The sequence below is a fragment of the Neofelis nebulosa genome, chromosome 11 (genome assembly GCF_028018385.1).
Source record: "Neofelis nebulosa isolate mNeoNeb1 chromosome 11, mNeoNeb1.pri, whole genome shotgun sequence".
Lineage (NCBI taxonomy): Eukaryota > Metazoa > Chordata > Mammalia > Carnivora > Felidae > Neofelis > Neofelis nebulosa.
The window spans coordinates 35764036-35836124 of NC_080792.1; the positions used below are offsets into that span (position 1 = coordinate 35764036).

Below are 72089 nucleotides of genomic sequence, written 5' to 3' on the forward strand. Positions count from 1 at the left end.
TGTGCCCAGGAGATGGTCCTGATACAGTATCACAGGTGAAGGTAAACTGTACCTTCACATGCTTTCCTCCATCTCCTAAGACTACACTGTGTTTGTGTCTATAGGAGGCACATCTTCTAAACACTGAGCCTCAGGACAGAATGTCATTATGACAAGCAAGTTTCAAGAGCTTCTACATGCAATTCAACAGGTTAGAAGCCCTGAGACCACTAGGAACCTCAGAACACTGGCTGGCTCCACTAGCCCTGTCACTAAGAAAAATATCCTCTGCTAAAACAAACCTACTCATCCTTCAATGTCACCATCCTCCTACACCACAAACCCTTTTCTGACCATGTCAGTCAAAACCTGATTCCCTAAAGGGATTTGTCTAATACTTAAATATAACTTTTCACCTAACAAATAGACAAAGATAAAAATGCCAGTCCTGGCAAAATTGAAGGTAAATAAGGCATTTGTACATTGGTACATTTCTTTGAAGGCCAATTCAGCAATGTGCATAAAACAGGAATATATATAACCCTGGACTTGGATTTTCTCTTCCAGGAATTTCTCATAGCCATGTATGGACACGGATGTTCGTGAAAAGCCAGCTGATATTGAGGGTAGGTCTGGACACATTTCCTAGCTCTGGTTCCTGGTTCTGCCCTTGGAAGCTCTAAAACCATCTGAATCTCAGTTTTTGCATCTGCAAAAGGGGTGACACACAGGGTTGTTATGAAGATTAGATGATACAACGCATGCACTTTGGTACATAATGGAAACCCACCAACTTTCCATTATTGTTGTTTTATTGTAATTCAAATATTTTTCAGAAACTTAGAGAGCTACCAACTGGATTTGATCAGCAACGAAAGATCTACATGCAATAGAATTCTATACAGGATTTTAAAAGAAGAAAAGCTCTATATACATATTGAATTAAAACAACAACAGATTTCAGAAGAGCCTGTGTGTGTATGTGTGGGTCTATGCCTCTACAAGCATATGTGACTATGTGTGGGTGGGTGTGTGTCTGTGTGGTGTGTATATTGTAAGGTGTATGTGAGTGCTGTGTATATAACTGTGCTGTATGTGTGAATTTTCTATGATTGGCTATGGTGTGCACACGTGTATGAGTTCTGTATCTCTATCTTCAATACGTGTGTGAGAGGTCTGTGTGTGTGTGTGTGTGTGTGTGTGTGTGCAGCACGTGCATGTATGTGAAGTATGTACCTCTGTGGTGCAGGTGTGTGAGGTCTGTATATGTCTGGGTGTAAATTCTGTGTGTAGGGTGTGTGGGCCTTCTGTGTGTGCCATGGTGTGTGTGTATCTGCAGGGCGTGTGTGTCTGTGGGGTGTATGAGTTCTGTGTGTGCATGTGTGGTGTATTTGCACGTGAGTTCAGTGTGTGTCTGTGGGGGGAAAGCAGTGGTATTACAGGTGTAAGGGGTGCTGTGTGTGTATCTACAGGGTGTGTATGTGTCTGAATAGGTAGATGGTATAAGAACCTGGGCTCTGGGGTGAGAGAAGCCTTAGTTGGGTTCCTGCCCCAACATGTAGTAGTTCGCCCTGCACAAATTAAATCAATCCCTCTATTTCCAGTTTCTTTATCCTTCAAAAAGACTATCACCTCCTCTCCAAGAACCGTGTAAGAATTAGATGACAGAATGAACGGGAAGCACATAACACTGTGTCTGGCACATAGCAGGTGCTCAATAAAGTATAGCAATTTTTGGGGCGCCTGGGTGGCGCAGTCGGTTAAGCGTCCGACTTCAGCCAGGTCACGATCTCACGGTCCGTGAGTTCGAGCCCCGCGTCAGGCTCTGGGCTGATGGCTCGGAGCCTGGAGCCTGTTTCCGATTCTGTGTCTCCCTCTCTCTCTGCCCCTCCCCCGTTCATGCTCTGTCTCTCTCTGTCCCAAAATAAATTTAAAATGTTGAAAAAAAAATTAAAAAAAAAAAAAAAGTATAGCAATTTTTCATCACTGTCATAATCATAGAGAGGTGTCTGGATAGGTGTTATCTGGGTAATAGGACTATAGGAAAATTTATACTTTTCTATGTTGTCTGGATATTTTGCATGCATATATATTATCTCTGTAATGAAAAAACGATACTTGCCCTTTTCAAAAAAACAAAACCCTGAGACCGACATCAGTCACCTCCACACTACAGGCAAAACAGCCTTTTAACCTGGGTCCCAGCACCAAGCATCTCTATCTTTCAGAATGCATCTCTCTACACTTCTCTGAAATTCCCATCTTTATTGTATTATTGTATTTAATCCAGCACTTCTGGATTAAAAGCCCAGACTGTGATGTTATGTCCAGAAAGCCCTGTTTTAAATTCCCATGACACCTGGGATTGGCCAGTTGTTGGAGCAACTTTGTGTCTTAATCCCACTAGAATTGATTTTTTAAATCAGATTAACTTGTTGTCACTTTGGAAGGTATGGTGGTAAAGGGCGGCTCAGTGTCAGACCCTGTCAGAGTGTGAGACGGGGAAGCCAGGAGTGATGGAGATAAGTCCTTGGCAGATGGGGATTTTAGAGATGAGCAGTTGACATCACAGGCTGGGGGGTGGGAGGCAGGTGACTGGAAGCCCTGCATGAGTGGTGAGGGGGGCCTGGGGACACACACTCACACACAAATTCACTTTCTTTATGGTTTGGTTCAGGTCACATCTCTCCGACAAGGGCAGGGTACCCATTTAGCAAATTTATCAGAATCACCTGAAGAGCTTGCTAGAAATGCAGATTCCAGGCATGACCCTTCCCTCCCACCAAGAGATTCTGCTTAATGTGTGAAGTGGGGCCTGGGCATCCACTTCCCTGGCGAGGACTGGATTAATCATTATAGAGCAATAAGGAAGGTCTTTGGGGTTAAAATCCCTCCGCGAAACTGAGTGCTACACCGCTTTTACGGCTGTGTGTCTTCAGTTTAGTTACACAACCTCTCTGGGCTATTCATGCCAGGGAAATAAGGGTGATGGTGCAGAACAAAATGATGATGAGGCCATTAAGGTTGGATAGCATCTGTGTAAAAATAAAAGCTGGCTGATTTGAAGCCAAAGCACAGTTCTGCCAGTCTCTGAGAGGGACAAGGTGCTCTGAGGATGGTTTCCGACCCTAGAGTCGCCCAGCCTGTTTCCCCTGCCTCCGAAGCTTCTGCCAACCTTCCTGGTCCTGCAGCCGCAGGCAGCCTGCGAGTGTGCTCCACTGCCCCCTGGTGGTCTCATCTGGGAAGATGAACGGTCTCTCCCTATTGGGCTTTATCCAGGCCCCTGAGCAGAGACACAGCTGCCCGACCAAAGGTGGAGAACAGAGGGAGCCACTTCTGAGGCCGTGGGGGCTGAAATATTCCCACCCCCCACTGCCACCTGCTCTCTGGGGCTTGAACTGTCCCTGTGGAGCATCGCCACTCTGCTTAAGGGTGTCATGCCCCTGGATGCTTCCTGAGCCCTGAGCCGGGCTCTTGCTGAGAGCAGCACACAGGGAAGGGACGGGTTGAGGACACGCACCTGTTGCCTCGGGAGCTGGAAGACCTAAGTTTGGCCCTTGAGGTCATTGTACATGTGGGTGGGTCCGCTCAGAATTCCGCACTAAAAGGGGTTAGGAGGCCAGCCCTGAGGGAGTACGTCACAGACTCTCAGCAAGTCATCCCGCTTCAGCATGAAGAAGGACCCAAAGGCTGAATGAGAACCCTACGCTCATGGGGAAACCTGGCCAAACGACAAACTTCAGGGCTCTGCCGTAAGCAAGTCTGGCCCTGGTCCCAGCGAAGCTGCCATCCTGAGATCCCCATTGGCCAAAAGCTTGACCTTTCTAACCTTCCTGTTCGGGCCTTAGGCTGTACCACTTCTGAGTCCACCACCAAGCCCCTTTGCTCTCCACACAACACACCCCGCCCTGTACCCCGTGCCTGCAGGCACGTACCCCTAAGCTAGGCTTGTGCGCAGGCTGAAGCCCCGTTTGAGCCTTCCTGAGTCAGAGCCTCACCCAGGCTATCCGATTCATTAGTGACCTACTAGCGTCAGATGGAGACCACAGGGATTTGACGGTGGCCAGTGGCAGAGGCCACAGAGATCTAAGTGCCATCCTTTAGCTGAAAACACTGTCTGGACATGGTCTGACCACAAGGAGCAGACATTTGAGACTGCCGTCACAGCACCGTGTCCCTGCGTTCAGGCATATTCTCCATGGGACTGAGGGCTGGCTTACTGCACAGTCTGGGGCCCCCACCCAGGGTGTCTGTGAGGACAGAGGGCAGAGGAGGGGGCAGGGCTGGGGCTCCCAGAGCTTGTCATCTTACACAACCAGCCCCAGACAATCTCATGAGACAAGGAGGCAGGTGGGGGCATCTAGGAGAGCCTCTGGAGCATGCGGGAGTGAACTGGATATCTGCTCAGGAAGCCCACCCTCCTTCCCATCAGCAGGCTCTGGAAGGAAAGGTTAGAGCTGGTCATTTTTAATAAGAAGATGTGTAGGGACCCATGAGAACATGAACCTGTGTTACAAACATGAAGTCTTCCCACCCCATTGCTGTCATCCTTGTGCTGGAAGTGATCTCAGAGCTACAATCACTTCCCCCAGCAGCTCCTAGACACTCACCAACTACTTCCTGTGTTCCTTGGTGTTCTCCCCTAGAAACCACCGCCCCCCCATCTGTCCCAATTTAAATAGAAAAAGGTAACAAAAATTACGAAGGCAAAGAGAATGAATGCATTGTATTTTATAATGCACTGGGCCTACATAAACTCATTTTAGCATAATTCACCCCATTGAACGCACAGAAACACAGATGAGTCAGGTATATACCTAATTTTAGAGACAAAGAAACAAAGGCTCAGAGACACCAAACTGGGATGTGGCAAAAGCTAGACCTCACCCCAGTTCTCCTTACTCTGTAAGTTTCTGGTCTTTGTAATATATCTATAATTCCCAGTGCTGGCCTGAGAGTTATTCCTGCCCAAGGCCTGGCACCATTTGCCCTCTGCTCTTTTATTCTGGGCTGTCTCGATGCCACCATCACTTCCAACTGCCTGGTTTCTGGCTGGCCTCTTCCTCTCAGACTCACTTTCCACCAAGCACACCTAATAGGTGGAGTTGGGGTCTGCTCAAAGGACGCTAGTGCCCACAGAGCAAGGAGTGTTTGCCTCAGGCTACCCAGATGGCACATCCCATACCCACGCTTCCATCTGTCCCAGGAGAGGTCAGTTCAGGGCATTTTCTCATATTCTGACCTCTCCCCTCACCCCTATGTATACATTGCTCATGACGTAGTGGTCCCTGTCTTCTCAGGGCCAGTCCCCGGGGCTCGGGGCTCAGTGCTTCCCTCCTCCCCCCACTAAACCCTGCTCTCAATCTTTGTCCTGGTGAAAACATCCTTAACAGGTTACGATGGAGTTTGGCAATATTTTCCTCTCTTGACTTTAAGACAGCTCTCCCCTTGCTTCCCTCCACCTCTCCTTTTGTTCCTTCTCAGCCTTCTTTTCGAGGAGCTTCCTGGTCCTGCTAACCTGTAAACTTTGCCAGCCCAGGCCTTGCTTTCTTCTCTGTCTAAACTCACTGTGTCAGGCATGTCATCCAGCCCCAGGGACTTCCAATATCAAATAGGTATCCTGATGACTCCCTTTTCTGTACACACGGCCTCTTCACTTTGATGTTCCATCAAAGGTAACATAGATGCCTTAGTTGGTTCAGGCTGCTATAGCACAATACCAGACGGGGTTGTCCGTAAACAACAGAAACACTGCTCTCGGTTCTAGAGGCTGGAAGTCTGAGATCAAGGCACTGGCACCTTGGGTGTCTGATGAGGGCCCACTTCCTGGCTCATAGACGGCTGTCTTTCTGCCATGTCCCCACATGGTGGAAGGGACTGGAAGCTCTCTGGCGTCTCTTTTATAACAGCACTAAGTCCATTACTGAGGGCTCCACCCTCATGACCTAACTACCCCAAAGGCCCCACCTCCTAAAGCCATCACACTGGGGGTTAGGATTTCAACATATGGATGTTGAGGGGGACACACACATTCAGTCTATTGCAACGGATAAGACCAAACTTCGTTTCTCCTCAAACCCCTCAAACCTGATTTTCCCACAGTCTCCCGGAGTCTCGTAGAGGCAACTCTGTCTTCTAGCTGTTCAGCCCACAGCATCATCCCTGGCTCTCCTTTTCTTGCCCACCCTCCTCCAATATGCCAGTAAATCCTGTCAGCCCCACATCAGGATGTATCTAAAATCCACCCCACCCCCACCCCCTCCGCTGCCCCAACCGCTCCCAGCCCTGCGTGCCCCACTGGGACCACTGCAGCTCCCTCCTGATGCCTCTGCCTGCTTACGCTACCCCCCCACCCCCACCCCGCGTCTTCAGCCTGCCCTCAAACCATAACACTCTCCACTCAGAACCTTCTCCTCACCCACACACAGTGGGAGCCAGCACCACACACTGGCCCTCTCAGCAAATGCCAGGCTCCCCAGCCTGCTCTGGACCATATGGTTTACATCTGCGGTGGAATGATTACAAGAGCACGTCTCTCACTATCAGAAGGCGCCAACTGGACAATAAAACTGTATGTTACTCTCCCCCCATGCACTTGCCTGATCCGGTCCTTGCTCCTCTGTGCCCTCCATCCTACTTCCCTCCTTTGGGCCCCACTGTCTCTCCCCCTCTGTCCTCTGCCTCTACCTGGAACACATTCTCCCAAGATAGTCTTAGGTCTCCTTCCTCAATACCTTCAGATGCTCAAATGTCTTTTTATCTGCTCCTAATAATGCCTCCTCACAGTCTTCTCTCAGGACAACAGCCTGGTCACACTCTACCCCTGGACCCTGCCGCATCCTTCCTCGGGGCAGTATCCTCACCTGGCAGCTATATTTTCATTCTTAGTGCCCTCACTGGAAGGCAAGCTTCCCAAGCCCAGGGCTTTGTCCTTCTGCTTCTGGCTTCATCTCCAGGACCTGAAACACTCTGGGCACATGGCAGGTGCTCAGTAAGTATTCGTTAGAAGAATGAATGGATGTTTAGGCTAAGAAACGTCACCAAATCTAGAACTTCTCTTCCTGTGTCTGCTTTCAAACCTGTTACGTCTAGTTATAATGAACATAGAGGGCCGCTTGGATCAATGTAAACCAAATAAACGTTAGGAATCGTCACTCACATACACTGGTCTGAGGTTCAGAATATGTGGCATTGGTTTGAACTGCATCACTAAGGGAAGTCTCAGGACTCTCCTGAGTCTCAGATTTATTTTTAGAATAAAATAATGCCACAATCGTGTCTGGCACCAAAATTCTACATGTTGCGTCCCACAAAAGTGACAGCACAAAAGAGCAAAGTAAATACACGGAATCATCAGGAAAGTGAGTGTTTTGTTGCCTTCCCGCACTCCCGCTGTGGACACCCATCTCAAAAGCTGTTACCCAACACGTGCCTGCTCTGGAAGCTCTAGGACCAGCACAGATACCTGGGCAAAGAAGTGCCAATGTCCTTTAGTGTGCTGTCCTCCCCAGAGGGCACCAACCTGTAAAGATTTAAGGAGATGACCTTATTTGTAAGCAACATGCATCAACCCATTCAAGTGCATCAGCTACTCACTACATTCACCTGGGGCTGTCCTCTTAAAAATGGAAACATGGGGGCACCAGGGTGGCTCAGTCAGTTAACCATTCTACTCGATTTGGGCTCAGGTCATGATCTCATGGTTTGTGAGCTTGAGCCCCGCGTGGGGCTCTGCACTGACAGCACAGAACCTACTTGGGATTCTCTCTCTCTCTCTCTCTTTCTCTCTCTCTCTCTCTCTGCCCCTCCCCCTACTCACTTTCACACATGTGCATGCACTCTCTCAAAATAAATCGATAAACTTGAAAAAAATTTTAAACAGGAAACATGGAGGAAATGCATTTTGGGGGAGCAGAGAACACATGCCCTTCCTGGGAGCATGATGCCCAAACTGCTTAGGAACCATATGTCATGGGGCATGGGCCAGGGCAGGAAGAGAGAAGAAAGAGATGTGTCACACCCACGTCCATCCTAGGTGTCTGGAGGCCTACCCTGGTTCTTTGCTCTCGGAAGCTTTATGCAAATCGTAGGTTGGAGAATGGGGGAGATTATTTACTCATGAAATATTTTCCTTAACAGATCATTAGCATCTCTTTGATTGAATCAGCGAATGTGTTTGGGTGTTTATAGCTCATTTATTATATTACTAGGTATGTTAGGTAGAGGGGGGCTCTAGGGAGACAAGGATCCTAAAAGATCATCAGAAATCATCTCAGAATTAATTCGTAAGTTAAAGGAAGATTGTCAATTTATTTGCAAAAGAAAAAAATCTGTCTACAGGAAACTTTTGCAAAAGGAACAAAATGATTTGCATTAAAGAGCTGGCAGGAAGGTAAATGGGCCAGTCCCTGGCACAGGCAGGTGTTTCCCCTTCATTTTCCAGTCCCTGCTTTAGTGCACCATCACTGCAGCAGCCCGGACTCGTGTTCTCCCCCATGCCTGTGCTCATGCTCCTCTTATGCCCATGGAGAGACCTCTAGAAACCGTCCCTCCTCAGGCAGGGCCATTTCCCTCTTGCAGCACATGGTACCCTGGGTGTCACTCACAGGCTCTATGAGAGCAGGAATAGACATGTAGCTCTAGCCTGTCCTTCCCGGCCTGCTCCCTTGGGTCCCCACATTGAGAAACATCTTCCATGTAAACCCTTTAGGCTATAAAAGGGCCAGGTCACTGGGGCACCTGGGTGGCTCAGTCGGTTAAGCATCTAACTTCAGTTCAGGTCATGATCTCACGGTTCATGGGTTCGAGCCCCGCGTCAGGCTCTGTGCTGACAGCTCAGAGCTTGGAGCCTGCTTCGGATTCTGTGTTTCCCTCTCTCTCTCTGCCCCTCCCCCACTTAGGCTGCCTCTCAAAATGAACAAATGTTAAAAAAAATTTAATAAGAAATAAATTTAAAAAAATAAAAAGGCCAAGTCACAGAAATCAGGCAGAGAGTCAGAAGATCAGCTTCATATGTGACAAGCCAAGATGCATTTCCTCAAGCCCCTTGAAGAAACGAATGCTGTTCTAAGGGTGGGTCCTGTTCTCGGCAGTCACCCCAGCACCAGCTTCAGTGATGGAATAGAGTGGGCACCTAATAAACATACACTGAGCAGAGGAAGGAAGGAACAAATAAATGAGGCACTCATACTTGTTCCGACATGTCTTTCTCCCTGACCCCCTATCCTGGGTTACTATCTCTCTGGGTCTCATCTGCTTCTCAGAGCCTTGGGGATGGGGCCAGCTCTGCGTGGTGCAGGTTATGGAAGCAATCTTGAGACCAGTATTGTGTTTACCTCCTGCTGGCTCCCTCCCCATCCCTGACACAATCTATTGCCAAGGCTTTGGTTCACGGACTTATACATACACTGAGTTTGTAATCAGAATCTAACAGAATCTATTTTAAATACACGGGGACTACAGTACATATGAATATGCTAATCAACTAAGCTTAATAGTTCTCGTTTGTATTAATGCAAATTAGGCAGCTGCATTTCCCACCAAATATTTTCCTTGGTATTTACTGACGAAATCAAGGTCCTTCTAATAAGTTCTAATATTTAATCTAAAAGCTCTAAAGAAGGTGCTTTAGTTGAGCATAATCTAATTTCACTGAACAAAATTGCATCTAAAAGCAATATAAAGTTACAATTTGTTCCTTGTCAAATAGTAAAAATGGCCTTTAAATTTTACATGGTTTTGACCTTTGGTTTTTGCATTTCAATTAAACTTCCCTTAGAGCCCAGAGGATCAAATGTTCCCTGAGTATGAATTAGGTCCTGGCGAGAGGTGGCTACTGACCCTCTGCTTTTTTTCCTTTTCAAACTGACATCTGTCTCCCTTTTGACACAGAGTAGAAATGCTCTCCCTCAATAGCTGGAGCAGAGGTAAACAGAAATAGTAGGTCTGGACAGTACCTCATCTTTAGACCCTTGAAATTTCCAAGAGTCAATCTTCAAAATTCATTCCTGGATCAGTATGCCATTTGCCAGACTCCTATCTATCATTGGTGTGAGAATGATCCAGCCTCTGTTAGCCACGTTTGAACCACGTTATACCTTTACAATACCTGTGGGTATCTGTTAGTTTCCTCAGGCTTTGTAAAAACCCAGAATACAGAGGAGAGGTCATCTTTTGACTTCTGATCAAATAGAATCAGGTACTCAGGTCTGAGAGGCTGTGACGCCACTCAATATCCATTCTCCCCGTTTTTCTGGTAATAGAGTCTGAGTTTTATTCAGGGCAATGATGCCCCCCAGCTAAAATCCCACATTTCCCAGCTTCCCTTGCAACTAGTGAAACAAAAAGAGAAAGTCCTGCTTTCTTACTGACGTGGTGGAGCCACCTTACTAGCCTTGGTTGTTACCTCCAGGCATCTTTTACATGATAGCAAGGAATCAGATGAGTTTTTATGTTATATGCAACTGAATCTAATCAGAAGTCTTATAAAGTCAGCACGGTTCCTGGCACATATGTGCTCAACAAATTATAGCAATTAGTCAATAATCAGATGGATAATCCATCTAGATGACACATCATAGACACCAACTAAGGACTGAGAGAGAGCGTGAGACAGAGAGAGAATAGATAACACCTGCATGTCTACAAAGAAAAGCACAAATGGAGAGCTATATGTATCACTCTAATAATAATAGCAAATATTGAAAGTTATAAGCACGGAGCATTATTCTAAGCATTTTACATGTATTAACTCTTCTATATCCTCAGTATTAATGCAGCATTTACAAAATTATGTTTTACAATTATATTATATTACATATATATATACACACACACATATATACATATACATATATATGTATATACATGTGTGTGTGTATATATATATATATGCTTATTTATATATATATATATATATATATATATATATATATATATATAATGGTGTGTGTGTGTGTGTGTGTTGAATAAACAAACACACATACAGATGACATCTTGCTTTCCTGGATCTGAACTTCATCTGCTCGGTACCCTGGGTGAGATCTAGGTCAAGTGACACACTAACTCTTTAGATCCAGAGACAACATATTCCTATGACAATGGTTTCCCCTAGGTTGAGCTCATTTTATCTTCAGCTAACTGGGGAATCATCAGAAAGGATATGTCTCTGCCTTCAAAGAGTAATTTTATCAATGCATCTCCTCCCTGAGCTTTGCAAACATATAGCACTCTTCAAGAGTGCTGACGCGTGTGGTTCCAGGATAACAACTCTGGCAGGGCACAGTGTTGAAGGTAGAGGCACCCTGAGTGGCCATCTGCCACACCATAGGGTTAGGCCCACATAGAGAATTCTGGAGCTTCCATAATAACCTACCATGAATCAGACCCTTGCACATACATGAGTACCTTTATCTTTACAATGGCCTCATGAATTGGAATCCTATTTTAGCCAAAACACACTAAAGATCAGAGTCATTCATTCTTCTTTAATTTATTCAAACTTATTAAACACCTACTATGTGCCAGGAGATAACTTTTAAGGATATTATGGGAAATTACTTTTTTAAGGAGCTTAGAGTTCAGGGTGGGGGGTGCAGAGAGATAAATAAATAAATAAATAAATAAATAAATAAATAAATAAATAACTAACATGTGACTGGTGTTGTAATGAAAGTATCAAATATCATGGGGACATATTAGGACTAGTCACAGTGGAGATACTACAAGGCCTGAGGCCCACACTAGGACCGAAGTAGGAGGCAAAGGGATGGTATTCCAGAAAACTCATGTTGGGGTAACTGGAACATAGGTGTAATGGCTTTGCAAAGTGTTGACTGGCTAGGCTGAACCACATTTCCTGATATTTCCTTTCTTGTATGTTTCTGGTTAGAGTGGCCTCAAGGGGGGTTCCTGGGAGACTTGAGGAAGCAGAAGTGAAGTAGCAACTATTTTGTAGCTCACACATGCTGTTGCTTATCTGTGGATTCACCTAAACGGTATGAGCCAGCAGCTGGGGAAGTAATTTCTCTACCTTCCCCTGGATCCTCCTTCAACTCCTCTGGCTCCTGGGCCAGAAGTGCAGTCAGCTCTGTGCTGGAAGGTCTCAGCTTCTGCAAGATAGCCTCATCACAAGGTCAGAGACAACAAGCATGGACAGAGGTTTCAGGCTATGCTCATAGGTCACAGCTTGTGCTTTTTGGCTTACAGCCTGCTCATGATCTTCCCTTCCTGACTACCTGCCTTCAGACCTCAACTACAGCAACAGATGAGAAGACTATCGTGTAAGCCTATAACAAATCTGTCATTTATCTATCTACCTATCTATCTATCTTACAGGGTCTACTTCTCTGTTCGAACCCTGACTAATACAGAATTTGGTACCAGAAGTGGGGTGCTTCCATAACAAACATCTAAAATGTGAGAGTGGCTTTGGGAACAGACAATAGGGAGAAGCTATAAGATTTTTGAGGAGCATGGTAGGTAGAGAAAGCCTAGCTTGCCTTCTTGAACAGACTGTTAGTAGAAACAGAGACAATAAGGACACTGCCAGTGAAGGCTCAGAAGGGAAGGAAGAATGTGAAAACTAGAGTAAGGGGGATCCCTATTATGTGGTAGCAGAAAGCTTAGCAAAATTGTCATCTGCCATAAGGGGAAAGCAGAACTTGCAAAGGAAGAACCTGGTTATCTAGCTCGGGTGATTTCCAAACAGCGTTGAAGTCCCCCCCCCCACCCCCGCCAGGTTTCTTCGTGCCACTTATAGTACAGCGTGAGAGGAAAGAGGTAAATGAGGGTAGAAGTGTGAAATAAAAAGGCATCAGGATTTGATGGTTTTGAAAATTCTCAACCTCTCCAGGTGGCAAAAGATACTGAAATTGATAAATGACTTCTGAGTATGTCAGGAAAACATGGCATAGAGGTAAAGTCTTGCCTGAGGATGAAGCCACTCCCTTCCTAGAGCTTCTGAATCTCCTCTGACAAACGATGTTTCAGGGCCTAATTCTTGGAGAAACAACCTGAAATATATCCTCACTCTTTTCTAAATTCTAGGGATCTGAAGCTTAACCACACCCTCCCTCAGATTCAGGGCCCTCACTTTCCCTCAGCTTTCACCCTGCTCTTGGGCTGTTCTCTCCGGGTGCCCCTGGTGGGTCCTTTTCTTTAGTCCAGCATGCAAAAAGTAGGGTTGCCTGGAGCTCCTCACTCACCTCTCCTAGGACATTCTGAACCATTTCCATGTCTTCACATGTCAATTTGCATGGTGATACCTCACAAACATGTATTTTGAGCCCAGTCCTCCCTCCTAGACTATGCCCTATCTATCCACCCCTACCCATGGAAACCTACACCACAGTGTTGTAAAGTCACCTCCAGTTCAGACATCCACAACTGATAATGCTCTCTCTCCCTTTGCCTGCCTGTCTGTCTGACACACACACACACACACACACACACACACACACACACACCAGAGCAAGCCTCCTTTTCCAAGAGTTATATATCTGGTCTATGGAACTAGACCACCAGGGTTTGAGTCCTGGCTCTGCTACTGCCTGACTCTGATAACTTGGAGAAGTTTATTGGTTTGTTTGTTTGATTGCCTCCCTATATCTCAACTCTTGTCTGATGATTTGAGGTTAATAGTAGTCCTTACCTCATTAGGTTATGGTGAAGATCAAATGGACTGTATGTGGAAAACAAAACAGTGCCTGGCACATTTTATACTCTCCAAAAATATTCATTCTCAATGTTGTTATATTTTGGTGAATTCCATCACCCAGTAACCCAAGGAGGAAACTTTGAAGTCCCCTATCCCCCTGTAATGCACACATATGCTATTCATCTGATGAAACGTGTCGGTTTTACTTCCTCGGCGTCTTGAGAATCCATCCCCTTCTCTCCATCCCAATTATCACCCCCTTTAGTTCCAGCCTTCTTGATTCCCCCCTTGGCCAGAAGCAGTATATAGCTGTCATGGTCCCTTAACTGGGATTTATGTGTCCTGAAACCAAAACAACCCCTATATCCAAATCCCTTCTCCATATTGTAACCAGAATACCCGTCTAAACTTAAACTCTCATCATGTCTTTCCCTTGCTTAAGAAGCCTTAAGAATAAAATCTTGACTTTTTAGCCTCACATTACCCAATGGCCTCTACATTCTCTTTGCTCCGTGCTCACAGTTGTCAGCCTTACCCTCACCCCCTTGCATCCTCATTTCCAGGAATCTGGAAATGTTCATTCTTTGGACTTTTAACATGTTCTTCCTCCTAGAGTCTTTGGTGCTGAAAAGGAAGTCTCTTTATATCAAGGAACACCACTATAATGATAAGTGTCCAGAACTTAGCAACAGGTGAGTAAGGGAGTGTCTGTGGTTGGGGAGGGAGGGGGAGATCAGATCAAGCAGGAAGCAGTATATGTTAGCCCTGGGCTGCTCTGAACCCTTCAGAGGGCACCTACTGGCTGAATGTGGCCCGGAACTCTGCTTTGTTTTATTCCAAGGCAACGGATAACTTCAGCACTCCCAGGTAGCTAATCTAATCCTGGCAAAGGTCAGGAAACCCCACCAATGGAAATGGGTCCTTCCTGCAATAGGGGAGGAGATTTTCAGGGCAGATGCCAAACTGGGAGCACTCTGATTGAAAGGCTTTTATGCTAAAGGATTTGGGTTTCCTTTTTTTTTAAGCCTTTCTTAAAAAAAAAAGTAGTCGAGATGCTGTCAGGCAGCTCCGCGTCTCCATTAGAATTCAGAGTATTCCACGGTAATTACAAAACAGCTGTAATGGAAAATTGGTAGTCAAACCCATTTTCCAGCGACTAGAACGGTGAATGGGCTCCATTATGTTCCTAATTCTCATTAACTTAATTTGCATAGGAAACAATGAAGGAATACATAATGAGGTACAGTGGGCTAGCAGCCCAGCCCTCACCCCCCGAAGAGCTGGGTGCAACCCACAGTGACCCACTCAGGGGAAGGAGAAGCTCAGTGTCGCGCTGGACTCCACTCTTCTCCAGTGACCTGTGGCTGCAAGCCAGAGCTAGTCAGGGCCAGCGAGGTGGAGGGTGACTCCAAGATTACCTTGCCTCAGCACACACGATGCAAGCTCCATTTCTTTGCCCACCCCCGCCCCTGCTTCTGGTAAGACTGAGAACTGGAGCAGAAGGAGGAGGGAACGTGTTTTCGGGTAAGCAATTCCAGGCTTTGGCTGTGTGTGCACGCATCTTGCTTCCTACAAATCTGGTTTAAGTATAATTAGCCCTGGCAAAAGGATGAGATCAGCAACCAGGGAGCTGGGTGGGTTAAGGATGCAGGGATGGACTCCCTTTGGGAGGTGGGGTCAGTGGGGCCTCAGCCCAGTCTCTGCTCTAAGCAGTGACCCCATAAGACCAGAACCACTACTGACAGACCAAATGGAACTTGAGACAGAGAGGGATCACAGCCAGAGCTCAGAGCTGGAACAGCTAAGTTATCTCCTGACTCCATCCACCAAGCTGTGAGTAGTAGAAGCCAGAAGTTCTACTCTCTACTTTAACAAATAAAATTATGAACTGAAAAAAGTGGTACATTCAACTCACCATTATTGAGGATTTATCATATTTCAGACACGATACAGGACAGTCTCAGTGAATCCTTACAGCAAAACTACGAGATAAAATATATCCATTTCCCTGATGAGGAAACTGAGGTTCAAATAATTCACTATGCTGGGGTTATTTAGTTATTCAAAGGCGAAGCCAAGACTCAAGCTGTCTTCTGAACCAGATAGACTAGTTAGGTCAATGCTCCCCAAGCTTGTTTATTTCATGGAACACATGGAAAATTATAACATTTTTATGGTACCCCAGCATGAAGGAGGGGGTACCTGTAGCCTGGAGGAGGTGCCCCAATATCTAGCTGGGTGAGAGGATCAATATTTCCAGCCACACAGGTTGGAAAACTCAAGTGTAATCCATAGGAAAAATGATGGTTCCTTGTGTAGATAATCCAAGAACTATCAGGAAGGTGGGTCTATCCCAACAGTATTCCAAGAGTACCCCTGGGTGAGGCAGAAGTGCCTGAAATGCCACTGTTTGTTTGGACTAATCATTGCCTTCCTCACATTCCTCTTTTTAAATGCTTATCTCTGTGGATGGTGTACAACCTTCATCTCACAAAAAAATGTAATTTAAGGAGTATTTATCTTTTTTAAGTAAATTTCTCCAGTAGGTTTTCTTTTTAATTTTTTTTTAATGTTTATTTATTTTTGAGAGAGAGAGAGAGACAGAGACAGAGAGCAAGCAGGGGAGGGGCAGAGAGAGAGGGAGACACAAAATCCGAAGCGGGCTCCAGGCTCCAAGCTGTCAGCACAGAGCCCAACGCGGGGCTCGAATTCACAAAACACGAGATCGTGACCTGAGCTGAAGTCAGCTCCCCATAAGGAGTATTTATCTTAAAGTAAGAAGACCTCAGTTAGAACTCTAACTCTGCCACTTAATAGCTGGAAGACCTTATGCAATTCGCTTCCTGGGAACTGCCCACATAACCTTCCTGCTGTTCAAACTCTGTAAATGTATTTACCACAGGCTTTCCTCCAGGTGGGAATGGATCAGTGGAACGCAACATGCCAAAAGGAAGAATGGCACAGGCAAAGTGACTGAAAATAACCCCTCCAACAACCTGCCTTACCCAGCTGGTCCACACTAACTCTTTAAACAGCAAAATCTCCAACAATTTCCTGAGAACCTACCAAGTCCTGGGCATCACACATATGTGGTTTATGATCCCTAACAACAGAGATCTCATCCCCGATGAGATGAGTTTCTTCATCACCATTAGGTGAGGAAACTGTCATAAGGGGGTAAAGCCACAGAGTCAAGTGTTCTGCCTGATCTGAGTGTCCAGCTCTTTCTCATCCCAAATCCTGAGCCCTCTTTGTTTTTTGAAACCAATTAGTCGCTTCTTTGGCAAAACTCCTTCTGCACCTAGAGTTGATGGCACATAGTGTTCAACATTTCAGTGATTTCTTCATGTTCAAAGTATATTTGGGAACCCAGGCATGTCCCATCTCATTTGCTCCCCAACCTCATCCTTGGAAATTCTGCCTGCATCTAGGAGACCTGGATACACACAGTTTAAGCAGAATTTTTGGTTCACTTGACCCATTGGGTTGGTTCTTCATATGCCATGCCCATGAGGCCCAGACAGAGACACCCTTGGGAACAAAATGCAGTGATCATTCATGTGTGAGACTAAGGAAAACAGCTAGTCTAAACTTGTGTGGACAGATCTCCTGCCTTTCTGTCTGTGCCCACCAACGACCAGTTCATACAGTGCTTGGTAAATGTTTGTGGATTAATGGATTGACTTACTGCCTTCATTAATACCAGGGCTATTTACTAAGCACCTGATATGTGCAGTCATTGTACCAGGAGTCGTAGAGAACTTTACCTTTCTCCAGTTTGCACAGCACATTCTGATTTTCTATCTACATCTTCATACTGTTACTCAAACTTACTTGGCTGGGACTAGGCACTGGGAGAAGGTCCTCCCTCTTGATACTAATCTCATGGTTTGGGGGTATGCTGGAGGTTATGGCAGGAAGGAGACCAAGAGACCAAATCCAATGATCTAATATTGTTCTACTTCGCCCTGGTGTTAAAGACAAATACCAGATCTTCTATCTAACCAAGCACCAATCCCAAGCAATTCCCACTCTCAGGTGGATTGACTTTTAGGTTAGTTTTCCTGTAGGAAACTACAGTCCCTCGTCTCTCTATATATAAGAGAAGAAAGCTGAAGATGTTCTAGGAAGATTCAGGGCTGGTTTGTTTGTTCCCTTCTTGGGTTCACTCAGTGGTACTTAACACACCAACAAAAACCCACTTGTGGTTGAAGTTTCCCACGCAGAGTTGCAGGCGCTCTGTGTTCCCTCAGTAAAGAGCCTCTCGCTGCGTTCCCGGGAACCAGCACCGCACTGCACGGCTTTGCCAACTGCGTCACTTTTAGATTCTGGGCTTTGAAACCAAATAAAAATTGATATGTGTGTAATCACATTTGTTTAATTAAAGTAACACATCTGTGCAGTAAATATTCCAGCACGAGCTGGTCAATAGCAAATCCTCAGCATGTACAGTAATAATTGACTAATGTAATTAAATGCATGTCAGAGTTTTAAAAGAAAATATAATGAGATTTCATCATTTTATATGTACAGGTAATTAGTTCTTAGGAATGTGAGTAAAAGCAAATTATCTACAGATTTGAACTATCAGCAGATAATTCAAATGACCTAGTTTAGGAGAGAAAATGGTATCTAAAAATGAGAGAAATTCAAACCAAAACAAGCGTTCCCTGCGATTAAATCTGAAAGCTATGTTAAGAAATGAGCATGTATAATTTTGCTCAACATGTTTCCATCGAGCTTTCATTTTGGATGAGTTGAGCCATAGTGTGAGTACCAGGTTGGAGTGACATCTCTCCTGGCTCACACTCCTCTACTGGCTGTTTAGGCATCCAGGAAACTTTTAGTACCAAGCTCTGGGTCATTTTTGACAAGGCTTTCTTTTGCTTTGTATTTAAGCTGATTCCATCTTCTGCTACTTCTTAAGAGTTCCTATTTGGCCTGAGTGTTATCATCCTGACTTCTGGACAGCATGCGCACAGGAGGGCTGTGGGAAGGGCATTCCAAGAGTAGAGAACAACTTGACAGATGCAAGGAAGTAGGAAAGCACATGGCCTGTTTGGGAAGCAGCGAGGAGCTCAGTCTGACTGGAGAAGATTCCAGTAGGAGAAAAGAGCGAGCTACCACTGTCAAAATAGGCTAGAAGTGATGGGCAGAGACTTGAATGCCAGCCAAGAAACTTGAACATCTTTTCTCTGAAGGCAATATGGAGTTGTCGAAGATGCTGTTTTCCACTACTTCACTCAACCCTAATCAGATCAAATGCTTCAAAAATCCCAACATTTAAATGTGAAGTCACTGCTCATAGAAATGGTCAAGTCCTCAATACCCTTAAGAGGAGGGTCCTTCCTCTCCAATGGGAAGCTGTCTGGAGGTTTCTCCCCCCCCCCCCCCCAGTGATTCCTCAGTTCAAATCCCTTCCCTTATCTACACTCCCAGAAGTGATGACACTCTCCCCTTAATGGCCTCTCTTCATGACTACAGCTCTGGACTGTGAATCCTGCCTTGTGTGAATCTTATTGCCATAACTGGACCAAGGGTGGGCAGGGACAGTGTGAGCCTATTCTGTGCATGTAATTTAAATATATATACACAAGTTGTTTGTTTGCATCTTTGCTGCCATGACCCTGTATCAGGAAAAAGCAGCGAGAAGACTGAATGACCAGGACAAACACAAGACATGACCATCATCTAACATGAGAGAAAAATGTTCCTCACCAGTTGAAGGGCAGAAACTTTACTTGGTGATGCAGTTAGTGGTTGTACTGAGGGACATGCCCTTACCCACTCCCTGGCTTGCATCCCTCTTGATCAGAGCCTTCCTTTTGTGAGAAAGTTTGTGCTGGTGCATCAGTGTCAGCACGGCCCCACATGTAGGGCAGGTTCCTTCAACAGAAGTAAAAATGCAGAAGTGATAATGAAGAGGGGCACCTGGGTGGCTCAGTCGGTTAAGCGTCCGACTTCAGCTCAGGTCATGATCTCGGGGTCTGTGAGTTTGAGCTCCACATCAGGCTCTGTGCTGATAGCTCAGAGCCTGGAGCCTGCTTTGGATTCTGTGTCCCCACCTCTCTCTCTGTCCCTCCCCCCACTCATGCTCTGTCTCGCTCTGTCTCTCAAAAATAAATAAATGCTAAAAAAAAATTTTTAAGTGATAAGAAGGAAAACTACTTATTAGAAGAGACATATCAACAAATAACAATGTGTAGACCTTATTTGTGTCCAAAAAAAAAACCCACAAACTGAAATATATATATATAAGAAATGGATAAATATGAACACTTACTAGATATTTGTGCATAAAGAATTTTTAAGTTCAAGTGTGATCGTTGTATCATGATTATAACTTATCTTTTTCAAAATAGCCTTTACAGATATAAATCAAAACACATACAGGTGAGAGGATATAATAATGTCTATATTTCTTCCAGAATAACACAGGAGAGGGTGGAAATAAGTGTAGGTAAGGATACGAATGAAACAAGAATTGCCATGTACTGATAATTGTTGTAGCTTGGAAATAAGTACATAAGGTTCAATATACTAGTTTCTTGGTGTCTGCATATATTTATTTTTTTCATTAAAAAATTATGATGTTGGGGCGCCTGGGTGGCTCAGTCGGTTAAGCGGCCGACTTCAGATCACGATCTCGCGGTCCGTGAGTTCGAGCCCCGCGTCGGGCTCTGGGCTGATGGCTCAGAGCCTGGAGCCTGCTTTCGATTCTGTGTCTCCCTCTCTCTCTGCCCCTCCCCCGTTCATGCTCTGTCTCTCTCTGTCTCAAAAATAAATAAATAAAAAAAAAAAATTATGATGTTTATGATTTGCAGTTAGCCAAGAACAGAGGTCTTTCTGGGCTGGGTTGTTACTTTATGGCTAGGGTTTGAGGTTGAACTGAAGCTGAAGATCTGGGTTCCATTTGTGGCTAGGGTCATAAATTTTAAATTTATCAGGTATAGAGCAATATATTACCAAAGAAAGAGTCCAGAAGTGGTCAGAACAAGGTAGCAACTGTATGATCATGATAAAAGGGTAACTTTTAGTGTGTGTTTGGGATCAGCCTGTGTGTAGCTTAATATGAAGCTGGGACTAAGAAGAAACTGTCTGTAGCCAAAGTAGGAGGTCATTCTTTCTTTCTGGAGTTGAAGATGGTCTAAGCCCTCAGTTAGGGAATTATCTATGTCCAGAGCTAAAATTCACATCTGTGGCCAAATGGAGAAGAAAGTGTGAATATTTTCTGTGGCAATGGTATGAGGTAGATGGTATGTTGGATCTAGCATGATAACAGCTCGATGATTGAGACTTGGAAGCCAATGTGTAGTTAGGGTCAGCTTTGACTGATTTGGGGGAGTTAGTTTGTAACAGGGGTTAAAGAAGTCTATAGTTTGGTGTCTTGATAGGGTTAGGAGGTGATTTCACACTCTGGGCTGCGTGTCAGAGTTACTTAAGTGGTAGGGGGTGGGAGACGGCATAGGTGCTAATGCCTAGGTCCCAACTGAGCCAAATGATCCCAGGACTCTGAGGCCACAGCCTCAGCTTTAGTGAAAACGAACTCTCTTGAACCAGAGAGACCAGACCAAGGGATCTTTTTTATCTAAAGTTAAATGGTATTCTATGACTAAGTTGCAAGTGTAAGGGGTCAATTTGTAGTTACATAATAGAGAAAAGGTATTTGGGCCCCAAGAATGATGCAGCAAGTTTACTTTATTAGCACTGTATTCTAATCCTAGCAATCCTGATTGAGACCACTTAAAAAGCACATACACAGAATATGATGCCTTGATTTAAAAAATTCTACTGGCCCATATTTGAATCTTTTTACCTGAAGTAAAAATGGGTTTCTCCACTTAAAAGACCCAACAGTAACTGATCTAGAGACTATGACCATTCAACAGACCATGAGTAAAATGGCTAATTAGGATACTGAACCCCTGACCTTGACCTCAGTTGATCCATATGCCAGTCTGCTTAGCTAACTCACCTAGCAGGACCTTACCAATAACTCTACATAGTAAAAGGTATATTAGGCAATGGGATTGAAGGGAGATAAAGTCAGTTAAGTTTATTATAAACTTAAATGATAGAAGAAGATAGAGAGGGAGAATGCACCTCCTAGCTTTTCCTTAAACAGTAAATGCCTTCTTTTTTTTTTAAGTTTATTCATTTTTGAGAGAGAGAGACAGAGCTTAAGCAGGAGAGGGGCAGAGAGAGAGAGAAAGAGAGACAGAGAGAGAGAGATGGAATCCAAAGCAGGCTCCAGACTCTGAGCTGTCAGCACAGAGCCTGATGTGGGGCGCAAACTCATGAACTGTGAGATCATGACCTGAGCTGAAGTCGGACACTTAACCAACTGAGCCACCCAGGCGCCCCATAAATGCCTTCTTAGAGAGGTAAAATTCTGCAACCCAGTATTCTCCTCTGTATTCCAATTAAACAATGCATAAAATACATACTGTGCACCTATTCTTCGTATCTGTGAAGGTGTTAGAGTCATAGCCCTGTTCAGAAGAAGCATGTAACCTAGGATATCAGGAGCTCAGGGTCAGCTAGACAAGGAAGGCATGGGAGATGATGTAGATGGCAAGCAGAGAGATGGCAGGGTCACAACACCACTGGGCTGACCCCTGTCAGTTAAAAGGGCTCCAAAAGGTCTCCTAGCACCCATCTAGAAGAAGAGCTAGTCATTTTTTTTTCCCTATCAGATAGTCTCTGGTACCTGGAACCAATTGGAATGCTTCTTACCTGGGTCCTGAGACCACCAGCAGTGTCTACAGTTCTTTTGGGATGGCCTGAACTCCAATTAGAGTCTTGATCTGGGTGCTGGTAACATTAAGGAGCACAAATAAGATGTAAGTATGGGAAGAAATGCTACAAGAAGAAGGGCCCAGAGAATTGGGAGGTAAGGTAGGTTGAAAAGTTTTGTTGCAGTGGTAGACACTGTAGTTGTCTACCAAGTTTTATCACCTTTCCTTCCTACAAACAGAACTCCAATTTAATTCAGAGAGGCAATGCACCCAGTTTTGAAGACTATTTCCTGGAAGACCATTTCCAAATAGCATTCCTTGCTATTTGGGTGATCAAGTGATAAAAGTTATGACCAATGATATTCATGGAATTCTACTGGAGGGATACATAAAACACTTCTTCCTCCTTTACTCATTTTTCCAAGTTCCAAACAATTCTCTTCTTGCAGCAAGGATAAGAGGCCTGAAATCATCAGTTCATGGAAAAGACCATCCCCAGGCATGTCTCAGGATTGAATGCATTCTTCTGGGCCATTCTTCTCCAGCTACTGAAAAGAAAACAGACCTACTCTATGCAGATGCCACTAGCCTATGTTTCTGTGCTGGATCCTGGGATGGTGCTACAGGTTGTTATACATTGCCATCTATTTGGCCAGGATATTGAGGAGGCCTTGCCAACAGGAGAAGTGCCTTTTCTCCCACTGCTTACCCAAGCACTAGCAACACTAGGAAAAGGATATGAGTAGCCCAATTCCTGACCCCATTCACCTACAGACTTGTGACATCTACAGTGGAAAGGAGGAAGGCTGCACAGATAACTTGCAAGAATTCCTTGAGGAATAGTGATGGCTATGGTGAGAGCTAAGACATGCTGGATTCTGGGTTTGGAACAAAACTCTTCCATCTTCACTCTGAATTAGTTTAGGTCACAGCAAGCTGCAGAAAGTTTAGTAAAGCATGGCCAGCCACAGAACATGCATCAGTGACTGTTGGGAATCACAAGACCATGAGGCTAAAATACTGATCAAAAGCTCTGGGAGTGCCTTCTGTAGCCAGAAAAAAACCAAGGGGAGTACTTAGCTGAGCAAAAACCAGCCGAGAGGAAAGAACTAGACCTCAACTGTTTAACTTACTGAGGTTAGACCTCAGAAAATAACTTTCCAGCTCTTCTTCTCAAACAAGCAGGAGCTGAAAGCTCTTATCCAGGCTGAGTTACTAGGAAATAAGATCTGGGAATGACGGAAAGCCAGGTTTAGCCTCTGATGCTAAAACATGCATCAAACGGAAACCAAAGGCTGTGTTTGCAAGGATCATAAAGTCCAAATGAGGATGAGAGAACCAAAGAGCAGGGGTCCAGCAGAGAGCAAGCAAGATGGAAAACTTGAGTTCCTGAGGAGGGAGCCCATAATAGGGAAGATGCTGTGACAGCTGAGTTCAGATAACAATATCCCTGTGTGACAAGTATTATTATTACTTGACAAGCACTATTATTATTAATATCTGTTAATGCAGATGAGGAAGCTGAGGGTCTGCAAGACACACTGTCAAGCAGTCAACAAATGACAGGATCAAAGACAGAAGTGTGACCCCCGAATCAGAATTATTTTGTTATTCCTTTGTGGCACTAATTGCACAGTGAAACAAATTCAGTGTGTGTGTGTGTGTGTGTGTGTGTGCGCGCACGCGTGCATGCTGGGGAAGGGGGTAAGAAGGCAGAGGGTAGCCAGAAGAAAATGATGATAATAATGGATCGTCCTGAATGTCTAGCAGGGAGATTTTTACTTGACTTGACAGTAAAGAAGATCCATTGTAACTCCTTGAACCAGGGCAGAGACCATAAAAGTGGTGTTTTGGGATGCTTAATCTTGCAGGAAGAATTGAAAGATAAAAGGTTTGGGAGTGAGGCACTCAGGCTTCACGAATCAGAGTTATCCTCCTTCCCCTCCTTGGCTACTGAGTCTAGGATAACAAGCTTGTTTCTTTGTCAGTCTCCCCTTTCAGTCTTTTTGTTTCCTATTTTTAGGCTGGAGTGAAGGTTACCAGCTATGATTACTTGTATTGGGATTTGTACCTCTGAGAGAAATTTTCTCCTTAAACACAATCCTCACTAGTCTTCCTTTCATATGAAGGAGAGAAATGTCACAAGCAATGCTTTCCCCAGCTACGTTCTAGGGCTTAAGTTTACCTCCCATCTAAAGGGGAAAACCCTATAAACACAGCCAAGCAGAGCAGGCAGCCCTATATCTTAGAAGATGGGATCCTCGTGGATAAGAACTTGGAATAGATGGTGTCAGGGTCTCCTCCAACTCTGTGATATCATGATGATGAGATTCTAATTCTTAAAAATGTGTCAAGTTCAGCCTTCTGTCTTTAAGCAGACCTGCACTCCTGGAGGAAGCTCAATTCCTGGAGCTTGCCAAGCCTTTCTGCATTCCAGGGTTTTGGCACTTGCTGTTTCTTCTTCCTGGATGGCTCTTCCTCTTGCTCTTTGCAAAACTGGCTCATTCTCTTCCTCCAGGTACTTGCTTTAAATGTCTTTTGCTCACAGAGGGCTTTCTCAACCACCTACGCAAGTAGATCACTCTATTTTTTTCTCATCTTAAAACCCTGGTTATTTCCTATATGGATTTTACCACACTCTGATAATCTTACATGTTTCTTTGCTCGCCTGATGTTTATCTGCCCAACAAAAATACTAACTCCACAGATTGTTTATGAATGGACTCCCAGGATGTAACACAATGTCTAGCACATAGTGGGTACTTGAGAAATACTGGATGAATGAATATCCGGTGAAAAGATGGATACATGGATCGATGACGGACAAAGGGAGAGAGGGAAGAGTGAATAAATACTTTATTAAGTGTGCCATGACAAAAGAAGTGTTCTGAGGTCAACTGGGCTTGCGAAATATGTTCTCTTCCATTCTTGGTAATTTACAGCACACATTAGCAATTTAAAGGGTCTGAAAATTCCCTGTAAGATAAAGCTTGCTTAATTTTATTTAACCCAGCATTTCCTAAACTTGTTTTAACTTAAAATACTTCTTTCTCATGATACCCTTACTTAACATTCTGCCAAAGAGTGTTCTTTAAAAAACTAGTTTGGAAAATCTGCTCCTTTATAACCATTGCCATGTTGAATAGTAATTATTTTTAACTCCCCTTCCAGGCTGTGAGGTCCTTAAGAATACAGACCGAGACTTACTTATCATTTTACCTCCATTGTACAGCACAGTGACAGGCACAGAGCGAATACTCAGAAATAACTGAAGTATTGAAGAGGAAGGAAAAAAGGGAGAAGGAAAAGACAGAAGGAAGTAAGAAAGCAAGGGAGGGAGGACGTAGCTGGGTCACTCAGCAAGTAATTACTCCCTGATATGTACCTTCAATTGACTTTAAGGCAAATAACAAAATGCTAATAATGACCTTACAGAAGTCAGAATTACTTTAACCATCTCAGATAAATTCCAGATTAGTAATTTACTAAGGGTTAGAATTAGAGTTAATTCACAATAAACACCTCCCCCCTACTCTCTCACACACACATGCAGACATAGTGTGTTATGATGAGGATGAGCTCTCTCCTATTTCTGAAAGTAATATAATTATTTAGAATGGCAACAGTTTTATATACTTGTTAAGAGTATAGGTTTTGAAGTCAAATCCAGTCTCTATCATTGTCTGAGTCTGAGCTGCTATAACAAAATATTATAAGACTGGGTAGCTTATAAACAACAGAAATTTATTTCTCACAGTTTTGGAGGCTGGAAAGTCCAAGATCAAGGCACTGACAGAATTTGCTGTCTGGTAAGGGCCTGCTTTCTGGTTCATAGACAGCTATCTTTTCATAGTCTCCCCACATGGTGAAGGGGTGAAGGGGCTCTCTGGTATCTCTTTTTAAAGGGCATTAATCTGGGGCACCTGGGTAGCTCAATCAGTTGAGCAGCTGACTTTGGCACAGATCATGATCTCACAGGTCATGAGTTCAAGCCCCATATGAAGTGCAAAGCCCCATATGAAGTGCAAAGCCAACTTCAGATCCTTGGTCCCCCTCTCTCTCTGCCCCTCCCCTGTTTGCAGTTTCTCTCTCTCAAAAATAAATAAAACATTTAAAAGGGCACTAACCCCATTGATGAGAGCACCACCCTCATGACCTAATCACATTCAAAAGTCCCCACCTCCGAATACTATCACATTAGAGATTTTGTTTCAACATATGAAGAATGCCAAGGGAAATGCTTAACTCAGAAAAGCAGTGCTCTGATTGTAAAATTTCAGGCCCACAGAATGCCAATCTCAGGGGCTGGGGCTCTTCAAATCTTACCCCAAGATTCTAATACCCCTTTGAAATCGCACACAAGCTCATTTCATCTAGCACTTTGCAGACTGAGAGGCTGGTGGGAAACCACAAATAAGAACACTTCTTCGAGAGAAAATTCCACCCACACTGGCTTGTGGAAAGGCACCTGGAGCTGGTTTTGTCCTTGTAACCATGCAGGATTCATTTCTTTTTCTCTTCACTGCTTTTTGGGTTTCATAAATTATAAACACAGGTCATTTCTACCTGCATAGTTTCTGAACACATCTAGGGATGCGAGGTGTTGGAGGGGCCGCAAGAGGCAGGATGAGCCCTAGTCTTGACCTAGAATGGGATTAAGGAGGGGTGGGGTGCAGAGGGCATGGTTAAAAAATTAGCACCTACCTGGTGCTAAACACAAAATAAACGCATAAGACTCTTTGAAATTAATTGAATATAAGAATACCATCCAAGAATTATAATTTTTAAAGAGGATTTAGGTTCAGAACAAATACAACTCCCCTTTTCTGACTTCAAATGTGCCCCAGTTATGGCCCAATGGAAGAGTTACATGCTCAAAAGGCTGCCAGGAACTCGGAGAGTAGTATAATCCCCCTGCTCCTAGACAAGACTCACCTTAAATCAGTTCAAATGATCTTTACCTTTCTTTTAAATAAAATGTAAACCTATCTAGAAAATCCCAGACTCATAGAGGTGGAAGGGACTCCTTCCTGATATCCAACATCTTTGACAGATAGCCAGATATGTTTGGCTGGTGAAAGAGGGGTTCAAAAGCTTCATTCCTACATCTTTAATCTTTAGAAAGTTCTCATATCAAGCTGAAACTTGCTTCACTGTAACTTCTGTCTGTTGGTCCAGTTCTACTGTTTAGAGCCAAGCAAGATAGGTCTGCTCTCTTCTATTTGATGCCCTTTCATTCCTGACCCCCACCTCCCATCATCTCTCCTCAGCACTAAACATCCCCCTTCTCTTTGAATGTTCCCCACATGCTGTGGTTTCCAAACCCTTTACCATGCCCGTGACCTCTCTGTGAAGCCACTGCTTGTTTATTTTCTATCTTAAAATGTGTCTACTAGAACTCAGTCCAATGCCCCAGATATGTTTAAACACACATAGAGCAGGCAGACAATCAGTGGTTAGGAACAACAGTTTCTGCAATAGATACATTTGGTTCCACCACCTCCTAGCTCTGTGTCCTGCTACAAGTTAAATATTCAGAACCTAAGTTTCTCCATCCATAAATGGGTGTGATAATAAAATTGTCATGAGTCATAGTCATGCATAAAAAGCATTAAGCACAGTTTCTGGTACATGGCTAGTATAAAATAAACGGTGGCTATAATCAATGTTGATGTTATTTGTATTATTAGACATGATATTCCACTAATGGTGTAAACTTTTTAATAGCTATTCATGCTGTCATTTACAAAAGATGAGTCAGCCAAAACACAATTTGTTTCCATGAGTTATTGTGGAGCAAATATCTCCCCTATCTTATATTTGTATAACTTGTAATTTGAATCCAAAATCAGAATTTGTCTGTATTCATGTTTATCTACTGGCTCATTGTTGCCAACATACAAATATTATCTATTATGAGTAAAAAAGAAAATACCCTCCCTTGGCCATGAGCCACATGACTTGACCGCACAGAGTTTGGAAGCTCTTCTAACATAAGCAGAACCCCCATGTAGTTGGGGTCATCTTGTGTCATGTTTTCTTCCCCACCCCCACCTTGGGGTTCCAGTGCCCAAACTTCCACCATTAGGATTTTAACCTATGGATTCATTCAACGAGTTAGGTGCATGGGTATTGAATGCCTTCTCTACAGCAAGTGCTTCTCTTAACTGTGTCTATGCAGTAGATGAGGCAGGCAAGACCCCTGCTTCATGGAGCATTCACTCCAGAGGGGGAGACAGATGAGCAAGACGAGGACATACCACATAAGGTCAGATCATGATAAGAGTTATAAGGAAATAAGGCAGATGGCAAGATGGAGAGGGATGTGGGTGGGGAGAGGTCCACTAGACTGAGTAGTTCCAGAAGGCACTTCCTACTTAAAACAAGGGTAGGAACTGCCAGAACCAATAGATGCACAAGTCAGCATTTATCAGTCCATTTTTTGGCCGTTCCTTTTTTATGGACATGAATGACACCATGTAAGTCATATAAAAGTAGCAAATTGCTCTACCTTCAAAACTCCTCAAAGGCTGGCCCAGGTTGTCTACCCATAGCAAGCTCCTTGCGCTTATCAGACAGAACTTCCTTTGCCATTGCCAGGAATGCCAGCAGCACAGTGTGGTAATCTGGAGCATCATATGCTCTTCGGAAGTTATGAGAGTAATTAAAATGGGAAAACATATTTTTACTAAATTGGTTCACTTGAGAAACAAATCTTATGGGATCCATAAGGAGCCGGGTACAATGGGTTTATTTGTTAGGAAAGAGCAGGGGAATTGTTTCTCTGGAGCTCAGACCAGGGAGAGCCCAAGCTCACTCCCTGGATCTCTTCAGCTCAATGTTCAGAGATCTACCCTCATTGGACAAGTTGATTTCTCATGAAAAGAGATCTCCGTCTTTTCTAAAATTTTTTAGTGTGTATTTTTGAGAGCAGAGAGACAGAGCATGAGCTGGGCTGAGGCAGGGAGAGGGAGACACAGAATCCAAAGCAGGCTCCAGGCTCTGAGCTGTCAGCACAGAGCCCAACGCAGGGTTTGAACTCACAAACTGTGAGATCATGACTTGATCATAACCTGAGCCAAAGTCAGACGCTTAACCAACCAAGCCACCCAGATGCCCCATAAGATCTCCCTCTTTTCTAACCAAAAGATTAACCTGTGAGTTCATAACCTGTGAGCCAAGGGCTCATAATTGATGTTCTTCTCTCCCAGGGTTCCAGGCGACCTGCCTTTTATAAGCAATTTGGCCTGTATTCTTCCCAGGGTGGTCTCTTACTAGCTTAGTTTGGGTCTTTGCTTTTTCCAAACCCTAGTGAAATCACATAAGAATATGGGAAAACTTAACAGTGTGGACTAATAAATACACCTTGGCCAGAATATGGGGAGAATCTCCACTGGTGACATGAGTTCTGGAGCTGAGGTGTAGATTAACTTGTTAGGTGAGCCTGATACAGAAAACAAGTTCACAGGCCTGAGAAGATGGCCTCACTTTTTCCTATGCAATAAATCCTCAATCAGTGATCCAATATCTACCTCACCAGACTGATGGGCCAGTCACCCAGTATTGCAAAGAGGAGTCTCCTTTCTTAGGTAACCAGGTTGCTCTTTATGGCCACTCCATCCCACCACAAACTCTTTATTGATTCCTTCAACATATACTCTCAAAGTACCGTTTCCCTGGAATAATGCTATGTGCTATGTGTAATTATGGATATATGTGTGCAAATTCATAGAAACTTTCTGGAAAGAGTCACACAAAATGCTCATGGTAATTACCTCAGGGGAAAATGTGAGTTGAAGGAAGGGTGGTCAAGTAGAATTTTTTTTAATGAAAGTTCTCAATATTTTGAAGGAGAGTATTTCAGGAATTACTTGTGCAATGAAAATTAATTGTGTAAACACACACACACACACACACACACACACACACACACACTACTAGTATATGAACAGAAATGAACTGGATAGACTTTAAGGGGAAGAAGGAAGAACAGGCTCAAACTTCCACAGAGCAGTAAATATAAGAACATATAAAAGAAATAGGATTTCTGGGGAAACTCTACAACCAACCAAGTGATCATTCTGTGAAAACTACATGCAAACAACATGTCTTCTGAATAAAACTGTTCAAAAGCATATTAGTTAATCCAGTAATAAACTGTATTAAATAATTTAGAATAAAATATTGGGATTTAAAAGAAATGATGGTGATGGGACACCTGGGTGGCTTAGTCAGTTAAGCGTCCAACTTCAGCTCATGTCATGATCTCCAGTTCCGTGAATTCAAGCCCGGCATTGGGGTCTGTGCTGACAGCTCAGACCTGAGTCTGCTTTGGATTCTGTGTCTCCCTCTCTCTTCATCCCTCCCCCACCAGTTCTCTCTCTCTCAAAAATAAATGAACATTTTAAAAAAATGTAAAAGAAATGATGGTGGGTATCAAAACTATATGTAGAATTGAGACTAAATAGTTGTAGGACATGTGGATTCGAAATGAAATATTTTTTCATTGAAAGGATATATATATATATATATGTAAAAATGATAATCATTAACATTCTGGTTCTGAAATTCCCCAGTACTCACAAAAAACCAGGAAGTGAATGGAAAGCTAAAAGCATGGCATGAAGGAAAAGGGCACTAATTTCCTCATCTGTAGTGTGGGCAATTGACTTTTTCTGCTTCATTTGGGGCAAGTTACTTAAACTTTCTGTGTTCTGTTTCCTGCAGTGAGGACATAATGAATAAATATACATACATTGTTTAGCATAGTACATGGCATATATTAAGGGCTCAATAAACATAAGCTGTAATACTAATATCATAATTATCATTATTATAGCAACTTTGATACTTCTAAAAATATAGGAGTAAGTATATGTTAAGCTACTCAATTTTTAGTAGAATTAAAAACCAGACTCATTCATAATTCCATACTTAATTCACAAGAGAAAACAAGAGTAAATAAAATATAATCTATTTTCAAATGACACAAAACCAAAACAAGAGAAATAATAAATTAAAAGCATGAAATAAATGTAAGAAATGAAAAATGAACATGCTGTGTCATTTAAGTGTTATTATTGGCTATAATTAGCAGAAACCCGGATTTATATTGGCTCAAAGAACAATAAAAAAATTGTCTAATTTTATGTGGCAGGAATGCAAGATGTAGGACAGCCACAGGGCCATTGATTCCGAAGCTCGGGGATATCTTCAAGAACCCAGGTTCTTCCCATCTCTTTGGTCTGCCGTCCTCGTGAGGACATCAGCCTTAGGCAGTCAGCAACATGGCACTCTGTGCTCTATGGCAGGTCCCGGTGCAGTACCCAGACCTGATGAGGCCTGGCAGAGGAAGAGAGACTTCCATTTTCTGAGGCTTTCTTAGGAGCAAAGACAGTTAGCCAGAAAAGCCTCCAAACCCATTTCCTTTCTCAGTGGCTTGGCCAGCATTTGAATTACCGGCTCATTCCTGAACCAGTCACTGCCACAAGGTAGGATTATATTTGGACCAATCAGCCCCACCTCAGAACTGGGGTAAACTCAGGTTGCCCTGGAGTTCAAGGAGAATCTGGAATTATGTAGGCTCCTTCAGGACAAAGCAGGAGAAAAGAGATGCTAGTCAGGGGAGAGCAATGTCCACTACGTGCATCAGTTTTAAAATAACTATCAATCTAATTATTTCCCTCATTAATAAATAAAGTCTTTTTTTCTCCTTGGTCAAAATACAAAATACACAAGATGCAACTCAAACAAGGTCAGAAATAGAGGTTAAATGCTTAGCCAAGATGTATGTACACAAAAAGGAAACAGGGATAGAAATTGCAAACAAAGCATTAAATAGGCCAAGAGGGGCATTTTAAATTGATTATGGGTATAATCCACAATTAGGATACAACAAATGCATGTCCTCATCTCACATTATATTATAGCATCATGAAATGTAAAGCAGAATCTCTGACAAACAAGAAAACTGAGAACCATGTAGTAATCACAGAAAAGTTGGACATGTTTTTCTGTGGTTCAGGCTGATCATATCGTCAGAAAAGAATGCAGGGTTCCAAATAGTATGATTAATGTTTATTTAAAGTATTTCTAACTTAAATGTCTTCTAACTGCGCTAGTCTGGTGTAAAATAAAATTCATTTGACAACTCCATTTATGACCATTGTAAGCACCCATCTGACCAGGCAGGCAGTAACACCCTTGAAGCATTTCCTTGTTCCTTATAGCCCCTCTCAGGGCTCCTCAATCTCAGAGCTGCTTCATCAATACGAAAGACCATGCTCTTAAGTTCCTCTGCTCCAGCTGCCTCCTCCAGCTGCCCGCCCCTATCTTTCCTGTAGCTGGGCCTGGTGAGGGTCAGTTTGGCTGCCCGCCCACTTTGCAGATGCTTCATTTCCCCTTCTCTCTCTGCACAAGTCTTGAAGAAACCTCTCTTTTAAGTCCCATAGCTGAGAGCAGACTATGTGGTCTTTAGCAAGGATGTGCTGAGAGTTTATAAAGATGGAAAGAGAGAACAAATTGTCCTTGCCAACAGATGCACCCACTTCTGGAGGTGCCAGCCCCAGGCCTGTCCCTGGGGTCCCCCCCAGTTGCCATCCCTGCTCTAGTCTTACTCTCCCTGAGATTCACCCTCCTGTGCAGCTGTGTTCTAACATATCTTCTCAGGCTAAGTTCTGCCTCTCCAGGCTTCACCTCCCCAGGCCTGACTCTTGTTCCAGGCACTGGCTGACCATGGGAAGGTCAGTTGGATTTAGATGGAATCGTTCCCTTCTCCAATAGCTGTGTGTGCTCTGGTCCCATCAGTGATACCAGACATTTTACCTTCTATCTATTACATTTTCAAAACTCTTAGGACTGAATTTCATCTTAGGTGTCTTATACAGACATGTATCTAACTCTATATACTACCAACAGGGAACTCTATCTTTTCAAATGTGCATGAAACACTATGAAAATGCATATTAACCACAGTAAAATCTAAATACATTGCAAAGAAGAAAAATTTTGCAAATAAATTTCAAAGAGCAGAAACAACAAAATACAACCACTTGGAAAATGAAACCGTATTCCTAAATTTTTTAAATTGCTATTTAGAAACTGTAACAAATAGAAAATTAACAGAAAAACTTTTGTGCTATAGCCAAATTTTTTTCAGTGATAAATATGAGGCCTACAAAATTAATTAAACTAAATTCCTACAAAATTAAAAATGAAATGTAAAAATAAATGAACACATCCAGCTTAGTTATCAGAAGAAAATTAAGATAAACTCAAGGAAAGCAGAAATTTAAAAATTAATTTAAAAATAATGAATTAGAAATGATAAAATCAATAAATCCCAGAAATAGAGTTGAAAGGAAAAGCCAAATAGCTAAAAATTGAGCAAGTATATTCAAGTTCAAATAAAGAAGACACAAAAGCAGGGCGCCTGGGTGGCTCAGTTGGTTAAGCATCCAACTGTGGCTCAGATAATGATCTCACAGTTCGTGGGTTCCAGCCCCACATCAGGGTCTGTCTGTGCTGACAGCTGGAGCCTGGAGTCTGTTTGGATTCTGCATCTCCCTCTCTCTCTGCCCCTCCCCTGCTTGTACTCTGTCTCTCTTCCCAAAAATAAATAAATGTTAAAAATCTTTTTTTTAAAAAAAGAAGACACATAAGCAAAAAATTAGAAATAAGAAAGTAAATATATCCATAACCTTAAAAATAAAACAATGATGAAATGAGTAATTTTCTATTAAAATATAAGCGAATCAAAACTTAATCATGAAGAATAAGAGTATATGAACTGATGAAATACAATGAAAATATCTCATAATGTAAATATTTATTACCTCCTAAATGGCACAAGAAAATACCCGAGTTCTTTAAAATTCTCAAGGAAAAATTTCCATGCTATGTTAAATATTCCAGAGTTTATTTTTAATGACATTTCCAGTTTGTTCTCCACAATCCCGATCCCTAAACTTGACAGAGAGAATGCACATTTGTATATCCACATGCCCCACACACATAAACACAGAACCAAACACACACACCTACAGATTCTACTTACAATACAAATGTAAAAATCTCAAATAAAACAGCAACATAAATTAAAATCATAAGCATACCAAAGATATACATGATCAGGTAAACATGACTTCTGAAATGTAAAGGTTGCTATGATTTCAGAAATCCACCAATATCATATCAATTTTAAAGAATAAAAATATTCCTGATACTACAAATAAAGGTTTATTCCTTTTTAAAAAAATCGATCTTAAAATAGTAGTGGAAAACAAAATAAAATAAAAAATAGTAATGGACACTTGTTAAATGATGAAACATCAAAGGATTCTATACATCAGAGTGAGCACCAATACAAAGGATACCAGATGTCACTGCTTTTGCAGAGTACTTTGGCAGATGTGTCCAATGCAACAAAACAAGAAAAATAAGTAAGATTTATACACTTAAATAAAGGGTGCAAAAGGAATACATAAGAGAAGTAACCAAAATACTTGTGAACAAATACAAAATATGCTCAAACACACACACACACACACACACACACACACACACACACACACGCACACACACACACACACACGCACACACACACCTCACAATGGTTTTCCATAAAAAAAGAAAAAAGAAAAAACCCCAGCAAATATCTGAAATATCTATCAATAAATGTAGGAAGTAAGTAGCATTTGACAAAGAAAACTATTATACTTTACTGAGGGGCATGAAAATGTCTTGAAGGAATTAAGAAAGAAATAGTATTCTTGAATAAGAAGAAATATGTTTTTCAAAATAATATTGTAAGTGTATCATTTCTTCCAAGATAATTCATGTGTTTCAGTTTGCTTAAATCAAAACACTGAAATTGTTTGAAAAGGTAATATAAAAATTCATCTAGAAGAATAAGCAAAGAATCCCCCTAAAAAGAGAGTAATGAAAGGAGACTAACACTGCCAGATAATAATACTTACTGTGGTATAAAACTCAATAATTTTTTTTAATATTTTATTTATTTTATTTATTTTTTATTTTTTATTTTTTTAATATATGACATTTATTGTCAAATTGGTTTCCATACAACACCCAGTGCTCATCCCAAAAGATGCCCTCTTCAATGCCCATCACCTACCCTCCACCCATCAACACTCAGTTTGTTCTCAGTTTTTAAGAGTCTCTTATGCTTTGGCTCTCTCCCACTCTAACCTCTTTTTTTTTTCCTTCCCCTCCCCCATGGGTTTCTGTTAAGTTTCTCAGGATCCACATAAGTAAAACTCAATAATTAAAGCAACGTGGTGCCAGAGCAAGAATTGTCAAATGAATCAATGGCATAGGGAAGCAGTTCCAGCAACAGACTCTAATACAAATTAAAGTTTAGCATTTGACCAGGATCACATTTTAAATCAAGGGAGAAAGAAAAGAATATTTAATAAATGACTCTTAGATAACTGATTACATATTTGAAAATAAAATGTTAGATTTCTGCCCAATACCATACCCCAAAGGCACTGACCCATTAATTATAAAATGGAATGAAGGGAGGGAGGCAAGGAGGCGAGAGGGATGGAAGGTTAAACCTAAGAAAATGTGTGCTGTTTTTAAACGTGATCTATACCTAAAAACAAAGAAAGACATCCTTAAAGGATAGGATAGCTAAATTTTAATACCTAAGTATCAGAAACTAATGTTTGGAGTGGGGGAATCACTATTTAATTTCTAAACAAAAGCAAATATCTGGGGGCAATATTTTTACCATGTACCAGAGCTCTACAAAGAAAATAAGATCAATGGAAAATCAGAAAAAAGTTTCAGCAGATAATTCACAAAAGGAAAACAAAAATAAGCAGTAAGAAGAATTTAGTATTTCATGCAAATTCAAACAATAATACAATTTTTTTACCTATTTATCAAGATATTTTTCCTTTTTTCAATGCTTTCAATTTTTTTCCTTTTTTTCAATGCTGACAAGGTTGCATTGGAAATATGTACATCCAAATATTGTTAATGAGAGTCTAAAGTGGTTCAGACTTTCTAGAGGATAATATAGCAATAAGTATCAAGACATTTTCATTTGTTAAAAATCTACTTTTAGCAATACTTCCTAGGGAAATAAGTTGAGGTTAGCCCCAAGATATGTGTATAAATATGCCCACAAATGTTATATTTTTAATTTAAAAATTAATAAAGAAAAACCTTTATACCTTCAAGTAGGGCTTTGGTAAAATAAGTTTCCAAAAATCTAACAAATGTGCTCATGATGTAACATTTTAAGTGAAAATGTCTGATGGTTAACTTTATCACATATAGCATAAATACAGACATAAATTGGTAAAACAAAACAAACATAGATGAAAAAGAAGGTGGTGGGGGAGGAAAGAGAGAGAAAAACATACCAAATGTTAACTAAGAAGTGGGAATATAGATGGGCTCTGTTTTCTTCTGGTATCTTCCCGGGTGTTTTTTTTTTTTTAATTTAATGAATAAGCATCACTTTTAATACCATAAAAAGATGTCATTTTAAAAATAGTCACTGTTTGCATCAGAATCCTTATTTAGGTGGAAGTATTTGGATTAAAATCAAATCTTCTTGAACTTATGCTTTAAGTGTTATAGCCAAATAATCATCACCATTTTTATCCTCCTAGAAACCTGTGTTAAGCCCCTCTTCATTGAAGGCAGGCAGTATGTACTAGAGACACGGGTACATAATAAATTCACCAACTTCAAGAAATTTGAAGTCCGATTTGGCCTTGTATGGGGGAATTGATGCACCACTGAAAATTTAACTTGTCTTGTATTTATTTAATTTATTTTTCTTTCTCTAGGCTAGAAATACCTTAGTCTCCCTTACGAGGATAAATCACAATCGAGGTACAAAAATGACTCTTTGCCTTGCAGCGGATATGAGAGCACATCATCAGGGAAAGGGCGGTAAGTATTTTTGCTTACCATTTGCTTCTGTGCTTCTGACAAAAAGAAAATGCCTCACCCCATGGTGGTCCCGGGGAGGTAAAAAGAACGGTTTTTCAGACAGGAGAGCCCCTTCTGACAATACAGCTGAGGTCTTGGGGGAAAGTCATAAATAGGATGAGCCAATGAAGTACAAGAACTATGGCCCAGGGAATTACAGCAAGGAGCAAACTTGACTTTATTGGCCTCAGGGAGCAAACCATTCCCCGCGCAAGATCCCGGTGAGGGTCTTCCTCTCTCCCAGGGCAAATTTGAAAAAGATGCTCATAATATATGTCTTGGTCAGCTTTGGCTTCTATGACAAAATACCATAGACTGGGTGGCTTACAAACAGCAGAAATTTATTGTTCACAGTTCTGGAATCTGGAATCAGTGTGAGAGATCAGCGTGCCAGCACAGTCATGTTCTGAAGACAGCGTGCTTTACAGTTCCTGACAACCGGCTCCTCGCTGTATCCTCATGTGGCAGAAATAGGGTGAAAGAGCTCTCTTTTATAAGGGCACTAATCCTATTCAAGAAGGGTTTGCCTTCATGACCAATCGCTCCCCAGTGGCCATCACCTCCTAATACCATCACACTGGTGGTTAGGATTTCAACATATGAATTAGGGAGGACGCAAACATTCAGTCCATTGCAATATATTAAGTGAAAAATCCTGATGTGTAACTGTATCATGTATAGAATGAATATGAGCTTTAATTTGTAAAATGAAGCAAATCTCTCATCCAGTAGTGGACCACCAGGTGAGGGCTCTACAGAAAGGGCTTTCAGCAGCAACAAGATGTGGCAGCAAGAAGCAGCAGCAGGACCAGGAAGAGCAGCCCAATCCACAACCAGGCCACTTGCCACACAAGTTTGTCCTTTAAAGATGACACCTCTTTCATTTGGATTTATAAGCCTTTGCAGTCTAATTTTTCTCAAAACTTGATTATACATTTAAAGACAGGAGAATCCCAGTAAGGAGAACTACATAAGCAAAAGTGAAAAACTAGAAATGCTATCATAGCTGTAAGAAGCAGTAAGTGCCTGAATTCTCTTTCCATGTGTTTATTATTACAGTTTGTCTGTGCTCTAAATTTAAAAACTGTTTATCCCTCCTCACATCAGAATGTGTCAAAAAAAAAAAAAAAAAAGCATAAGCTACATTTACCCAACTGGATTTGTCAAGATAGAAACCATTTTTTCCTTCTTCCCTTTGTTTTACTCAAGATATTTGGTCCTCCTACTTGGGTCCCAAATGGGAGAAAATAATAATCAACAATTGATTTATTTGTGTGGACAAAATGATTTGATGCTGTTTCTTGTCGTTGACAGAATGATCTGGGTGGAATTGCATTCCATTGATAAAACTGTGATGAAACGTTATTTGTTGGATGAATAAAGTTAGAAGTCAAGAGAAATTGCTTTGGCTCACATGATATTTTTTCAGCCGTCAGTCATTTCTTGGCATTTGATCACATCATTGTCTCTGTTCCCATCATATTGACTGCGTTGTCTGTTATTAATTGAAGCATGACTTTTCTTTCAAAACTACAACAAAGAGAACAAACTCTGGAAAACAGAAGAAGTTCCACTTTTACTTCTACTACCTCCCTGACTGTCTGAACCTTTTTGGTGAAACTCACCTTCCTTTCTGGTGTACTTGGAATATCACAAACAGTTGTGTTCTGCTTTTAAAGACATATGCTATCAGAGAAAACTGACTTGACTCTGTTCAGGATATCTTCAAATGGCCTCAGGAACATATGAATTTTATAGTAAAACACTATGAAGTAAGAATCATACATGGCACAGAAACAGAGAACTAAGAACACCTAGGGGCGCCTGGGTGGCTCAGTCGGTTAAGCATCCGACTTCAGCTCAGGTCATGATCTCGCGGTCCGTGAGTTCGAGCCCTGTGTCGGGCTCTGTTCTGACTGCTCAGAGCCTGGAGCCTGTTTCAGATTCTGTGTCTCCCTCTCTCTCTGACCCTCCCCCATTCATGCTCTGTCTCTCTCTGTCTCAAAAATAAATAAACGTTAAAAAAAAAAAAGAACACCTAACAGCCTAGATACATCCCACAAGCATAATGTTGAGTGAAAAAAAGCCAGACACAAAATAAATATATACTGTGTGAGTCCATCTGCATAAAGTTCAAAATCAGACAAGACAAGTCACGGATGTTAAAAGTCAGGGTAATGGTCACCCTTTGGAGGGCAGTGACTAGCAGATGGCAGGTGGGGTACTTCTCATAAAGTTCTATCTTTTGATCTGGATAGTAAGTACAGAAATATATTCACTTCTCTAAAAGTCCCATCATGTTATACACTTTTATGGAAGTCTTTTGCATGTATACTTTATAAAAATTTACCAATTTAAAATATTAATACTACATTTTTTTTTCTTTTTTAGCCTTTCACCAGTTAGATGTGGCAGTAAGAGAAAATAAGACTACAGAGTGACCTCCAAGTTTCTTTTGGGCATTAGTGGGTGGGTGTGCACAAGGACACAGAGGACATAACAGAGGTTTTTGGGAGGAGGGATGGGGAGAAAAGGGGTTGGTTTAGAGAAGTTGAGTTTGAGGTGCCTGAAAGGATGCCCAGGCGAAACTCAGAAGGACAACCAAGAAAGAGCATATACTCAGGAACTGTCAGTACGGTGATGATAACTGGAGGCTGTGAGGAAATGGGGTTGCTGGGGAAAAACACAAAATCAAAAGAAGAGGGCTGAGGAAGGAACAGGAGGAGCCCATGTGATGGACTACAAAATTCCATCCCAGGGGCCTGGCAGGATGGACTTCTGGGCCCTAGATCTTCATGGAACCAGACTTCACCCTGGGGATCATCTCACCCAGGGAGGTGGGGCTCATCCCAGGAAGGGCCAGTCCCTTCCCTAATTTACCATCTTGACCTTGACCTCAACTTTTCACATTCACCCAATTTCCTTTTACATATTTGATGAAAGAATGAATGCCTCGCATACAAATCCTAAGTCATAACAGCATTGATAGGTTTTTGTGATGTCAAACAAAAATGAAATAGAAACCACAGTTGAATGCAACTGGAGTGTGTGTGTGTGTGTGTGTGTGTGTGTATGTGTGTGTGTTGGCAAAATGAAGAGAGAAATTTAAAGCATTTTAATAACTGGAGGGGAACAGGGTCCATAGGTACAGGAGTTTTATACTGAATTTGGGTAGAGTGATGGGGAGGTGAGGTGGAGACAGTCATTAACAATTGTCTCATTTATAATTCCCTGGCCCCCTTCTCCTAGTTCAGTAAAGGCACCCATAAAATATTCTTGTTCATTCTATAGGCAGTCAATAGTATCTGACAACAGGCAGGTCAGCAAAAATGACAATCGTATCCACAACATGGAAATTACCAAAGAAAACCATTGTTTTGAAATTAATGCTTCTTAGAATCAATAACACATTGGAAAATTGATATTGACTACAATGTGTTTGTGGTGACTTTCAACAGGGTTGCAGGGTCCATTGGCTCCCTTTTTACCACAGACATTAAATTAGTAAGTCACTGTGCACATCAGTTATCCCATTGTCTGACCCATTCTTATAAAAGAATGCCTGAGCCTAATAAGAGCTCAGGGAATATTAACAACTATTTGTAAATTTGCAGGTGGCATACTAGTGTTTTATCATTTGTTGGTAAAAAATTGCCATGAATTAACACTAACAATATTAAGGATTTTATATTAATTTATATTAAGGATTAATATATATTAATTTATATTAAGGATTAATATTAAGGGTCAGCTCCATGCCGCAGACCCTAAGGAAACTCATAAATATGTCAACCCCCCACCCCCTCATGATTGGAACCTAACCTAACAAAGCAAGGTTTAGGCCACATCTATGACAACTGCTTTGTTTTCCAGATGAGGAAACTGAGTCCCTGAGAATAAAGAACTAAATCTAGAACTCAATTTTCCTGAATCCCGGCTTAGTGAACTTTAAACGATAGTGTCCGATCTCTTCTGTGCCAGGAATTTGCATAATTGCAGCAGAGGAAACCCAAGAAATATTTAAAGCAGTGAAAACCATTGTGTTCATGGTTTGTGGTTTATGCTGTACTGGAGATGGTGTTCACAGAGGACAGGAATGTCACAGGCAGTGTGTCAAAATGGACAGTATGGTAGCAGAGTCACGGATTCCAATCCCAGTGCTGCCGTCTTCTAGCAGGATGACCTGAAATAAGTTGCCTAACCTCCACAAGTTTCTTTAAAAAGGAGACAGGGGCACCTGGGTGGCTCAGTTGGTTGAGCATCTGACTTCGGCTCAGATCATGATATTCCGGATCATGAGTTCGAGCCCCACGCTGGGCTCGAGCCCCACGCTGGGCTCTGTGCACAGAGCCTGTCAGCACAGAGCCCGCTTCAGATCCACTCTCCTCTCTACCCCTCCCATGCTTGTGCTCTAACAAAAATAAATATTTAAAAAAAAATTTTTTTAATAAATAAATAAATAAATAAATAAATAAATAAATAAATAAGAGACCAAATACCTTCCTTAGATGTAGCTCTCGGGAATAAAACAATAACGAACAAAGCACCAGCCTCATTAGACATATGCTAGCTCCCTCCCTTTTTTGTCTCCCTCCTGGAGCAGCCAATCAGATGTTCATAGAGAATATAGACTAGAGAAGAACCCCAAGCAATTTGGATGCTTTCTTTTCTTCCCTGAGTTGGCAGGTGGAGAGTTGCCATCCCTTGTACATGGCAACTGTGAATCCCAGCCGTCAAGATCATCACTTGCCTGACCCTGCTTGCCTGGATTTGGGGTGTCTCAGTCACAACCAAGGCTCATTCTCTGAAGCACAGCCCAGGAGAATAGAAAATCAGCCTTCCCACTTACTGAATGCAGTGCCACTGGCTCTCAATACACAGACAAACCACACAAAACCAAGGCCTCAAAGAGGTTTTCATCTCTACCTCTTCTTCTAAGAAATAGGCAACTTCTCCTAGGAATCTTTGAGAAAATCTGCATTTCTTTCATTTGTCCAGCAAACTGTCCCCTGAAAAATAAATGAACTAAGATGAAATTCACTGACCTTGCCAAGGTGCTCTTGGGGCTCTCTGGGTCCCTGGATGACTGTGTGTTGACCTTGACTAACTCATCCACGTAGGGTCTACATGCAGACAGTCGTCACCACCAGGTCCCCCTCAGAAGGCTCCCTCCTCCTGAGTGCAGACTGCATGAAAGCAGAGATATGGCAGAGGTGACTCTTCCTGTTCCAGAACTGCTGATACAGAGACCAGAGGAGGCCAACACACACATAGAGGCACCCAGTGACACACCCAGAGTCTTCCTACCCCAAACAACCCACCCCCACCCCACTCACACACAGGAAAACAGACAAGCACACAAATTATCACACACACACACACACACACACACACACACACACAGAACATCCACACTCAGTGTGTACTCGAATGCACACCTTTGCAGAAAGCCTGCTGTGTGACATGCCTTGTACACCCACACCTGCCCAGGTACTCTGTGCACCCCTCCCCTTGATCACCTGCAGCTCCTGTGGCAGTGCAGCACATACCAAAAGTCAGACAGAATGGAACTTGAATTCCTGTTCTAATTTCTTCCACTCAAGAGCCACAGACCTTGGGAAGGTCATCCAACCTCCTAAGTCTCCATTTCCTCATCTGCAAAATGGCGGCAACAATGGTTTCCACCTCATAAGGCTGCCATGAGGTTCCAATGGGGTAATATAAAATACTCGGCACACTGCCTATCAAATACCCCATGTTCCATAAATGAGGGAGGTAGGCTTTAGGCCCACAATCTCCTCTTCACAGAATTCAAAAAACTATTTGGAAACCAAAAGATTTTTCACAGCCTCACCTGACTGACATGAGGTTTTTAGGATGCTTATTCACCTCACTTGATAATATTCACATGTTTTGCAGCAGAACTCTTAGTGTGTTTGGCTAGGGTACTGCCTCAGTTGCTGCTGAGACAACTGAGTTTCCTCAGTAAACAACATTTATCACTTTATTTTTCTGAAATCTGGAAAATAAAAAACCTTAAGTTTTTAAACAAATGGTCCCAAGGATTTGGACAAGGAATTGTAGACCAGTATAACTATTAATAACTGCAGTTTCTAGAACAAAAATAAGAACATATGGGTAATAATAACTATTACAATATGATTAGATTATAATGAAATAACAGCTCTTGTTATTACCATTACATCCATATGCCCTGCCTCATTAGTGCATTTGTCTAAGTGTGAGCCATGGTGGTGGGTTCACATGTTGCCCTTCTTCCTCTCCCCCTCAGAGATTGACTTTGTCCTTGCACTTTCCCCATGTCAGGAGGGACTGAAGCTTCTCCTAACCTGTCAGTGGAATGAGTGCCTGGGTCATTGAAGCTACCCTGATCTTGTTCCTGGAAAAAGTCTTCTGGGCTATTGTAACACATGCTCACCTCTCTTTTGCACGCACACACACACACACATACACACACACACACACACACACACACACACACACACGCATATATCAGGATGCTGATGGCCACAGTCCTGGGTTCCCTATAAGGTAATGTAGCAGAGTTGATGGGGAGGGAGGAGGAAGCATCTCTTCCCAGAGGTACTGTGAACACCTGGACAGCAGCGGTCTCTGATCTCACTTCCCTGAAACCCCCACACCAGTCTGAGGACTAGTGCCATCAAAAATGACTAGCAGATACTGGTGCAACTGACAAATACTTGGATTTTCTTCCCTCTTGAAACTATGACACAGTCAATAAATGGGTGGCTCTCTTTAAGTCCCTGTCACCTGAGACCCTGACCAGACCTACAGTTTTCTGCATTGGTGGCTCTAAGGCCTTAGTCCTCAACCTTGGAAGCTCATTATAATCACCAAGATTTTTTTTTAATTCCAGCAGACCACACCCCAGCCCAATTAATTCAGAATCTCTGGGATGAGACCCAGTATTCTTTAAGCTCCCCAGATATTTCCAAAGTGCAGCCAACACAGAGAACTACTGTTTTCCAGGTGTCTGGAAGGAAGACCACACCTGCATGTGTTACTAAGTCCCACCAAGCATCTTTCCCCAGGGTGACCCAAGTGGCCAGGGACCTCGGCTCAATTACTGAGAGAGGAGAATCTTCTCCCAGAGAAGACTGTGCAGGTTGCCCTGGAGTAGGAATCTAGAGGGGAAGCAGCACCGGGTTCCTTAGAGACTGAGCCATGGAGAATCCTGGAGCAAGAGTTCTGGGTGAGTTCACAGTCAGCTCGAGGTCTATGGAAGGAAAGGTCACCAGACAAGATACAGGGTGCCCAGTAAATGTGAATTGCAGTTAAAGAATGAACATTTTGTAGTATAAGTATGACCCAAATAGTATATTAAAAATTATTATGTATCTGAAATTCAAATTTAACCGGACATCCTATATTTTTATTTCCTAAGTATGGCAATGCTGGAGTGAGGGGGCAGGTATTCCTGACTGACCCTTACTTGTGTCATGAAAGTTTGTTCATGTGAAGAAATGAAAAAGCAGTATGTTTTTTTTCAAATGACATCCATCCCATTTGTCAGATAAGCACGAGTTGCAGTTTTCTTTAAAAAAAAAAAAAAAAAAAAGCAAAAGCAAGCTTATCCACACATCTTTTTCTTTTTCTTCCAGAGACTGGTCCCTCACATCATGCTGGCCCTTTTCCTCTTTGTCATAGGTGCTTCCAACCTGTAATGGAGGGTATGCAGAGATACCCTCCCTTTCTGCAGGCATTGCATGAAGACAGGACTGAGTCACTGGCAGAAACACCCTCAGCCACCTACGGTCTATTGGTCATCCCCCAGCAAATCCCAGAAGGGTCCCAGGCTCAGGGCTCTTGCCTGCCCTAAGCCCAGGAAGCTTTACTCAGAGAAACAAGAGCAGAGGGAACCGGGCTGCGTAGAGATGGTGTTAACTGGAGCAAAAGATTTTGCCAACTGGAAACAGTAGCTCTAGGCAAGCTCAGACCCAAGGAACTCTGTGAAACTCCAAGCCTGACTCTAGCCTGGCTCCCCCAGGGAAGACAAGACTAAACCCCCATTAAGGCAAGGCAGAAAAAGCTTTGATAATAACAATGAATCAACTAACGGCAAATAGAAGGAAGTAATGTTCATATATTTCTCCTGTCTCTCTGTGAATTTTAGTCTTTATAAGAAGAGGACAATTTGCTCCAGAGCCTCAAGACCTGCTGATCAGTCTGATTCATGCTTCACGACTGAAGAGACTCTAAAAACGCCATCAAAGGTGGCCTTGGCCAGGAGCTGTCACCTAACTGTCCCCAGCCTGCTGGAGCAGTAGGGACCCCAGGTTGGGTACTCTGGCAGATCCCTGAGGGATTAGCTTCCCTAAGATCCAGCTTCTGCAGAACACTGTCTTTCCAGTCTCAGGAGCATTCTCTGAACCCCACAGCATGCTGGTGCCCCTCTCTAACACAACCTAGTCCCTTCCAGCCATCGCCATCTGTGTGCATCAACCCTACCAGATGCATGACAGGGGTGTACGGGGCACATCCCACATCCTTTCCACCACACGGTTGCTAGTCTGGTGCTTTGCTCTGAAATATGTGATGGATGAATGAGCAAGAAAATAAATGAGGAGTGACAGCCACCTTCCCTTTAAATATACATGTTTACTATCTCCTTCATCTTTCAATAGGCTCATAAGGCCAGAAGTGGTGCAGTTATTAAGCTCATTTCATAAGCTACAAGACAAGATTTGGATCTGTTACTTCCCTAATGGGCTAAAACTTGTCTGTGGCAAAGGCAGCTCATCCTCCCCATCCCAGAGTCCTGCCTGCCTCAGTGTTCCTGTCCCACACAGCACTGCCTCTTCACCAGTGCTGGGCACAAGTCTCCAAATGCTTGAGAACTTTCACCAAAAGCATGGAGACCGCATGTGGTCCACTTCTTCAACAGTAAATAAATTGGTAGTAATAGCCATATCAAAGTATTAGGGAAAGGATAGGAACTTCAGTGGGGGCTGTTTGGGTAAAATGCACAGACTGAATCCTTTCAAATAAAAAATACTGTCAACTAAAATTCATTCTCAAAGCTAGAATGCTTTCTCAAGGAAATCCAAGCATTCCAAATCCAAATATCTATTTGGGGCATGTTCATTTATTGAGTCATTAACTAAAGATTCACTGAGTGCCCACTGTATGTCAGGCATGGCTTTGGGAGCTGGGTTACAGTGGAGGAGTGAGAAAGGCTTTCTGTCCTCACAGAGCCTATGTTCTAGTGGGGGGAGCTAGATAATACAAAATAAACCAAATAAACAGGTGGCACAGAGTCAGATTGTGATGAGTGCTTTGAAGAAAATAAAACAGGATAGTATGACAGAAGGCAACTGAGGAGCTGCTTTAAAGTGGGTGTCAGGGAAGGCCCTTTGGAGGAGGTGACATTTAACTGAAGACCTGCCTGACAGGAAGGAGGCTACCTCGTAAAGATGCAAGGAAGAGCATCCAGGCAGAGGCAACAGCCAGTGTCAAGGACCAGAGGTAGGCACAACCTTGGGGTTTCTGAGAAACAAAAAAGGCCAGTGAGGGAGAGTGGGATGTACAAAAAGGAGAACAGAATAAGGACATTAGAGAGCTGGACAAGGACAAGGAGTTTGGGTCTTTGACTCAGTGTGACAGAAAGACATTGGAGGGTTCACGCAGAGGAGTGAGTGATTTTATCTGTGCTCTAGAACTGCCATTTGGCTTTGTGAAGACTTGTTTGAGTAAGAGGCAGAAGCAAGGAGACAAGCTAGAAGAAAGCTGTTGTGCTATCCCCATTGCAAAGACTGTGACCTGTCTCTGGCAGAGAGAGAAGTTCACAAGGATGTGGAATATGATTGCAAACAAAGTCAGTGGGATTTGCCAATGAAAGATGGCCAGAAAATAGAGGAACATGATGATTGGGTTTTTGCTTGGCTTCATCAACTAGATTCATGGTGATGCCATGTACTGAGCCTGGGGAAAGAGAAGTCAAAGGAGGAAATCAAGAGTTTCATTCTTGAGTGGTTGAGGCCTGAGATTCCTAAGAGATACCCAGACATAGATGAAGAGAAGATCGTTGGATATGTTGCGTCTCAAGATCATGGAAAAGGCCATACATTTGAATTTTGGAATCATCAACATAAGCTTAGTCATTAAGGTGAAATTTCCCAGAAAAGGGAAAGCATAACTAAAGAAGAAAAGAGGGCCCAGGATGATACTCTCTACATTCCTGCATTAAGGTGGGTCCAAAGAGCCAACAAAGATGAGCAGGATGTGGGCACTAAAGCAAGTGGAAGCACAGAACAGCACAGAGAGCTGTGGGCTAAAGTAATCATGAAAGGCTTCATGGAATAGGTGGCATCAAGTCAAGTCTTGGAGACAGTGTGGAACTTAGAACAGTGTAGAGCAATTAAGAGCATTCCAGGTGGATGTAAGAGTATAAGTAAGGACATGTAGTGGTGCTGGTGGAGACAGTCGGTGGTGACAGTAGTGGCAGGAAGAGGGAGAGGTGGGTGGTGCATGACTAGGATCACTACTCACGTGTTGTGGCCACGAGCCAGGGTTTGATGGTGTCTCCCATAGCTTGCCATCTCACCTGAGTTGTGAATACCTTAAACGTCCTAGGAGTCAGGCCTGAGCATCCAGGGCTGCTTCCTCCCTCTGCAACCACATCAGCAAAGGGCCACTGAGAGGATGGCCCAGGACTCAGGTCCCTTTGCCCACCGTGCAACCAGGCCACCAGCTGCCCTGCATCAAACCCCTCCTTTAACTGCTGTATACTTTCTGGAGGGAGGTCATGGAGCAGCTTGACCTCCATGGAGCAAGAACTCAAGAAATTATCTCCACTTTTAGTGCTATTCTCTTCAGGCAACTGAAGAAGTTTACCTTCAGGCACATATAAGTTTACCTTATAGGCCTCTCTCTGCCCCAAATTAAGGTGGCTTCTTAACTAAAGTCATCTCTCAGTCCCTCAGTAAGTGAAGATGCCTTGTCTTTCCAACTTTGCTCCTTACCTGCTTCCAGAGGTTTGCTCAATAAACCAGTTTCTCCAGATTCTGCTTATTTTGTAGGAAATTTTCATTCTAACCAAAGAATCTGGATTCCAACCTGGGCAAAATCACACCCCATCTTGAGTGTTCCCTAATACCCAGAAACTTGTGATATGCTTCACATCCTCAAGCCTAAAATCAAGAAAGCATCTAGAGCTGGGCTTGAGATCTGGGTCCTCAGAAGAGGGACTCATTCCCAAATGGAAAGCCCACGGATGGAGCCAGGGAGGTGGCCACCTTGTTAAGAGAGAAAACCTCCTGCAAGAAGAGAGAGAATGAGAGAATGGGTTGGATGATTTGTGTATTGGCATCTTCAACCACACCCCAATGTAAAGGAAACCCCCACAAGTATGTGCACACACACACATGCAAATGTGTACAACTTACACACCACACACACACACACTCACAAATCACGAACCTGTGTTTACAAACCACCCAGGAGATTCTACTAGAGTCCCTTTAGGTATATCCCCTTTACAATGTTCATGTTTTCAAATACATATACACATAATTGTGCAGTATTCACTTCTAGCCTGGCCTTCCTTCAATAAGAGAGGACACTGACTTTCCTGCCAACTGCTATCTACAAGGTACCTGGTGCTGCCTAGGGCTCTCCCTGTACCTCTTGCCTCCTAATTTGACTGCAAGCTGATGGAACGACCCCATGTGTTCAAGACATCCTGCTCTTAGCCCTGCCTCTCTGTTCTGTCCCCTGGCTCTAGCTAGTCAGCTGTAACTATTTGCACATGTTAATGTCTTATTGGTGTCTGTTCTTGGGCCTTTTAAATATGCATGTGTGTCCTAAATACTGGCCTGTGGCAGAAACCACATCTTTCAAATTAGGCCAGGAGATCTGGGGCTCCCCAAGGGTATGGACTGTTTGTCTTCCACAAGACTTGAGACACCTGGTGATGGTGTGCCTGTCAAACCACTTAAGCTGGAAGCTTCTTAGAGGCTGGGGTCCTCACCTCTATTCTGCCAGGGTGCTCTGTCTGGCCCCCAGTTCAGGGTTTCGCACACAGAAGATGTTCTGTGGGAAGCATGAGTGTCTGAGGACCCTCGTTTCCTAACTATTGGTATGCCTGCCAGTCCTTTTTTCAGCCAGTGCACACAGAGGGACAGTTATCACAAGGACCCAGTCTTGGTTGTGTCAACCAGGTCTGATGACACAGGCCTACTTGACCATTTGTCTACACGGGTCCAGTTTCCAAAACACCAGGAAGAACGCTTGGATGCTCCTAAACCCTGCCCACCTGCTGGCTGATGTCCATTTTCTTTTCCATCATTGGGTTTAAAACATAGAAGGCAAATCTCCCTTGGATACTATTCCCTCCAAGAGGTGAGTGCCTGATTCTGGTGCCTCTTTGACAGAGGGGCTGGGCCCATCTTGGTGATGGTCCAGGGGAAATGACCTCCAGAGAAGGAAAACTGGGTAACGGGGGCACCTGGGTGGCACAGTAGGCTAAGCATCTGGCTCTTGATCTCTGCTCAGCTCGTGATCTCACAGTTTGTGAGTTCAAGCCCCACACTGGGCTCTGCAGTGATGGCGTGGAATCTGGTTGGGATTCTATCTCTCCTTCTCTCTGCCCCTCACCTGCTTGTGCTCTCTCTCTCTAAATGAATAAATTAAAAAAAAAAAAAAAAGAAAACTGGGTAATGGATGGGAGATTCAAACTGAATCCTCACATTATGTTCTACCTGCCCTGGTTCTGGCACTTTCCTCTTTGTTATCTCATCTACTCAAAACCTTCCCCACTACCACCTATCCAATGTGTAATAAAGAGTTATCTAGAAGACGTAGGATTGTGGAAGCAAGCAAGAGCATCCTCTGCTTCAAGAAGGTGCTCAGCCTCTTCTACAGACTGCTCAGAAGGGTCAGGAAGTGTAGAGTCCTGTAGCCAGAGCATCAGCATCTCCTGCTGAGGTGCTCTGACACTTTTTCATACTACCGTTCCAGTAGCTCAGACAGGTCTCTGGAGTTAGCTGTTGACCACTGGCACCTCTGGTAGATGGCAAGCAGCTTGAGTAGGAAGTAGGTCTTCTTCCTCTTTATATTCCAGTACTCAGCACAGAGAGCAACATGGTGAGCACTCAGCTAGCACTAATGACAGAACTATGAACACAGAAAGGCCTTATCATAGGTCTCAGAGGAAGCAGACTCTGAGATGAGGAAGACTTACAGGCAGGAGATTGACTGGTATGTCCTTGGGACCCAAACCTATGAGCTAGGGGCAAAGAAGGATGGAGCAGACAAAGGAGGTGAACTGCAATATCATCACTGCAGAGAGCTCTGGAGCTGATAGGCCCTTCAAATTTAGCCTATCTTTATACACTATCCTCCGCCCATCTCTGCATGAGGGCTGGCCCACGGTATCAACACCCCCAGCAGCCAGAAGAAGGATTATGTCAGTGCCCAACAAGGGATCTATAATAACTACCACAGAAACCCTGGTGAAGAATTAGTATTTAGGAAATGGAAACAAATGTACTAGCGAAAGAGTCTAGGGACCCAAACCGGAAGCCCTGTGTGGTACTCCACATGTGTTTTCTGATCTTGGACAAGTCATTAAAATAGCTCCTCAGCTATTACTTTTTTTTTATCTGTAACACCAGGTTATGAGTAACATCCGTGATTAGGACTAATGGCTGCACATTAAAATTTCCTGATAAGATTTTTAAAATTACCCAACGTTAGTCCCCACCTCATACCAACTCAGGATCTCAAAGTGTGTGGCAGCCAGGCATCCGTGTTTTTTAAAACTTCCTGGTGATTTTAATGGCCAGCTCAGTTGAAGAACCAATGGACAGTGCATGGTCCTTAGGGTCCCTTCTAGATTGATTTCTTATGTCTATATATTAGATTTCTAGTGTCTATGCTATGTAGCCAAAAACAAGCTCCCACCATGTACAGAAGGACCAAAGTGAGCGGCAGTTGCAGAAACCCCTCCAAATTCACCCCTTTTTATGGGCTGAATTGTGTCCCCTCCAAATTCATATTTTGAAGTCTAACTCCCAGTACATCAGAATGTGACTATATTTGGAGACAGGGCCTTTATAGAAACAATTAAGTTAAAATGAGGTCATTTAGGTGGACCCTAATCCAATAAGCTGGTGTCCTTATAAGAAGCTAAGATTAGGACATAGACAGAAGGAAGGCCATGAGGCATAAGAAGACAGCCAACTGTAAGCCAAGGAGAGAGGCCTCAGAGAAACCAACGCTTCTGACATTTGCACCTCGAACTTCCAGCATCAAGAACTATGAGGAAATAAATCTCTGTTGTTTAGGCCCCCTCTCAACCCTAAACCCCTCTGCCTTCTCTCAATTTCTCTTTCCAGTTCGTTTCTCCATTTCCTCCAGAGACCAGAGTTCATAAACACTCTCAAAGGCTCCCTCTCCCTCCAGGCTTAAATACTGATATCACAGGACAGAACTTAGGAAACTTCCATCTCTGTGAAAAATTAGTGAAATCTACTGTGCAGAATTGTTCCCCGTCACAATTCTACCCTTTCTCTCCAGTCCATCAATGAAAACAGAGTTGATCAAAGTTCTTCCAAAATAGCCATCCCCTTGGGCTCATTCTTAGCAAAATCATGGAGGGAGATGGGACATTTATAAGGGAAGCTATTTTTTATGTGGCGTGGTGATGCATTCAAAGAGCTTGAGGAAAGTCAGCCTGCCCAAACAATCTGCACTACCAGCCTGTGGCCAGTGCCTGAAATTCAATCATCTAGGAATTTCTTCTTATATTAGTTAAGGCCTCTGTTATAATGTCAATGCCAAAGAGACAGGAAAACAAAGCCAGTATGTGCTATTTATACTTTAAGGTCAATTTGCTATGAAGTTGAGTCCTATGAGCTAGGTTGATTAATGGTTGTTGGAAGAGAATTAAGGCGTTGACCACTTACAAGAAAAAAATAGACTTGTAGAAGGCCTGCAGCCTACAAAGGCTGACTTCTCAAATGTAGTGGTCACCATTGCCTTTTTTATTTCACAAAAAGCCCCTCCAAAAAATAAACAGGGAGAGTTGCCCAGCCTGGCCTTGTACTAATCAACCTTGGACAGGAACTAAGTTTCTCCAATTACACTCAAAGGGAGGCCAATTGATTTATACAAATAAAAATCATATGTACAAAGTGTTTAAAAAGCAAAGGGAGAGAGAAGAGACTTCTGGTCAATCTTGCACTGTAAATAAATTCTGGTTTCTAACCAATACCCTCAATGACCTGGAAAGGCCTATGTGCACAGCAGTGTATTTCCTGGGGAGAATTTCCCCAAGAATGTACTCTCCTAACCCATTGGTTTGCATAAGCAGGAATGAAGTGTGAAAAGCAAAAATGTTCCAAACAGGAGATGCAATTATTTTAGGTCCTTTCCTACAGGAAAAGAAAACATCATCTTGCTATAATTTTCTCTTTACTTCCCTCCCTCATTCTCTCGTCCTCTTCTACCCACTGTTTAATGAGCCCCAGAATTTTTCTCCAGAGGACTTTTCCCCATCATATAACACAACCTTGGAAATAAACATCAGCTCCAATTGTATGGCCTGAAAAAACAGGATCGGCCTAAAGGAAACGTATTCACCATAAAGAAATCGAGCAAGTCATGCATTAGATAAGGCTGGATGGTTTCTGCTCTCTTCCATTCCCTTATTCAGGTAATTCCCATTTAAAAAAAAAAAATTTAAGACTGACTTTGGCCTTGCCCTAGTATTTGGCCAACACCAGCCCTGGAGAGGGAGTCTTTCAGAGGCCCTTTGTAATATCCTGGGACTCGGTGTTGTTAGCTTTAGTTAGTGTGAACCAGCCCTTGAGCCAGGGAACTTTCTTTTTCTTTTTTTTTTTTTTTTTCAACATTTTTTTTTTTTCTTTATTTATTTTTGGGACAGAGAGAGACAGAGCATGAACGGGGGAGGGGCAGAGAGAGAGGGAGACACAGAATCGGAAACAGGCTCCAGGCTCCGAGCCATCAGCCCAGAGCCTGACGCGGGGCTCGAACTCACGGACCGCGAGATCGTGACCTGGCTGAAGTCGGACGCTTAACCGACTGCGCCACCCAGGCGCCCCTAGCCAGGGAACTTTCTTACTCGATTCTTGTCACTGCCTCTTGCCTTGCTCCTGTGTGTGAATTCCTGCCTCCATCATCAACCAATATCCAGTCACTGTAGGGTGTGGTTTCACGCTGCTCTAGACCCCAGCTGCCACCCATGAGGACAGCCCTGCCATTGAAACCTCATGCTAGCTTGCTGAGTCTGCCTAAATCTGCTGACTGCTGGGTTCCTCAGTTTCGAGCTGCCCACCCTTAGGGCCCCATTGTGCAGAGAGGCAGTAGAGGGAAGTTGTAAAGAGGGTGAAAACTCCAGTGAGGGAGCCTAAGATGGTGCCCTGGTACTATTTACCAGCTGGGTTACCTGAGAATGCCATTGCTTCACTCTGACTCAACTTCCTCATCTGTAAAGGAAAAGCAATATTACCAGTCTCACCAGTTGGCTAAGGGGAGGAAAGGAATTAATACACATAGAGTACCGGACACACAGAAGCATTCTCTAATTGTTTCCTTGCTCACAGGCTATTCTCTGCCTTGCACTGTTTGCCCATGGGGACACTCCTTGCTGATCAGCCACGCCCACTGAGTAGTGAGTTTTCTGTCTGCTGAACTGATTCCCCCCTGTCTCTCCCCCATGCAACTGGACCAATCTAATTCCAGAGCCTACTTCCTTCCAAGGCCTAGCCACAGCCTCCTCTAAGATACTACCAATTAAACAGTACCGAACATGAAACTTCTCATCCAAAAATCATTTTTTGAACATTTACTATGTGCCAAGCACCGTACCGGATTTAGGGATACACAACAAAAAAATTATATTGTCTTTTCTTCTCAAGGAGCTTGGAGTCTAATATATTTATAGAATGTCTCTAAAATCACAATGGAAGTTTACTGCAAAAAGAATCCTTACTTCCCCCTGAAATGGGACCGCTGCATACATTTAGATTCTCCCCAAAGTTAATGATACCGAATCAGGCCCTTGGGCTCTCCAAGCAACAGAAATTGACAAGAGGCCAAACGGAAGTTTCAGGCAAGGCTTTATTGGGGCTTATCCTCCATCACAAGGGAGACAGCACAAAGGAAAGAATCCTCAGGCCAACTCCCCAAGTAGAGGTCAGGGAGAGATTTAGAAAGGCTTAGGTGGGAGAAGGGTGACGTCTAAGCATGTAGAGGCAGAGATTTATTAGCACTTGCTCACTTAAAGGTCATGCTTCTTCATGCGTCACATGTCTAATTAATATACTAAATCGCTCCCCCCCCCCAACCAGGCATGATTTTTAGTACTATAATGAGGGAAAAAGTCGATGAAGGTTCAGCACTGGGGTCCATCTTGGCAGACTGTTTTGGTCTAGTCTTGGACAATTTTCATAGTCGAATCCCTCCTTTCAATAAGCATACTGCCTCTGTTATTTCTGCAAGATATGCTACCCAAAGGCGTAAGGTTTTAGCTATCCTGTAAGATACACTATTCCAGGGGCACAGAGTTCCTGCCATCAAGGAACACTGGTTTGGCAGTCAGGATTGAGGGGACCTGTGTCCACTCCCTCCTCTCATTCAGATGTCCACAGTTTTCAATGCTGGATTCTCTGGGTCAACTGAGACAGGGAAAACTGGGTCACCTATCCATCATCCCATTTGAAGACTGACTTTCTCTGGGTTGTGAGGCAAATGCATCTGCAGGGAAGGGACCCTGAAGAAGAATCCTTTGGGAGTTCTCCAGGTCTTAGATCTAAAGCCCTTGTTGCAAACGAGAGATTGTGTTTATGCTTCCTATACTGGGAAACAGAATCATGTGATAAAATTGGAAAACTAGTGAAATTGGTAATACCTGCCTTTTCTCTGATTCATTCTATCACTATTATGGACAGAAGGTGTACCCCTAAAATTCAAATTGAAACCTAATCCCCAATGTGATGCTATTTGGGGGTGGGGGGGGTGGTTCTTTGAGAAGTGATTAAATCATGAGAGAGGAACCCTCATGAATGGGATTAGTGCCCTTGTAAAAAAGAGCCAGAGGGTTCCTTAGTCTCATACACCATGTGAATTCACAGCTAGAAGACAGCTGTCTGTGAACCAGGAAGTAGGTCCTCACCAGACACTGAATCTGTCAGTGCCTTGATCTTGGACTTTCTAGCCTCCATAATTGTGAGCAATAAATGTCTATTGTTATAAGATACCCAGCCCGTGGGATTGTGTTATGGTAGATCTAAGACAATCACTGTCTCCCTCAACCAATCCTTAGGAACCCAGAATGTTCACAGGTATTCATGATTATTTTTTATCTTTCCTATCAGGGAATTAAAAGTGTTGCCATGGACTTAATCACTCTGTGAAGATGGGGGTTCTTCAGCCAGCACGAACTGAGGATTACCAGGGGTCGCTGCCTGCCTTCAAAGGGCTCACAGGCCAGTGTGCTCACATTCCTCATAAATCAGTCCAATACTCCCAATGCAGAGTGTAGGGAGCTCCAGAAGTCTTTCAGAAAAAAACAAATGAATATATTAGATTTGAAGAAGATCCCAAGATGATGATGTTTAATCCAAATGATATAATGTTTAAACCGAGTAAAAGAAGTGCCTCGGGCAGACTTTCAAGCAGCCACATAGAATGATGGGGAGTCTTGCTACCAGGTGACTGTGAACTCCAAGGATATTTAAGATAGCCCTGTGAGCAGCTATGTAAACTGCATGGAAAATCAGAACCTTAGATATTGGGTGTCCCTCATGAAGCTGGTTTCCCAAGCCTCAGAAAGCTCCTCTCCCCTCCTCCAACCTGCCCCTCTGCCTTCAGGGGCTGCCATCAGGTAGGATCCCTGCCTGGGTCTCCTTCTACAGGATGGGTTTTGGGGAGGCAGCAGAGGACCGGAGACTTCAGAGCTTCATCCTGCCTTTCTTTCATCTGTTAACATCGCATTAAGACATGTGTGTCCCTGGGAAGCCTGTTTATGCAGCATCAGCCTTAGCAAGCCATTTTCTCACCTCCCTAATGCCTTTTCTGAGACACATAGTAACACACAGGGATGAGAGCTGAAGCTCTTCCTCCTCCTTTCTGTGATCTTCATGTTTTCATGGCATCAGCATCAGCATCACTGAGACCAACAGAAGCACAGGATCTGTTTCCGGTGCCTGAGGCCACCCCTCCCAAACACAAACACACACACACACACACACACACACACACACACACACACACACACCTGGCCCCTTCTAATAGCCTCTTAGATCCTTCCTCTCTTGTTCTCTCTCCCTCCCCTCCCTCCTCCTTTCTTGTTCAGCTCTCTTACATACTTGACAGGCACCCTCAGCAAGTGCATTACAGACATCTGCTTACTTGCTAGCTCCCCCTACAGGCTTCCTCAACCCTGCGAGCCACACAGGCTGTGAGCTGGCAAGTATAGATGCTCAATAAATATCAGTTGCTTGTTCCCTTCAATCTCTCTTCTTCTCAAGGAGGTCTTCTTTCTGGCCAAATACAATCCAGTCTCATCACTCCAGCCCTCTAGAACCTTGTAGGCATGGCTTAGCCCTTTCACGAGTTAGCTCACTGCCTCTCTTTCCCCATTAGGGCCATATCACCACCTCTAGAACAGAATTGGCACATACTAGGAGTTCAGTATTTGTAGGATGAATAAATGAGTGAATAAATGAATGTGTCTCCTGTGGCAGATGAGTATCAAGAGAGTGAGCGCTCTATTTATCTCACTTTGGTCTTGACCTACTTCCAGCACTCTTTACATGATTCTACATGTGAAGATGCTCACTCACCTGTTGGTTAATTGCAATTGAAAAAGCCATTTGGATGGTTTTCTTTTGGTGGGTAACTGAATTTTGTCCATCTTCCTCTCCAAATCTTACTCACCCCTGTCCCAGCCCACTGTCCCCACCCAGAGGCCATACCACCCTTCTCCCCCATTTTTTACCCTCCCACAGGACTGCCAGTGAGTCTAAGAAGCCACATCCTGCCACTGTGATTATTATAGTGCTGAGTATTTGGGGATGCTTCCCCTGCACAGAGGAAAGAACCCTAGGGCAGACACACAGTCTCTATTCCTCCTCTAGGAAAGAGGGTTTTCTGGACTCAGGATGAACTCTGAAACTTTCTCCTGGCCTGACTTGAATCATGGCTGTAATTCACTTCCCAGAGGCCCCTTCCCTGGGACCACTTCTGAAATCTGAGGGCAAGAGCCCTTGACCCTTGACCACCATAGACCCTCCCTCAGCAAGGGCCTCAATCTGAACCAAAGACACCTGCAGAAGTCATCACTGTGAAGCTGGACTTGTCTTTATGCCATAATTCTGTTGCCCAAATGCCATATGTTATGGACTTCTCTAAATCAAACCAGCCTATAGTGTTGCAGAAGTGTTCTCCCTTCTCCAGACAGACAGAAATTCAAATTCCTGGTCACACTCAAGGCTTGGCCTGACACTGGAGCCTCTTGGCCCCTCATTTCCCTCAATTCCTATCTTCTTCCAAGACAGCCAAGCCCTCCCCAACCTGCCCCACTCTTGGCCCAGCTAGGCTCTCTTCTGTGGGATCTCCAACTCCCCTCCCCCAAAGAGCAAGCACTTCTTCTGTTCTCTCCTTAGCAAATTCTGACTCATTAGCAAACCTCCTAAACACCTGAAGTTTCCCTTGATCCCCAACAGAGTTCGTCTCTTCCTGCTCTATTCCAAAACTTCATTCTATGCTACATTGTCCCACATGATCCCCCAGAATCATTCATACAGGGATAAATGGAATCTAATTATAGCAAGTGAGACCCCTGCCTAAAGCAGTTCTGTAGGACACTGATAAGGAAGTCACCTTCTTCCTCTGACACAAACTCTATCTCCCAGGGTTGACAAAGTTGGAGATTCTCCCACAGCGCACAGGAAGAAACTGGCTCTTCTACACCAGCACCCACCACTGAGTCAGCTGGTCCTTGAGAGACTCACCATAATCACCACCTCCACCCACAGCCTGACTGGGCACACACAAGTCCTACTCCATTCCGCCCAGCTGGGAGAACAAGACAGGTTACATAACAGAAATATGCTGACAGGTCATGTGCCTGGATAGTCTGGCAAACCAGGATGGTGATGGTGAGAAGCAGCAGAGCCCAGGATCAGGAGACTGCCTGTAACTCCCTCTACACAGGGGCAAATTCAAGTGCTCTGAGATCCTTACATGCACCACAGCCAGGTGAGTAAGGGCCCACTGGACTCTCACCAAGTTCTGGTTTCCTGCAGACGATCCACTTTTACACAGTTAATTCTGGAAATCCTTGTGCCCTGCAACAATCATCCAGGTCCCTTGATATATGACCTCAAGGGACCACCATAGACAATGCAGATGGTTCCCAACTTAACCATTTTTTTGACCTTACAGCGGTGCAAATGTGATAGGCATTCAGTAGAAACTGTACTTGAGTTTTGAATTTGCATCTTTTCCTAAGCTAGCAACATGTGGTATGATCCTCTCTTGTGATGCTGGGTGGAAGCAGCAAGCCGTGGCTCCCAGTCAGCTATGGGATCACGAGGGTAAACAACAGATCCACTCACATCCATTCTGTCCCCACACAACCACTCCGTTTTTCACTTTCAGTACAGTATTCAATAAATTGCATGAGATATTCAACACTTTATTATAAGGTAAGCTTTGTGTTAGGTAATTTTTCCCAACTATAGGCTAATGGAAGCATTCTGAGCGGGTTAATACAGACCAGGCTAACCTATGATGTTCAGTAGGTTAGTTGTATTAAATGCATTTTTGACTTGCAATATTTTCAGTTTACAATAGGTTTATTAACACATAACCCCATGTACATTGAGGAAGATCTGTACATCAGTCAACAGGCCCAACATTAATGTAAGAGAAAGATACCTTCATTGAGGCAGGTGGGGGGTGTCATATTAGAATCTTTTCTTAATTAAATAATTTTCAGTAAAAGGGATATTGCTCTTGCTCCCACTATTCCACCAAAAGAGATGGCTGTTAAGTCCAAGTTATCTGGTAACAAGCTCCCTTTACGAATTTGGGTTTGGGAAAAGGAAGTTGAGGGATCTGAGTAGGAAACTGCCCACGGAGAAGTGACAGAGCCAATCGGATGCACTTGTTAGTCTGGTAAACTGATTCAGGGTGATGTGCAATGGGCCAAGCCCAAAGAGCCTCCCCCATTCCTTCCCAGCAGCATCTGTGCATGTATGGGGCCATCTGGAGGATGTCCCTGCCTGACGATGATGGAATTTGATCTGAAAAGCAAAGGGCATCACTGGCGGTCAGACCATAGGCCAGGCCTGCCTGGTGAATGGCTCTGCACTGCCTCCCCCACAGAGGAACACAGAGGGACAGCTCCAGGGCCAAAAGGGAGGCCAGGGGCAAACCACACAGGCAGGGCCACTTCTCCCCTCATTTTACAGCATGTGCTACATGGTTAAAAGGCACATATCAAGGACAGCTTGATTAACACAACAGAGAATCTAAATATCCACTCAGACACAGAAGAGAGGGCATGCAGATGTGAGCACTGAAGGAACAAAGGTTTAGAGGGGGGAATGATTGCATTGTGTTCTGGAAAAGAGAAGAAATTAGTTGATTTGGAGATCTGGAGATCAGCTTTTCTTTCATTAGGAAAGAAAAGACTGAATTGTTTTTCCCGTGCCTTTTTAAAAATAAATTAAATACTCTTTATTGATCTCCCACAAAGAAGGCCATTCCTTCCCTTAAGGAGCCTGTGATATTGTGACTAATAAGAAATACATATTTGGTTATCAGATGATCAAAATATGTTTCTCATATTCATTCAGTCCTAGTCCATAGTTCCTGGCTCACAGCTCCTAAAAAGCCTTGGAATTTCCTGAGCATAAGAGCAATGGGGAGCATCTTTCATCATATTTGGCCTCCGGTCCTTAGTTCCTAAAATAGTTCCGGAGCCATCAAGGTGAAATGGGTGTCTTGTTATTCATAACTAGCACCTTTCAACCACAGATGCGTATATGTTAATGAGATGACTTTTGAAAAAGACTTAAAGGTGGCGTCTGGCTGCCAGGGGGGACCAACTGGAATCCAAGGTTGGAACTTCCAGGCCCACCTCCTGATTTCCTGCCAGGGGAGAGGGGCAGATGACCAATGATGTAATCAGCCATGCCTCCATAAAAACCCAAAAGGATAAGGTTTGGAGAGCTTGAGTTAGTGAACGTGTGGAGGTTTGGGGAGACTGGAGCTTTCAGGGGACATGGGGGCTCCGGCCCTTTCCCCCACACCTTGCTCTATGCATCTCTTCCATCTGGGTGTTCCTAAATTATATCCCTGTATTTAATAAAAAATAAATAAATTTCAAAAAGCACTAATCCAGTGAGTAAACTGGTTTCCTGAGTCCTGTGAGCTACTCTAACAAATTAATTGAAACCAAGGTCCTGGGAATCTCTGATTTATAGCCACGAGGTCAGAGACAAAGGTGACAACCTGGACTTGTGAGTGGGGTCTGAAGGTAGAAGAGCAAACTTGTAAAACTGAGCCCTTAACCTGTAGAATCTCTTGCTGTCTCCAGGCAGACACTGTCAGAATAGAGTTGCTTGGTGGTGGAGAAAACATTGTAATTGGTGATCAGATCAAAGTTAATCTACTAGTGGGTAGAAGATAACAAAACTGAATCATAATGCCGGCCTGAGCAGGAGAGTGCCATAGTTCATAAGGAGGGACATGGAAAGGATTCTTTCAAGGAAGGTCAGAAAATGCCAGCATTTAAGAGAGTCCTGACATAAAAATCATTTCAAGAAAACACTCCCTAGGTTTGAGAATACTGCCCCAGGGAATGGCTCCTCTGGGTTTGGCCCCCAAAGCCCTATGTGCTGTAGCCAAAGCAGAGAAATCGTTTTTCAGGGAAGATATGCTCTCAGTTGCTGCTTCAGTGATTCCGCAGGTGGGGACTCCTGTCTTTCCTGTGTCAGTGATTTATAATAAATGCCGAGGGTGCCTAGGGCCATCGCTCTGCATTGCTGAGTGTGTGGCTCACAGCTCTTTGGGGAGAGAAGGAACAGTTGAGCCAGGCTTCCAGCCCATAGAGGTGAGTGGGTGGGAGTGGCACTGTGAGATTTGCAGGGTGATGCCAGAAAAAGCTTTTCCTCTCCTCCTTACATTGTCCCCCTCATAACCCCTACCCCATACTGAGCCTCTCTGGTCAGGGGTAGGATAGAAATGGGTAACAAAGTAAAGGTTGTGCTCCCAGCTTCCTGGCCCCCTCCTGCTACAAAGAGAGAGGAACAAAGCCTGGACCTGTGTCCTACCAGTGAGGAGGAGGACCTGTCTGGGTTGGATGACCACCCAGACCTTCCCTTACCTCAGGGAGCAGTGCTGCCCAAAGCTGGTTCAGGTAAGCAATGTTGCTGAGACTGTGGAATTCTTCCCCCTTTTCAGAAGTCCGCTGCACCTTTAGTGCCTGTCTTCCTAGCCTTTAGGGATGCTCAGTAATTTCAGTTCCAACACAAGAGAGGCTCTTCCCTTACCTGGGCCACATTCCTTGTGTTTGTGTGATCAGCCAGTGCTCAGCCTGCAGGGAGAACTGGGAGGGGCTTCTGGACTTGCAAAGACCTGTATAATCTCACAGATAGATGTCATTTCAAATGGCTGCTCTGCATTGACCTTTGGGACCGTGGGCAAAAGCTGTACCTCTTCAGCCTTTTCCTCTTCTGCAAGACAGGTGTCAGAATGCCTAACTTTTCAGGTGGTTTCAATGACTGGGATTGTACATATAAAGCTCTTAGCTCAATGTCTACTGCATATAATTAGATCTTACTTTACATCATTTACAAATAAAGCCCAGATGGATGAAAGACTTGATACTTTTAAAAAATAGAAAACAAATATTGGAAAATGTGTTTATGATGTTGAAGATGAGGAGAGTCTACTTATAAATAGGATACAATAGCAAGGCATTGAAGAACAAAGTGATAGAAATGGATTAAGTCAAAATTAAACATATGTATAGGACAGAAAACAATGGATGGGAGAAAATATTGTCACCAAATATAACACAGAAAGGATTATTATCCAAAAGATGTTTCTAAAAAGATCTGCAAAAAATAATTTAAAAAAAAAGAAAAATAACTCAATACAACAGTAGGCAGTGAATATAACAAGTAATCCACAAAAGAGAAAATACCATCAGCCGATAAATAGAAAAAGTGGCTCAACTTCATTAGGAATAAGGAACGTTCTCATTAAAACATCAATAAAATTCTGTATCCTTTTATATTGCCTAGAATGACAAGATCGTAGTTAGGTAATATAAAAGGTGTGTATGGTAATATGTAGGTACATAAGGTAGGTACATAATATGTAGGTACCTACATAAGACAAGTAATATATAAGTAATAAGGTAATGATGTGGTGTGAAAACATGTAATTTGTACACAAGTGATAAAAGTATAAATTTTCACAACCACTTTGGAGAACAGATTGATAAACTCTGAGGAAGTTTTAAGATGTATACATACATGGAGATGTCTACAAGGATGTTTATTCTAGTACTGTCTATAGTTAGGGGAAATTATAAACAATGACTGAATTAAATGTGATATCCCCATAATATGAAACAAGCTGAAGTTGCTTTTAGGTATGGTACACCTGTATGTTCTGAAATAAAATAATCTCTAAAACACAATGTTGAAAGAAAAAGACATATAGGTCTGATACCATTTAGACTAGATAGATTAAGTAGGCAAATAGATACTTATATATAGTATATTATTTTCTACAAGAATATACATGTATATAGAGGCCTTTTATAAAATCCTGGAAGTCTGCAAACCAAACTGAAAACCAATAAATGCTGGGGAGGAACCAGGAATGGGGCCAGTCAAAATGAATTATAGTTTTGCTGTAATGTTTTAATTTTTCACAAGGAGAATATATTCATAAATTCCTTATGTAATTAAAAGTAATTTTTAATTGAACAAATAAAACACAATAAAACCTATATCTCATCATAAACTTCAAATTTGAATCTAGGAATATATAATGCTAACAGCTAATGTTAATTGAGACATTATCAAATGCCAGACCCTGTTGTTAAGTAGATTCCATGTATGTTTCCAATGCTTGTATGTTTCTATATTTTCTGTTTTCACTTTTATCCTCAGGACATCCTTCCTGTAGGTGAGCACTCTAACGCAATAGGGAGATTAAGAACTGCCTGTAGTCACCACCCCCAAGTAGCTGCAGAGCCGAAATTAGAAGGCTAGCAGTCAGTCTAATTAGGGAGCCCTCCTGTACATGCCCTATAGCTTCCTCTTGCCTCATGCCAGAACATCTATGGCAATAGCCTCCTGGGCCCAGGGAATGGGAAGCCCTTCCCAACTCAGGGCCCTCCTCTCCCCAAAAGAAACTCTCTGCCTTCTCATGACCCAGGTACTCCATGACACAGAATGGCTTGCTGAGGGGTGGACTTTAAAGAGTTGGTAAAATTAGAGAGCCAGTACAGGCAAATGGGACAGAAGGGAGGGACAGTCCAAAGGACCTGCATCAACCAGTTCATGGCAGCAGAGAGAGGCAGGAGGCTGGGAAAGCTCCCCACAGCCTGGCCTCTGCCTCCCCCAAGAAACCAGATTTCCACCGGTGGCTCTTGCTAGAATAGAGGTCATACCATATTTAATCCTTCTAAGTTGGACATGAATTATTCAAAGAAGTTAAAGAAGGAGAAGAGGAAGAAAACCTTTCTTGTAGTAAATGTGATCTTATATACTCTAATATCTGATGATTAGCAAGAGGCAAAATGAGGCATTTGGCACAGAGCTAGAGCAGCAAGTGACACGGTTCAGCTGGGACAAATTCAGTCCTGACTCCAGCCTCAGGCCACCAAGGGCCAGGAACATCTCTCCAATTGCTGCCCCCCTGCCAGCCAGAGATGGTTCCCAAACAAAGTTCGCTAATAAGGGTCTTTCCCCAGAAGCAAACCTCTGCTGGAATGAGAAGAACGCAGCACACATGCAATTTAAGAACCGCCGAGAAGCACTTCTTGACCCAAATATGCCCCACACTCAACGCTTCCATAATTGGAAATGCCCCCTAATAGACCCCATAAAGGTGGCAACCACTGTCTCAAGAATCTCCATGAGACAGTACCCAGCTAGGACATCAGAGGAAGGAGTTGCCCTAGGCCATTCCTTAGAGAAGCTTCCAGATCAGTGGTTTTCATAACCCTGTGCATCAGAATCCTAATGGGTAGCACTCACTGAGTGCTTGCTAAGTGCCATGTTATTTGCATACATTACCTAATTTAATCCTCAAGGAAATATATAACTATTAATTTTAGCCCCATCTGGCAGATGAAGAAACTGAGGCCCAGAAAGGTTGGGTAAATTGCCCAGGATCATGTAATTAATTTGTAGGTGCCTGAGGAGGGATTTGAACCCAAGGAACTGGATGTGAGAGCCCACTATCTCTTCTTCCTTTAATCATGTAGGATAGCATTAAAGTAGAAAGTCTAGGAATAGGACCAGGGAATCTGCATTTTAAGAAGCTCCTCAGGTGATTCTCACGCATGCAAAGTGAGAACATTAGAATATTGTGTGCCTCAGAGAAATGAGTGGCTACTTTGGAGCTAGCTCTGTTAGCTAGCTCGTCTGACTGTGTGGACAGCATTCCCTGCACGAGCAGTGTTTTTACTGCTTGACACCTTCCCCACCCCTGACCCTTAGCACCTCTCCTGGTGTGGTATTCCATGAATGCATGTTAGTCCAGGGAGAGAGCTCTGGACTGAGTCTGGAGCTGAAACTCGCATTCCAGCTGTTAGGAAATTCACCTGGACAGCTACCTGCAGTGGATTTAGCCTCAGCATTCTAATCTACTCAATGGAGATTATGTCAAAAGGGGATTTTTAAATAATATTTTTTAGAACAGCTATCTTTTATTAGCTGTTTATTCTGTGATGGGCACTATGCTAGGGCCTCTGGCATACGCCGACTTTGATTCTCAGGAAGCTTCAAGGTAAGAATAATTGTTCCTTTGTGACAGGGAAAGAAACAGGATTTCAGAGACTCTGGGTTGCCCGGCTAAGCCTACACAGCCAGCAATGATGGAAAAGCATTCTTAGCCAAAGCCCTTTGATTCTACATCACACACTCTTTCCCCCACACCACCCAGTGTGATCCACCTTTTCTCCATCCCATGGATATAATGAGAACCAAATGAGATCACAGATATATCAGTAGGGTGGGCTGGGCTACGCTGTGATTAAAAAACAGCTCCAAATCTCAGTGGCTTAAAACAGAAAACATTTATTTCTTGCTCTCACCATACATCCATCAGGAGTCAGCAGGGCATTTCTGTGCACCGTGATCATTCAGGGACCTAGACGGAGAAGCTGCCATCCTGAGTACCGCTCAAGGGAAGCAGGGCCAAATCATGCAAGCACATTGAAAGTTTCTGCTCAATTAAATGAGGTGAACATCACAACTATCCATATTCCATTAAGCAAAGCAAGTTCTGACCAAGCCCAAAGTCAATGGGGTGGGAAAACATAGCAAGGGCAGAGAAGAAAGAGTAATTGTGAACAAATAATTAATCTGCATAGAAGACCATTGATGTAAAGAATGCTTTGGAAGGTACTCAAGTGAAACAGCATGAAGTATGTTTTCTCCCATGGAGACATGGTGTCAGTCCCATGACTCCAAGCTGAGCTTCCACAACTGCAAACCCATGGCTATCTCCTCTGTTCTCAGGAACCTAATTATTACTCTCGTTTCTGCTCAATTATTAAAGACAAGGCAGTGAAGAACCATGGAAGAAGAGGAAAGTCTGTTTTGCAGCAATGACAAACCATATTTCATATGCATAAAGGGGAGAAATAAAAGAGCATTGCTTTTACTCTTATAATTGCAATTTCCTGCTCGTTTCCTTTTCAAATTAGTGAATGTAATTGTTTGGTAATAAAATATCAGCATAATATATTAGAGGCAGAAAACAGACGGGCTTAAGGGACAGTTGCCAAGAACAGGAGAGAGAGGCAAAAATGAACAGAATAAGAGTCTACGGTCCTTGTGGGTCTTTCACAGAATGTGTACTGGACAGTATCCTGGTACCCTTTGTGCTCTTCCCTCTTGACTCTTGCCTGAAGCAAATGAATGGTCCAGGCAAATCAGCATTCTCAAACTAGCCTAACATTCCTGTCAGCACCGAGTTCAGACCAGATAGAGAAAGAGAGGAATAAGCATTCAGTAGACACAAAATGACTATGGCAGAGAACCACAGCTTTGAGGACACACTTGGACTTAATACCAGCTTTGCCACCCACTGGCTGTGCCACCTCGGGAAGATTATTAACTTTGCTGAGTCTCCATTCATTTCTAAAAGAGGAATAAAAAATATCCTGCCTCAAGAGGTAGATGCTCCATAAAGCGTAGGTACCCATATTTTTAGAAAATTAGAGCCGGCGGTTTAAAACCCTGCAGAAGGAACAAGTGATGGACCATGGGGGTCACCTTTGGCAAAAATGTCAAAACTAGGAAAGACTTTCTTTGTTGTCTTCAATCCACTATCAGCTTCCCTTTCTTCCATCTGGAGCCCTTCTCCCCTGCCTGCCTCATTTTCTCAAGGCTTAACCCAAGTGGCTTTCAGGAATGTTACCTAATTTTTGCCATGGTTTTACCCCACAACCAAGTTGCTACCCAATAAAAAAAAAAACCTTGAAGGAGGCTGTCATGGACAATAAAAGTCTCCTGCATTGGGGACAAGCTGCCGCCTCCCCACACACTGCAAAAGCAGCCATGGCCTTTAATGCCTGCCCTAATTGAGTGCTTGGACCCCATAGGTGAGCCCTAAATTGAGAGCCATGGGAGGTTAGAAATTACACAGTAGATTCGGTCTGTAACCTCAGAAACCTCCAGACTGGTGGAGGGAGGAGAAGAGCCAAGTCTGCCTGGTGCAGAGCTTCTATTTCTGCTGCTCTCGAGTGTGAGTGTGTGAGAAGTCACTCAATGGTATGACTGCAGGGGCCTCAGGGTGTCCCAGCTGCTCACATGGGGCCCCCAACCTTGGACGATAACAATTTAGTTCCCGGTACAAACAGTCGTAAAGACAGATGTCCTGTGGGAAGTAGTCTCCACTACCCTGGAATTTCCCTGGTTTATTTGAAGGGGACCGAGAACACAAGTGCCCTCATGAGGAAGATCACGGTGAGGGGAAAACCCCAAATGCTGATGAAGAACTTCCCAGTTCATCCCAGAACATGCCCTCAGGGAGGAGAGCCAAGCCAGAAAAAAAGATCAGTGGGAAGCTTTCCCAGAAGAAGCAGAAACACAGCAAATTACCCTCAGTCCCAAGTAGAGAAAGTTAGCATATACATAGAGTGAAACTTGTGGCAATAAAGAACAGAAGCTGTGGGAAGCCTAGAGTTCTCATGTCACTCTATCCCCAAAGCCAACTAACTCAATTCAAAGCGCCCCTAGTGGCTGCTTGCTGGGAATTTTAAAACAAATACAGTCATTTTCCTCCAGAGGGAGAAAGGCTATCTAACAAATTCCCCAAGACAGACACCAAACCAATGTCTGCAAAAAGAATAGGAAAGTCGAGAGAAATGCCCAGAGGACAAAAGTTCGTGAGGAGCATGTCTGTTCTGATGGGACCACCCCTAGAGGCTTGACCTTGTCTTTTCCAACACAGCCTCTGGGGCCCCATCCAGGTCAAAGTCAGAGCCAGAGGTACCTTGCACCAGCATGACCCTAGAGGTTCCCTCCCTCTCAGCCTCTCATTCAATAAGCCCACAGATACTTAGGGAGGACCTACTCTGTGCCAGGAAATGTACTAGGTACTTATTAAGCACAGCATAAAATTCTGGAAGTACTGAATCCCTCGGACATAGGGAATGGTGAGTCAGAGGCCCTGTCAAAGTCTTTGCCAGTATCGAATAAAGTTAATGCTTGTTCATTCAAGGAGCCCAGAGGCCCTGACTGAGCACAGTCAGGAAGCCAAGGCTTGGTGAGCTGATGAAATATTGGATGAGATATAATCGATTCCCATTTTCTGGTGAAGTTTTCCCAGACTATGGCAGCAAGAAGGATCTCTCTTCTACACTGACCACATATCCACTGTCCTCACACTCATGTGTCATTACACTGCACCATCACAAGTAGTGAGTACAGTTCTTGGATATGTGTCTCTCATCTCTTGAGCCACCTGAGAGACTTTACTTTCTTGCACAATGCCTAGAATAGAGTCTTAAGTGATATGGTAATGGTATATATAATTATAAATTGACTATATTTATATGTTCAATGAAGAATTGGGTGTCTAAATGCTTCTACAAAGTGCATATTGTTGATCCAAGTTTATTTCTTCTACACGTACTGAGTATCTCAGGAAGCCTCTGGAATTGGCCAAAAATACATGTAAGTTAATAGGACAAGGTTTACATGCATATGGTGCTTAATATAAGTAATGTATTTCATCATCCTCAGTGCCTCCCTACAGGAGCTTCCTGGACCTGGATGCATTTTCTCAGCCAGTCATTCTCAGCCAGAAGAATCCTTGAAGCTTGGCTCATCATCTCAGAGTGTTTGAATCTTGAATTATAAGTAGAAAAGCAGTAAGACTGCAACACAGCTAAAACAGAATGCTTTGAATACACACATTTATGAGTCCAGTCTGTTTTCCCTTTTCCACCACCCACCCAACCCTAACCTGAACCATGGTATTAATTGTCCATACTGTATAATTGTAACTTCGGGCTCTTTGACTTATAACATCTCCTTCATTGCTTTTTAACTTCTTCCTAACTTAATTCTGGCTCTTTATCTAGACAGTAAGGCACTTGTGAGAGGGAAGCATGTACAACAAGATAGAATGGGTACTTCCTGCTTCATTTTTCAACACGACCTCTTTGCAGAATTTACAAAGGAAAGAAGTTGAACATGGTTTCACAACTTGCAGACCACTCAGCTCAGTCAAGGATTTAGGGAGAATAAATGCCATCTTCTTTCACCAGGCCTAATGAGAGGTTCTCTAACAGGACCTCTTATAGGAATCTGAAATGTATTTCTTTTTCTTTCCTTTTCTTTTTTTTTAGAGAAGGAGAGAGAGAGAGAACTTGCATGAGCAGGGGAGAGGGGCAGACGGAGAGAGAAGAGAGAGAGAGAGAGAGAGAGAGAGAGAGAGAGAGAGAGAGAGAGAATATCTCCATGCTGAGCATGGAGCCTGACACAGGTCTTGATCCCACAACCCTGGGATCATGACCTGAGCCAAAATCAAAAGTCAGACACTCAACCAACTAAACCACCCAGGCACCCTTAGAAGACCCACAGACTGTCATCTAACTCACATCTGAGACAGCTAAGGTGACTGGAGCCAAAAGTCTGATCCCCACCTGGAAATCTGCTGAGTGAGGGCAGAGTTTACCAACTACTCCAATGGTGAAGGCTGCTTCACAGGCCTGGCCTTCACTCCTAGAATAAATAAGAGATGCACAAGTGTTTCTCATGGACCAGAGGTGGGCCAGGTGGAGAGAAGCTACTTTGGGCCTTCTTAGTTCTAGTCAGTAGAGCTGCCTGGAGGAAGAAGGGTCTTGAGCAGAAAGAGGCTTGATGTATACCCCTGGGTGCCCATGGCAAAGAAAGATGTCATAAGTGTCCAACTGGATTAGGTGGGGGTCACATACAGGTCACAGGAACCTCAGGATACAGAAACCCAGCAAGGAACCTCTAAAGATTCCCAGAGGGGTGCCTGGGTGGCTCAGTCAGTTGAGCATCTGACTTCGGCTCAGGTCATGATCTCACTGTTTGTGGATTCAAGCTCTGCATCGGGCTCCATGCTGATGGCTCAGAGCCTGAAGCCTGCTTCAGATTCTGTGTCTCCCTCTCTCTCTACCTATCTCCCTGCCCATTCATTTTCTCTCTCTCTCTCTCTCTCTCTCTCTCTCTCTCAAAAACAAATATTAAAAAAAGACTACTCATAAAGATCCCAAGAAAGTGCCCTCAAAAGAAATAATTGCTTCTATCCCCTGGCCAATACCGGAGACCATAAGGACCCTAGCCAGGCAGATACTATCTCATCCACTTACCTCTCCTCCCTCCCGTGCCTCCAACCTTATGAGATCCAACATAGCAGCTCATGACCAAGTGGGAGAGGAGACTAGTAGGGAGCCAGGGAATAGGACAGTCCCAAAGAACCATGCCTTGTTTCCACACCAGGCTTCCACCCTAAAGCAGTCCAAGCCAGGGCAGGGAAGAATATAGAATGCTAAGTCCAGTTCAGAGTTTCAACCATCACATGAGACTAGATATACTATTTATTTGCTCTAGCCTGTGTTTGGGGCCTGCAACAATGGTCACAGGTCTGTCTAGTTATCATAAGCAGAAAAGCCGTTAAGATGTGCCAGAGTTCTCGTTGAGCACAGGGAAAATTACTCCCATTTTAAAAGTTTAAAACAATGTCAGGAAACAAAAATAAAGTTGAATTTTGATAATATCTAAATCAGTTATGTTCAAAATGCCATGGAAATGGAACCATTTCATGTTTCACAGTTCTGGACAAAAGTCCAACTTTTTAAGAAGTAAGGGGAGTCAGGGACCAAAGAAAAAATTTGACAGTGAACACTCAGGGAATGGTCGCCAGGGCTCACCCCGAGCCTGCAATCTATTCAAGGAACCACAACACCTGTTGCATGGACAGTCACAGAAGGGTGGCACATATGGCAAATGAGACCAAAATTCAAGTGGGCCATCGGGGAGATGAACAGTAAGCCAGGATGTGGGTTGACTAAGAAAGCTAACAAAAGCCAAACAAACAAATAAAAATCCTCTAGCATAAACAAATTTAAAAAAATTATAAAACCCAGCCATATTCTTCAATTGGACTGAATCCTTTCGACAACAACAACTTGTCAAGGCTTCTGTGGGCTGCCGAAGAGTGACAAACGCGATATCTCTGAGTACGGGTCTCCTGCAAAGGTATCTGAGGACAGGGTACCTCTCCTCAATGACATGGTCCTCTGGGAAAGTCAGGGACCAGGAGAGACTATGCCAGCTCTCAGGAATTATGAAACGTCCAGGAAGCAGATGGAGTTCAGATGACTATGCCCTGGTGCCTCACCATTCAAATCACCCCATAGCAGCCCTGCCCTCGCAATGGAGTTTATATTTTCCACACTCCAAGGGGGCTGCTTAGAAACAGAAGGGAATTCTTGTGGTCCATGGTAGGAAATCTCTTTTTGTCGAATAGGGCCTGGAGGCATGGGAAAGTGGATTGATTATAATCAGAATGTGTTGAGGAAAGCAGGTTGGAGCCTGGGGCCTGCCCCCACATTGGCTCCCCAGATCTGCTGATGTGGGTACCCACACAGCTGCTCTCTCACACTAGACCCTTCCTACAGGTGTTCCCCCTCCATCTGCCACAAGGGTCCCTCCAGGATCACTGCTTTCAGTGCCCCAGACAGTGCTCTCTGCTCTCTAATGTGCATCCTAGTTTTACCTTCCAAGGGTCTCAGCTTGCTTGAGGAAGGAAAGGCTTATATAAAGGATTTTTTTCTGATAAAAAAAAATCATCCTATGTCAACTAGGGCACTGGAGGGAAATCTCCTTCAAAGACCAAAACAGCAACCAACCTAAGAACAAGGCTGTCAGAATTCTCTGCCAGTTCATTTGCTTTTACTACCACTACCACCAACACCAACAGCCAAGCTGACCATT

General features: G+C 43.4%; 1 long non-coding RNA gene across 1 annotated transcript; it reads left to right on the forward strand.

The window, feature by feature from the left end:
• Positions 1-14965: 14965 nt before the first annotated feature.
• On the forward strand, positions 14966-38870 carry LOC131489783 (uncharacterized). The gene is made up of 3 exons (XR_009250741.1): positions 14966-15160; positions 37203-37308; positions 38077-38870. It is a non-coding gene; the product is annotated as an uncharacterized LOC131489783 (long non-coding RNA).
• Positions 38871-72089: the final 33219 nt, after the last annotated feature.